General features: G+C 31.2%; 2 protein-coding genes across 2 annotated transcripts; both read left to right on the forward strand.

The window, feature by feature from the left end:
* The first annotated feature begins 8595 nt into the window (after window positions 1-8595).
* On the forward strand, window positions 8596-38022 carry LOC113516885 (ras-related and estrogen-regulated growth inhibitor-like). The gene is made up of 7 exons (XM_026901375.3): window positions 8596-8797; window positions 27169-27265; window positions 28915-28971; window positions 29306-29406; window positions 32826-33020; window positions 34744-34921; window positions 35579-38022. The coding sequence occupies exons 2-7, from the start codon at window positions 27193-27195 to the stop codon at window positions 35680-35682; spliced, it is 708 nt and encodes a 235-aa protein (XP_026757176.1). The 5' UTR covers window positions 8596-8797; window positions 27169-27192; the 3' UTR covers window positions 35683-38022.
* A 5573-nt stretch (window positions 38023-43595) lies between these two features.
* LOC113517099 (class E basic helix-loop-helix protein 23) lies at window positions 43596-52058 on the forward strand. The gene is made up of 4 exons (XM_026901658.3): window positions 43596-43798; window positions 46418-46514; window positions 48155-48294; window positions 49995-52058. The coding sequence occupies exons 1-4, from the start codon at window positions 43596-43598 to the stop codon at window positions 50137-50139; spliced, it is 585 nt and encodes a 194-aa protein (XP_026757459.1). The 3' UTR covers window positions 50140-52058.
* Window positions 52059-60948: the final 8890 nt, after the last annotated feature.

Consider the following 60948-nt stretch of genomic DNA (forward strand, 5'->3'; position numbering starts at 1 on the left):
GACAGCTTTCCGAACGAGCGGTAAATTAAAAAAAAATGTAATGACTTTTCAAAAGTGCTTCAATGTAAGTTTATTTGAATAAATGATTTCTATTCTATTCTATTCTATATAATCCTGTTTAACTCTAGAAAAATTGAAGCTACTAGTAGTTATTTTTAATGGGTGATATTAGTAACTCCTTTTGAACAAAAACACATAAATTTACATTGGCGGGACACAGGTGAAAGATGATAGGTAAGGATGAAAAGGCAGGTCAGTTAGCCCATAATGAAGACTTTCCTTGGACTTAAGTACAATGGTTTTAAGGTGGGACCGCGATGGTTATATTGTTAGAAAAAGGACTTGCTAGCTAGTCCGTATTACTAACAATCCCTAGGTAATAAATATTATGTGACAGAATAGTACACAGTATTCTATGGAAAGTGGTTTAAATCTTAATAAATATAAATGACTGGATAATGGGAATTTCATGATCTTACGGGAATTTTATAATCGTTGTGTGACAATTTGTTCGACTTCATCCAAAACTCTTATCTAATTAAATTTAAATCTAATATCAGCTTTAAAATGTTGAAATTATTAACAACTAAAAAATCATATATCTCCTTCTTCTATTACATAAAAAATAATAATACAGCCTCATAGAACATGGATGGAAATCGAATTAATAGAATTAATAGCAACATAGATGTTAAACCATTATTAAAAATCATCCCCCCCCCCCTCAATATTCAGAAGAACGTTAGGTACATGAGTACGTCAATAACAATAGCATTAGTTCTAGAACAATTACTACAATAAGTAATAAAAAAGTAAACACATTACAAACTATGTGGTAAGAAAGAAAATGTAAGAAAAGTTACGATTACATAACTAGTAAACGTTACTAATGTTAGTCTAACGTAGAAAGGTGTTGGCTTAGCAACAAGATAATATTGACCACTTTGGATGCTTAGAAAAATTATTTTGATGGCATTTTATTATATTATTATTAGAGTCCACACTTCGGTTTTTTTTTTTTGATGAATGAAAATGGTAACCCCGCCTGTGCTAACAGGATACGCTGGCGGAGCACCAGTAAAGGGTGATAAATGAGAATGAAAACAGGCCAGTTAGCCCATCATGATAAATTCATCAGGAATTAACCATGATAGTTTCCAGGGGGAACCACGAGAAGGTCGACCTGGTTGGGTATATTGCTAGCAATGGGATTCTCAGTTTCCATTACTAAAAATCCCTTTCCCCCCTCCACAGTTCGGTTAGCATATTATAATTAACGAAGAAACAGATTATTATTGCGTTATTTTAACGGTACTCTCATTACCAGAGAGTTAGTCAGATATTTAAATTGATATAAATTTTGGCGATGACCACACACAAGCAGAAACAAACACTTCGTTTCAATTCGTCTTACTATAACATATGTTATAACTATATAAGCTACGGCGAGTACGAAATTAAATTATTCTATAACCTTAATGTCAAATTACCCTTTGTTACTTAAATAACATCTGATATTAATACTTCTGCTCATTATTTATTATTCAAAGTTCATTAAGGATAAACCTCCACTACTTTTAGATGCTTAACTGACTGCATGACTAGGCGCCCTTTATGTTATTTTCCCATTATGTTCTTTTTCATTTTTTATGTACTATCTACTGGAAAATAAATATTTGGAAGGTAGAACGAACACTCTCAGATTATTTTTCATCTAATATAGTAAAACTACTCGAGTTCATTCATCATTTAATCAGTCAAGCGACTTTAAAAAGGTCAAGAATGAATTTTTCATCTGTAGGGAGAGATCTGTAGGGAGTAAGGATAATATATAGCAATATCTGTATAATGGTCCCATACCAAAAATGTTAAAGGTCGCCAAAAAATAATATTGGATAACAGTCTATTAACAAATTCGTAAATAGATATCCGACCGATATGGGCGATATCGAAATGCGTATAGCCTTTTTTCGCCAATATCCAGAGGAACTCAATATATAGATATCGAATCGGTATCCATAATACCCATGCCTCATATTGAGTACTAGTTTTTCGCCTTCTACTTCATACGCTTTGATTACAGAAGTAGGTAAACCAATTAAATATAACAATTATTATTATTATTTATAGCGTATCAAGATAAAACATATACCAAGCGTTTACTTAAACGTTCAGAAACATAACTGTTGAAAACGGTATCCAATTTGGTATAGTAGTTTTTGCGTGATGCTGGAATAAACATACAGAGAGACAAAAAGGCGACATTCATAAACAGTATCAATTTGGCTTCTATTAAGGTCGCTTATGTTGATTTTTCCTAATTATCTACGTGCAGACGCATGATTTAGTTGCACCGACAAGAGGAAACTTTTAAATGAAAAAAGAAATATCGTCTACTTACAAATTATTACTTACAATTTTATTATATTATTAAGATTAAGCTGTAAACTTCTTGTACTATTACTCGTGTAAGTTTCGTCGTGTGATGTTAAGAGTATTTAGGTCGCCATGCATGAAGACCTTTGGCGTGGCTAACAGGACGATCAATAGCTTTACGTGCCTGAACAGCAACTAATACAAATATACTTACCAGAAAATATACGGATGATAGAATTTTATAAATATGCATTTTATATTTAATGTCAAAGAAATAATAAAGAATTTTACCAAACTGATATATAATTCAAAAATAAATTTGGTTCCATTCAGTCCATGTCTTTTTTATATAATTGTAGTAACACGATATGATTCTCATTATCACTTCTAATAATTTAGGTTTATAGGTGAAAAAATAAAAAATAGGACTAAAAAATTTGAAAAAAGACACATGTTCTATATTGAAATACAATATTATCTTTATTTTTATTAATAGCCAGACTATAATAACAGTATATAGCTGGCTTAGATTATATAGATAGAATGTCTCCATACAAATGCTTCGAGAAAAGCGGGTCAACTTTTTCATACAATTTCTCGTTATAAATAGTTATGGGCGATTCCTTTATAATTTCTATGTTTATTTTGTCTTATAATTTGTGCGTCTTTTTCATGCGTAAACACTCATTTTATTTATTAAATAATACGTTAAGGTGCATTTTATGCGAAAGAATATAGAATACTGATAAAAAAATCGAGTCGGCTTATTTGAAAATAAGCTGACAAAAAGTTGACCCGTTTTTGAGGATCGAAGATCTTTTTATTTAATCTAAGATAGCTGAAGGCTGGATATATAAAATTTTTAATATATTTTCTTTTTATTGAAATTTATTGTAGTTTAATTCTTCAAGTCTTCACATGGAAACTGGGAAAAATAAAAATAATAAAACGACGTGTCATGAGTATATTGAGCGGACCTTCAAAAATAAATATTTCTTTAATATTTATTTTAAATTAATGTTAAACAAAACTTTATAGGAAAAGATGACGTAAACATACATTTTACGATAGGCATACAAAAATTGCTAATTCATAGTTTAGCTACAGAAATGCTACGGTCGTAGCTTTAAGCTACGCCTACTTAGGCTGTGAATGTAGCACACTGTAGCCTTGTGTGTAGGTACGAATAGGACTCGTAAGGCCAACATCACAAGTTTCGATAAAGGACTAGTTAGATGAGTTAGTTTTCTACCTACAGAAAACTAGCGTAATGTTCTTTTAGAAAAGGATAAATAATATTTTCTCCGATTTATTCAGACATCGTTGCTTGTTTAAAAATAACGTCGTTAAGTACAAACAAATACGTTAATCAGCCTCTTTGGTTCTCAACGGAATAATACGATTCAGCAATGCATAACACAGCAATAATGAAAATTACTGGACAGTCTTTATTTTTTATTAATCATTGGTTGAGGTTTTAAAGTTATTAAATTGTAACTGCGGAATTTAAATGGAGTCTTTTTTTAAGTAAATACTAACAAGTAAGTTATGTGTACAAAATTTTTTTTTAAATTATAAAAAAAAATCCCGCGAGTTCCAATTGGCACGAACACAAATTAGATGTTTATACATAACTAATACATTAAAAATTGTTTACTAACACAAACTATGAAGGTCTATGTTTTCATTATTCTAATTTATAAGACATTTTAAGTACATGTCTCATATATTGTAATTACCGATACCATCTTTGACGGCATTTATTTTACGTATGTAGTCATAATTTATTACATCCTTAAATTTATGTACCTAACATATAATGTAATATAAATATGTAACATAAATATATACAACAAAGTAAATGTACTGACATGCTTATAAAAATATTTGATCTTGAACAAGTGACATTTACAACTTCGTTATACTGAACTTTAAGATTCATCTAATTATTTTGTCTAAAAATCATATTATTTAAAATTAACTATAAGAATCATATTTACTTATGGAAATTTTATCTACTTATAAAAACGTATAATAACCTTTTAGAGTTCAAAATTCAGTAGCACGCTAAAAGTGCAATAATAATTTATAAGGTACAGGGATTAGACTTAAACCATGGAGTACGATACGGTAAACATAATTATTAAATCATAAATTCTCACTTTCATATCTATAAATACAGACATTAAATTAACAACTTCAAACGGTTTTAATTGTCTGACTTTATACCGCGGCTTCATACGCGTGAATTTGGCTCACACAAACTTTATGTTTCTACATATCAACCGTAACTGACCACTGCTAAACGTAGCCCTTGCGAAATTTTGCCAATAGTTGCCACGCTTTACAAGTGGATTGGCAAGTTCAGTTAGGCTTCGGTGGCGTTTTAATAGGGACACTGCTGCCCATCCCTCGACCACTAAATTCGCTTAACCGTCTCTTACGAGATCCGCGAGAAAGAAATGGTTGGCCCGTTCTATGCCGGGATCACATGCTAACCTTGTCAAATAAACGTTAGGTATAAGCTGTTTTAATACAACTTATTAAAATTATAACCAAGCTTTATTGAAATTATAACAGAAACACTTTCTACGTGAAATTAGTAACAAACAAAATGAGCATTTACACAAATTATCATAAATAAATTTTCTACTACTGATACCGCTGGTTTTTGACTATTGGACATCAACACATTATCTTATTTTCGGAACAATTATTCGTTTGCTAACATTTTCATTAAATTCCATTAAAATGGACTCTAGAATATGATCTATCTGTAGGGATATATCTGTCACCATCCTTACTGTAAACAAAAAAAGATGAATTTGAAAGGCTGACCTTCAGTTATGGTAAGAAATCTGTAAAAGAAATAGAGGGTATATATAAGTGTACACCAACTCAATTTAGCTGTTTATAATATTACTGCTTAGGATTGTTTAACATCCTAACCACCATCAAATGTAATCAATATTTTATAGGTGTTATTTTTATGCAGCTTAGAATGGCAAACTGACAGCCTACCTAATGGAGAATAGTAACCGTCACCTATTGACGAACATGAACAGTACCGTTGACATAACAGAGTATACTGTGTCGCCTATGATACTCTTCATAAGTGACCATTTCTGAGGACTGAGGTGTTATGCATTTGTACTCTATAATTTCTCCCTTAGATTTTTTTATGATTATGAATATTGATGCAATAAATCAAAACATAATATGTGAATAAACTTTACTAGAGGGAGACTTTGTACAAAAGTCGGTTGCTTGGGTACCTCTGTCCCATTCGTATTTCAACCGTAAAGCAGTTGTGTTTGCATAGCTGTGTTTTTTGAATGATATATGAATATTGATGTCCTCAGGAATAAATCATGGGTGAAACACTCTGTTAATGGTATGTGTCTAATAAACTTTCCATCAGGTGGGCCGTCAGCATGTTTGCTATATGCCTAAGTTGTATAAAAAAAAAACTCTAATGATAAACTGCAGAACTTCCTCCCTTTAGGAACTAGACTTTTACTGGCTCAATCTCTTCTTCTTCCTCTTCTAGACTATGCTGATGTTGCCTACCTAGATCCCACACAGGAGCTTCTTGATAAACTTGAGCGACTGTCAATGTATTAGATACATCTATAACCTTCGAAAGTATGACCACATATCAACCGTCAACTCAAATGGCTTCCTATCAGGCTACGGAGAAATGTCCACATTCTTACTCTTCTTTTCAATATCCTTTTTAATCCAACATGTCCACATTACCTTCAGGAAAGATTCAAATTTGAAATTGATGTTCGCCTGAGATGCAGTAATGACTTCATTATAGATTTGCCTTGTTTTAATACTCAAAGCTATGCCATGTCATTTACTGTACATGCTGCGTCTCTGGAATTCACTTTAATAACTTAAAGATGGCACAGTCGCTGAAATCTTTTAAAGCAGGTATCATAAAATTTTATTTTGAAAATCCCTCTTCATTGAGCCAATTGTGAATATATGTATTTATTATGTATACATGTATGTATATGTATGTGTATATGTATGTGTATGTAGGAGTGTATATATGTATGTGTATGTATGTATATATATGTATATATATATATGTATATGTATATGTATGTGTGTATATGTGTATATATGTATGTGTATGTGTATAAGTTTTTATTTATTAATGTTATATTATTATTAATTTACTTTTATTATTTACATATGTAGGTATATAGAGCTGTTTTTATTGTGTTATATATTCAATTTTTTTTTTTTTTTACTGGGTATTATTTAGTTTATCTTTAATTGTACGGTTATTACCCTTATACATTCTACAGTTTTCTTTCAGCTTCTCAAAGGTTGACTGTAAGAGATCCCTTTATGGGATAAGTCCGCCATTGTATACTAAATCATTTACTAGTATTTAATCTGACTTATGTACAATAAAGATTTTTACAATACAATACAATAAACCATATCAATAATAAATAGTTATGCGTGGAAACGATATCAATTTAAAATATATTTTATTCCTAAATGAGGTCAACATCTGTGTTAGTAGAACAAGTTGTATTTACTCGTTATTTCATTCAGTACTAACCTATATTATGATACTTTATGATACACCCAGCCATTACTTTAAAAATCAAAACAAAGTATTAAATAATAATTACTTTAGCTTTTTATTCTAAATAACTATACGATCGTGAATCAAAATGTCCGAAATTATTATTTTGAAATCATTAAGACTTCAAATAATAGTTTTAGATATTTTTTTATTAAAACTTCAAATTTGACTAAAATAGTATGGGATCAAAATGGGATTATAAAAGTATAATTAAAAGAGTTAACCATTGACGATTATATTCAATATACATGCAAAAAATACATTCAATTTAAGAATAGTTTCCTTTACACCTCCTTCCTCCCGAAACGAGTTAAAAATTGAACAAGGAAAATTATACTCAAAATGTATATATTATAATCACTATATCTATCTTTTCTACTAAAAATCACACAGACAATTTTCGGAACTTTAAACTCCATGTGGTGTGTGTATAAACAAAAATCTATATATGAATGTAATCACATTTCAAGATCCATAAATGAGTAATTCCTGTACACAATTTGCCTTCGATTAAATTATATCAACTATTATATGATTAGCAACATCTGTTAGAATTACATTATATGTTATATTTACATTTTCAATACTTGTAATATCATTATCATTATAATATGCATTATTAGAATCAAAATTATCATTTCCGATACTCCTATTGGTTATAATAACAATTGCGTCATAAATTTATACGACAAATTGAATAGAAATGAATGAGTGAGTGGAATCTGCCAAAATGTATGCGACGGCAAAGAATAAATCCGTAACTCGTAAAATGCAATCATAACTTCAGTAATCGGCACCTCGTAATAAATGGCGCGGATAAACCAATAACAATAAAAATAAGTAATTCGAGAAATCCAATGTTGTTTGAAGAAGTATTCATAGTATCCTTGATCTGGTTTTTTTGGCCAGAATCACTGTAATTACCTTGGACGTTTCTGTGATCTGTAAACTTAACACATGAGTGTTACAATCTCGATCAAATTCCCAGTTTTTTTTTATTAAATAATTTAGGTACCGTATTCTACGTTCTACTGTAATCTCAAAGTAATATTCCTCGGGCAATTTAATAAGTCTATAAATTTATGTCACATAATTTATTGTTATTTTCTTTAATTGCACATTTACAATTTTATTTGCCATTTATTAGTAGTCGTAATTCATATGGGTATATGAAAAAGACATTTTTACAATGGCTACGTACTGTTATAAAATATAATAACGTTTGTACTATACACTTAACCTAGTTCCCTATTTTTGAGCTAATGCTCTTCCTGCAAGGTAAGAAAAATACTCATAATAATTTCTTTTGAAGTTTTACTGTATGTCATATTCATAATTCGTGTTCTAATTAATCTAATGGGAGCAAACATCTTCGTCCATATATGGTCAGGTGACAAATACAAACGATTCGTAATCCGGTCATAAACGTTTAAGAAACTGGTCAGCTGTCGCTGGATGCAGATGGACCGAGATCAACGATCCCATTGTGTCGGTAAAGCAATGACAGCGAGAATTGGGCGCTGAATTCCTTCGATATTTTTGCATAAAACTCGAGGAAGGCGGGCGGCTCGTAGCAATACAACGTCGTATATATAGGATGGTACGGCTGCGCGTCGCCCAGTCGCTCGTGAAAGCTCCATCGAGCAAAACGTTGGTCCTGTGAAATATATCTGAACATTATCCATATCTTGATCTGAAACATTCTAAAGGACAGTGATAAAGGACACGTGTTGTGACAATTCTCTTTCGGGTGTCATTGTTTACCTGCTGATTGTAGCTGCTGTATCCGTTTGGTTTTCTAAAACACAGGTGAGTTCTATCATTATATTCTCATTGAGTATTTCATGTGAATTAAAATCGGCAATGGATTCAAATTCTATTGGTATATTGTTCTTTTTAAATGCATTTACTTGCTTAAATGTTTCGTCTGTAATATTTTCCTTTATTTAATTTCATTACATAGTTATAATTATCACGCCTGATCAATATCATCTCTACTGGTAAACAATTATATCATATAATCTTCATGACCATAATTTCAGCCGTTAATTGTCCATTGTGGGACACAGATCTACTCCACAGAGTATCATAAATAACATTTGATTTTTTAAAATAATTATCATAAACGTAAGGATCAAATAAAAATATTTGGTATATAACGGAATTTTAATAATTATACTGAATACATAGTGGTTTACCAATCTGCATTAATAATTAACATGATAGATATACCTTTAACTGAATTTTCATACTTAGCTGCATGCTTGCATGACCTAATTTAAGGCTCTATCTACTATAATACGTACATACCAATATGTAGCCCACTTGCAACTTTTTCCTTTTATGTGATACGATAATTTGTGTCGAATTATTTAAGACCTCTCAAAAGATAAAATAATTTATTATACTATACTATTTAATAAATATTATATTATTTAAATATTTAATAATTTTAACGTACATTGTATTAATGTAAAATAAATAATGCCTAAACAAAAAATGATATTAGACAATTTGGTATACAATCAACGTACTTGTCAGATTTGACGGGATTCCGTATACATTTAAATTGTTTCTCGACATGTGAGCTAAACCATAATATACAAAAATTGAAAGGTAGTTTCTTTTACATTTATTTTTAGATTAATTTTAAATAAATTATTTTTTCTTCTCATTAATTTTATATTAATCAAGCTACCTGTCAAAATATTTAATAACAGCTTATCCGTGGTTTCTGAAACATACTTTAGATAATATAGTAGTTTTATGCAAGTAGGTACCTCTGCTCTTTGTTCTGGAAAGAAATATCTAGTCATAGAGCTAAAAGTTTTTGAGAGAGCCTTATCGCATTATAAACTACAATACTTCTTCTTTGTTATATTATAGTGTCGCATTATTTTATAGTTTTTTATTACGTAAAGAAACCTGAATAACTACGACGCCTACTTTAACTTACAATAACGGTTAAATCATTAATACCTCGTTTAAGTTATAGTAACTAAATTAATGTCAACTAAAAATTCGAAGATAGCATTTATTTTTACATTAAACTAAGAACAATTAATATATAATTAAATATTTTCCAAAGTCTAAATCTTAGTATGTACCTATCTTTCAATATAATGATGAGAGTGCAATGGAATCGCACTCACTAAATGGGATCCAAGTTCCACAGAGCAGTTTCTTAATTCATTGAAATGAAAATAGGTATATAAAAAAGGCTCTTAATAAAATTGATAAAATATAATCAGTCGAGCAATATAATGCTTTATTGATTTACATAGCTATGTATTTTTAATCTAAAAATTTATTCACCTTTTTTTTTAATCTGCTATAATTTCAAATCTGCAATTTTGCCCAAAATAAAAAGTGCTATAATATGCATGTATGTTTATCTGTCTGCGTGTATGTAATCCTTTTTGTTAATGTAAATCCTTTTTCCATTTTAAGCATGATTAAACCCCCTGTTATAACCTCACTTGGACTCTTACGAATCTATAAAAAATGCTATATCCCTTTAACTATTCCCAAGTACTGTACTTAACAACATAACAGTATATTTTATTCTAATAAGATATTAATAAAAGAACTGACAGTGATATATTCAATATCCCATCAAAAATATAAATGTTAAAAAGGGCCTTAGCTCTTGGCTTGAACTTGATAGACTGCTGAATGTCTAGATTTATACTATATAACATTATATCAACATCTAACTATATAAAGTTGATAATGACAGTATCTATTTATAAACGAAAACTTCGCCTTCAAACAAAACTGTCATCCACTTTTACTCGTGAATAAAATCTTTTAACAAGTAACAAGTTGTTTTAGGTTCCTGCCAAGTGCAGATAGCCTACTTATTCCTTCTTGTCGTGAGATTATTCCACGATATTTAGATTAAACCTGCAGGCAAAAATAAAAAGATATAATCTTGTTTCAAAAAGTTGACGTGACAAAGTTTACTTTAATTTAATATATTTTTCATTATTATATAAAAAATGTAAAACACTTTTTAAATAATTGTACAATGAAGATTTAATACATCTGTAGGGGTTTGTCTCATATGGCATATCAAGTAATAGGTTTTACGTTTAATTTAGGAAACGAATAGTGTAGGTGTATCTATTCAGCTCTTAACTGTTCACTGCTGCCTTCCCCATAAGAGGAATTTTGCCAGTTGTAGCCACGCTTGGCAAGCGACTTGACAACCGCAGTTAGACTTTGGTTCGCTTAGCCTTTTTTATCTTTTCCTTAGGCGCCTCTTACGATACATACAGGAAAGGAAGGGGTGACTTATTCTATGCCAAGACCACATGGCAGTTTAGATGTGTCAGTAATAGTATTAAATGCATTCATGTTATTTTATTTACTTCTAAAAAGATTAACGTTCTAATACTATATATTACTAATCTCTTACTCGTACTCTTCGTAAAAATTCAGCCATTCATAGTTACGCCACGAGAAATAAAGACAAATTGAAATTGCCAAGAACACGACTAACAAAAACTATGAAACAAGGCATATATCTAAAAATAAAAATGTACAATAAATTACCCAATACAGCAACGCAATTGTCAATTAATAATATCTATTATAAGACATATTATAAAAAATAGCAGGCAATAAATTAACTCGTAATATACGAATATGCACATATTCACGACTGTCTTAAAAAGACCAGCCAGACATAATTAAAAAGGATTATCCAATAGAATAGGTAAATGACTCTTAGCGATATTCAAAGTTAATTAAACTTAAAATTTGCTGAACCACGATCAAAGATTTCAAACATTCGCAAATACTTAGAGCAGCGTTTAAATAAAGATCATCTTATTAATGTCTCGATTTACACCGATTAGATTAGAAGTTACTATCGTGATAATTACCATTTGAAGTGTTGTAATTACTGTACAACACGTTATGGGGGGACCGGCTCGTTAATAAAAGGGACTAATGGTGCCATTACAAGCAATAACCCTATCCGGCGACCTTCATGCGGTCTCCTTGGAAACCATCGTGGTTAATTCCTGGTAAATCCATCACGCCAACTAATCGGATTTCACTCTCACCTATTATCCCTACTGGTACCCCGCCAGAATATACCATAGCGTAGGCGGAGTTACAATTCCATTATCATATTTACATTCACAAAAATAACAGATGTATTAATCCAACTTTCCGTTCATCTGAATGAGACATTTTCTACTCGGCAACAGTTAAGTACGTCGGTTTATTAACAGTCACGTAAAACGTTCTCGCGCGCTCGCCAATAATCTTCCTAAAACATACTCGTTTATCAATGTAACCTTCATTGGACTACCGGCGGATTATCCGCGAGCCTTTACAAATTGTGATTAATTTAATGAAATGTACATTTTTTTAACATAAATGGAAATGTCAATGACATTGAATCTAAAGCAATATACTGCTCTACAATTATCACAATTAAATCATTCTATGTTTAGTATTAATTAAGGATTTTTTAATAAAATTGACTACGAACTAATTTTAATTTATTAATCAATAGAGTTTATTAAACTGTTAAATAAAAATTTTATTTTAGAAAGAACTTTGTTTAATAACATATAATAATCGATCCCAATGAATGACTTGAGATAAATCATGATCTAAAAAATTATCTTTAATAAACTAAAATCAAATTATCGACATTCTCATATTGACTCTGTACAAAATAGACTATCTAAAGTTCTAAATGCATTATTCACTGAATCATGCGGATACTCATATAATACAAGTAGGTGGTAGACGCTTCATATGTATGTATGAAACATAAAATTAAACATATTCTTGGGCGGATACCACACACTCCGGTATACTTCGAACTCTGTAGTTTGAGTGAGTTATTCTGTACTTAGCTAATTATGTCTAATATACTTTAATAAGCCACCATAAGGGAAATGAGGATTTTTATTTTATTTTTCAACTAATAGCGAAACAGAGATTTTGCCCATGGACTTTTTCTTACAATTAAACTATTTAGAAAGAAGTAACAATTGAACTTTACGTTTAATCTTATAGGCATAGTTAATATATATATAATATATATATGCAATATTTTTCCTTATAATAATACAAATTAGCACTAAAACAGATTTTCTCAAAATTCTAAAAGGAACATAATATGGATTTATTAAACATTATATAATAATATCTACCAAATGTACCTTTTATTAAAATACTCAGACATATTACTAATGATGAATTTTGTAACGGCAAAAGCAATGTAGATACCCGAGGATTATGCATGCAAATAAACGTCTATTTATTCTCATTTACACAAAGCGGTAACAAAATAAAGCCTGACAGGAGGGGTACCTTTATAAATAATTGGTAAAGTACTTTTCCAGGTAGGTAATTTGTCTCGCTGTAAATAAATCTGTTTCTATTATGGGTATTTTCTAAATAACTGATAGATACGTACTAATAGTTGTCCTTCAAGCATATGCACAAAATTTTCAATGACCAACTCCATGACTTGTAGCCTAAGCATCTTAATGTTTTTTTTTTTTTTTATAAATAGAATGCCACTATGGGATTAAGTGCTATATGATGAGAGTGTAAAATAAATATGGCATCCATTCAAAAGTACATGTTGTAGTTTGATTTCTGGGAACTTTATCACATTATTAGTTCAATAACGTCTCTTTTCATTGTCATTTTGTTATAACACAAAAAGGGCGCAAACTCAGCATCTATTGTCATAGAACTTGTTGGACGTTTCATATATAGTCGCATAGCTCGGTCCATTCACCGATCAGCAAGTCCGTTGCTCCTCATCGTGCCAACTATGCGAAGCATCCGACTTTATATTCGAAACGAGCGGCTGCGATTTCAATCTATGCGACAAATATGTAAAAAATGCATCTGGTATTCAGTTGCAAATATTATAATAAAAAAAACTCATCGCCACTGATTGTTTTACACAAATGAAAAAACTTGACGTTAATATTGACAATAATAATAAAAAAAAAAACCAGAATAACGTTAAACCCTTTCGATAAAAAAAGAAAGTGTAATTAAAAAATCGCCTAAAAAGCTTTTTCTCTTTAATCAATCTATTACATATTGGCTAAATTAAAAACTAGTAGAGCAGTGATCATGAAACAAACAAATATTTATTTAATATTTAAATAGTGCACCTTCCGCTTTTTTATGAGGCTTCCAAAAAAAAGTTGTCCGTTCATTGTATTTTTCTTTTCTTGTAATGCAATTACGATGCTAATCCTGAACCGATTTTAATAATTATTTATGCAATCTAATGGATTCTAATTTATTCCCGTGTTGGCCTTACATTAGTTTTGTAACGTTTAAAGCTACCGTTCTTCATTGCGGAAGACAAAAAGCGGCTCGCGAGGCGAAATCTACTTATAGACACATGATTCCGCGTTCTAAATTCATATATTTTCAATTAAATGTGTCTACGAAAAATCTCGACATAATCGGAAAACAACGGTGTTTTTTATTATGATTGATTGATTACTTAGTTTGGTAAGTACACATTATATTTTAATGTAATAATTACTGGTTTAACTTACGTTACTTAATTTTACGTAAGTTAAACCTGTAGTCATACCTACTCAGTGGTCACTGTTTATTTTTTTGCGGTTTATTATTGATTAAAAATTAACGATGGCAACATTATTCAAACAAAATGTTTTATCAATTTGTCTCTCAGATTGGTAACTAGATAGTTACTATAAGGAACCTATATTTTGTTTAATTTTGCTACACTTTGTTTATTTAAACAATCATTCTTAACAAGAAGTTCTCGTTTTTAGGTTAAACATCACTTACACGTGTCAAACAGACGAAAAATTTACGGCCTATAAACAAAAAACATCTGTTGTATTGGCAATGTAAAATTATTTAATCCTAGTGAATTGAAAGTTAATGATAGTTCCTGTAATTAAATTGTTAAAATAAGTTTCAGTTTTAAATAGGTTTCAATCACTTCTATTGGAAAGTTTCGATTTGTCGGCGGCTGTTTACCTGTGATATTGCTGGCATCTGTTAAAATCAACGATTTGGTTCTTCTTTGATATATAATCTAAATATCCTCTTAGCGACGCGATGGTTTGTTTTAGCTATAATCCATTCACACTAGTCTGTTAATTTTCCATTTGATGTGGTAATACTCGTAGAGAGAGACAGAATGAATTTCAACTGATATATTTCTTGAGTTTTATGAAGGTCATAGAAGGTCCTATACATATCTATTTATATGATCAACGAATAGATAAACAGACATGCGGAAATTGAAAACTAGACTTTTCAAGCTTCAAAACCCTTTTTTTAAATTTCCTGTACGATTATTTTTCACTGAAATAAAAATGTTCCCTTAATTTTTGCGAGGAGTGTAGATAAACAGACATGCGGAAATTATTAGAATTTTATTTCGGCTATTTTTAACTATGTAATCTAATAATATGAATTTACACTCAGAAGAGGCATTTAGCAATAGTCGTAATGTAAAAACTTATTTACATTTACTATCTTTAACGGACATACTTAGTCCATGTTCGCTATTTAAAGTTTTACTAAGCGTACGTTGTCTTACTAAAAAATTAAAAAGTAAAATTTTGTTTATCATCAATACAATTGTTATCGACTTAAATAAATATTATTTAATCAAGTATTCCACTTCAATTGAATGCATATTAATATCGTATTTACCTTTGTTTGAATATATCGCAACGTTCTTACATGGCTAAATATTTACATTTTATCTTGGAGCAAAGTAAATTTATAAAAATGTCCCAAGAAATTTTTCGGGTAGCTGCTTCCATCCCACGCACCCGTATATTAACTTTGTTGTTTAACTACCTAATATTAATTTGAGTCTGCGTGCTCAGCTATTTAATTAGAACCATTTATTCATATTGTACATATAGGCGAAGGACGACGAAATGAAAACGACTTTTGTACATACAAATTATGCACTTGAAAATTCTCATTACCCTAATTTTATATTGGGATTGTAACCTCTTGTGAGTCAGCCAAACATTGGGCAAGTTTCATAACTGGGTTAAAAGATTATTGTTAGGTGTAAATAGGTCAAGTTTAAACAAATACCGACATTAACAGATGAACTTTGTCAGAATATAAACTGCGTATATGTAATTTAAACATTCCATTGTTTACATATTTGTACAGTGCTGTACGGAAATATTTTGTAAAGTAGCCAGTAAATGTAGCCAGTAACTGCTTTCATTATTAATTTTGCCCGCTCAAATGTGTTCTGCAAACAATTTACTGAATAACAAAATTATTGAATATTTTTTAAAAAGTATTATTCCATTATTTAATAATAATAAAAACAAAATTTATGCAAATTTATATTATTGTTTTGTATTAAATTGTATTCCACTCAAAAGAAAACGTTTCCAAGGTATATTTATTACTTTGTACCTACACACGATTTGCTAAAAATATCGCTATCATCAAAGGATTCGTGTAAGGTCATCGACTCCTGTTAAATGCAATATTGTTTTTTTTTTCTTCTACGTGGCTTCTTTATCAAAATTGTATTTTTCCCCAAACTTATTTGTATGGACGGGTTTCATTCTCAATGAGCAAATTCACTACGTAACATTGTACCTAGTTACATTTAAAAAAAAATTCATATATTTTTCTTAAAACTAATTATAATTATAATCAAAATTTTATTATATAATATCTACATATGTATATTAAAATATAGACCTAAAAACCGAAAGACAGACTAGTATACAGAGAACATGTGTACATACATACATACATGTGTATCAACGCGTGCGCGTACGCACACTTACGAATTATTACACCTTGGAACTCTTTATTACAATATGTTATTGATCGTAAAACAAAATATGAAGTATGAAACGCAGTCGTTATCACCTCGAACCAGTGAGTTTCACATCAACACCCCATTGCGTGCCTGCACCACTATGGAACGGAGGTCAAGTGTACGGGAATTTGTAAACATTCGAAATAATATTGATCAAACCTTCACAATCCATTCTTATTTTATAAAAGAAATGCTTATATTTCAACTTCAAGTTTGTACTGCCAGATGTTCCTCGTCTGGTTTCTTATAACACCGAATATCTCTGCTTTAGGACTATGATGCAATTAATCTGATTGTGTATTCAGTTGTGGTTTTATTGTAGTTGCTATATTTAATAAATAGATAATATAACAATCACACTAAGTACAAGACCACACTTTGTGATATATCATCTATGAATATAATGTACCTATATTCAAAAAGAACCTACCTCTCTGGACTCTCTATTTTTAAATTATTTTGTGGCTTGACTTACTAAGGTGCAGTTGTATACTAGGCTTTGGCATCAATAACATAACAAATGTTCAAAGTATAACTTTTCGTTTTGTTTTTTAATCAGAAAAAATATATCATTGTCGAACGCAGCACATAAATAAATACTCAATATGCCTATTTTAGTTTTAAATCATATGAAAGTGAACAAGTTCATTCAGGTGACTCGGTCGTAGTTCATCATGGGTCAAGTATAGCGTTTGTTAGGAACATCAAACAACTTAATTGTAGACTTAGTGATTTGAATTTACGAACTTGAGAACTGAAGGGTAATTACCTGTTTGTCTACACATAAATACAAATGGCTTCTCGTTTATAGCCTATACGGTACCTATTAATTCAAGAAGTCAATAACTTTTGGTGTTAAACGTGGTTTGATCAGTATGATAATTAATTTTGTAACTTTATATACATCTACATCTCATACTACTTACCTTTCTGCTAAATTAGCTTAATTTACTGGTTCCGAAATAAATCTAATAAAAAATTACTCTATGCTTCTTCTTTTATTCAATTCCTTAAAGCTGAGCGTTGTGATCTTTTCTCTCCTTGTGCCAAATCAAAGCCCAATTAGATCCCTTTTGGTGTTATTTCGTATAGCTATAGTCTGTCCATCGGCTGTTTCCTGTCCCTACTCTTATTGTGCTTCACGTAGTCAACTATTATAAATTTTTCAGTTTTATGAGTCCACGACGGATTTATAGTCCAAAAAAATTTTCTTTACATTTTTTGTATCATTGGAAACACATTCTATAACAAACTTGTGTATAATGTTCTGAAAATTTAAATAATTAAAGTCATTTTCAGCTGACGCTGATACTTTTAAATCTTTAACATTCTTCCTCCATTTTTTTTATTAATTTAAGTTTGAAGTTAATTAGAAAAATAATCAAATTTCTACTCATTTAACATTTATGTCGTCGCCGAAATTTCTCGATTGTAGAGCGATGACTTCTAAGGTTCTTGTCCTCATTACGACGAAAGCAAGTATCTTGAGACAATTTAAATAAGCTTATTATGAGCCAAGAAATGTACACTAGAAAACACTAATATTATTTCTAAACTTTGTCTCCATTAAAGATAGGTTGATAACTTAATAATTAATATATTTAAAACTGAAAAAAAAAAAATTTATGACTTCGAATAAATATACAGACAATTTTTTTAATGTTGCGTTTTAAAACATATTATGAGTATGTAACTAGAAAAAAAAACTAGAAACCAAAAATAATGTCCATAGAATTTAGTCAGATTTGTATCATTATTATTTTATGAAGAAAAATAAAGTTTAAAATGTCAAAAAAAAAATTAAGTGTTGATGTCGTAAAACTTCCACTCCAATGGACTAAGCGGTAGCCCATGCCAATATCCCATTTGTTTATGTATCTCTTAAGGTTTACCCAGCGTAAGCCATTAAATTTACTATTTTTAGCTACGTGATTACAATACATTGAAATATCTACTTAAATACAAGTTTAAAAGTAAAAGTCTTTCGTAAGATAAAATATCTGAATAATAATGAAAACATCCAAATATGTTACGTAATTTAAAAAAACAAAAAGAAGAAATAACCAGATGCAGATAACTACTTTGTAATTTATACTATGTAATGATACAGCTTACTTTTACTATAATGTAAGAAAATGCAATAGTATTTATTACTCATGTTAACCAGAAAACATCATTTATGTTACGAACGCCAAGAAAAATTTGCTTCGTATGACGTGTCCACGAACGACCTCTATTTCTAATCACGGAAATATCGGCATTGTCAAAACAATACGATACAATTAAACAATGTTGTTAAAACATCAAATTTCTTTCATACTGCGTGTCATAGTGTATTCTGTAATATCCATAGTGTTGTTCAAGTTTATAAGTGATGGTTACCAATTTCCATCAAGTGGGAAGTCTTACATATATTTTTTTAAATAGTTGATAACGGAATAGTAACCCCCCCCCCCCCCCGGCGCTAATGGTATACGCTGGTAGAGCACCAGATAGATGATAATGAAAAGGTAGGTCAGTTAGCCTGTCGTGATGAAATCACTTGGAATAGTATACGACAGTTTCCAGGGGGAACCGAAAAGAAATCGACCAGACCTGTATTGCTGACAATGGGGATACTAATCCCCATTTTTAATAATCTATTATCCCCCTAGTCTTATATATATTAGAGCAATATACATATCTTAATCATCATACCAGCCGTTAATTGTCCACTTCTTGTTTGTCATTCTAAGTTGCATAAAAAAACATAGGCCTCCTAAAAGGGGGATTTGCCAGTAGTTGCCATGCTTAACAGGTGGGTTGACAACCGCAGTTATGCTTTGGTGCTATTATGAAAGAATAAAAGAAGAACGCTGCTGCCCATCTCTCGACCATTAAATTCTTTTAGTCGCCTCTTACGACACTCACGGAAATCTTTTCCCAGGGGTAACCCTTTCTATGCCGGGGCCACACGGCACTATATATGGTAATACTTCGTGATGTCATAAGATATTCACAAGATTTATTGCCTGCTTAGATATAATAACGAATATTTAGAACAAAAAATAATATCAGACAGGAAACAAGGTATTTGTGTTTTAGAAATCGTTTAGTAGGTTTACTATCGCTTTGTTTGTTTTTCTTTAATAAAAAGTATAACCTATCCAGTTTCCTAATAATATTGTTAAAATTAGCTAAACAAGAATGTTTACGCGTTTTATATTTAAGTAATAAACATAATATATTTTCACCTGTAACCTTTACCTGCCTATCCAAAATTTTATTCCTACCAAATAATATACATTCTATTTCACGTCCCTTACAAAATTACCAAGGCATTCTTTATTTATCTTCCTCGGTGTGGCCTTCTTCGTCGTCCAGTGTCATGACGCAATGTAACGCTAACCAAGGTTTCAAGGCCTTTGCAGTTAACCTTCGAATATCCTGCGGGGGAATTAACGCGCTTGCCTCGTCGATTAACGAGAAGGTCGCGTCTTTTAACCAAACCAGAGAGGCTTGAGGAGACCTTCGAGATTGTCGCAAATACATAAATGAGTCAGAAAATTTTCCCTTCGGTAACAACAGACATGATCGAGACGAAGGTCGTTCGATTTATCGCATTAGGTACGTATTGACAACGATAACGGTCGACAAGTGTTGATACCATTATATTCCATGTTCTATATTAGCTTATGACAGCGAATTAGCTATTTTACACTAGTCAGACAAGCGTTTGTTATTATTTATTTGTATTGATCCGACTCGGTGTCTGAAATTGCGTACAAATTCTCGCGGGGTGTCCCTCCCACGCTGAGGCTTAGCACCCACTTACATAGTAGTATGATCTCTGCAATGGAGCCACGATTTAATCCCACGCAATTGAATCTATAACCTTTTCAGACCCTCAATTTATATCAGAAATGAAATGACCCAAACTTACACCTTAAATTAAAAGTTAAATTAAACCAAGAGACTTTTATAAAGTCATATGCATTTGTACTTTAGATGAATAATACCGACATAAGAATGCCTCTTTACAAATGCTTCTACAAAAATCGATTATACTCGTCCGGAAATAATTTAGCTCTACGAATACTGAGTTTCAACTTTATATGTCTTACGACTTATCTCACATACTTAGCGTTTTAAAATACATAGCTACTACATATGTTAGACTATATATTACAGATGAATAAGTACCTACACCGCATAAACAGCAATTAGCTATCTCAAACATGCAATTACTTACACAGTTTTAACTCGTGCACTGAGCAGCAAGCATTATCACGCATTTTGGGGATACCACCGTCTCTCTGTGCGATTTCCGCCCCCGCGGCTAGCGAGTGACGGCGCGTGTTATCCACCTAAATTGGTACACGTGAGAACACATGCTGTGTGCCCTGAATTGATTGCTGTGACATCGTTACCCGCTATTGGGACATATACAGAAAGACAGATTGTATTATTTTGAGATTCACTAACGAACGTCATCAATTCGCCATATGTAACCAATTTAATGACGCCACGTGTAGCAAATACTTATGAACACATTATTTATACATTATTTTATATACAATTTGAGTGATTGTATGTAAATGAACAATTGTATTTTGTCGTACTACATTAAAAATTATGTAATGAATAACTCTACTAAACTGTAAATATTTTCAGCTAAGTACTTGGTAAACTATCTACAAAATTTTCATTTGCCGTAAAAGAAAAATATGATATTAAAAAATAAGAATTATAGGAAGATATAAACACATAAAATGTTTATTGACGAATTTTAAAGTAAATATTTTAAATAAGAATCGCTGTATGCAACACGTGGATATGCAATATAAGTAATTTTCATTACAACAATTAATTTAAACTGACAAATTTTCAAACATCATTTTCAGATGAGTGGAATAAAATACGCTTTTTTATTTTTAAATATGAAGGCTTAAAGTGCATAGTCGTTAATTTTATTAAGTGCCATGAACGTCACAAGAAAAATATACAAATTCAAAATGCGCTGCCAAAAAAAACCGCCCAATTCCCGTCGCGGAGCCGCGACATAATAAAATTGTATTCTGTGGCGCCAAACATAAATAAGTCCGGTCCTGCTGTCACCGCGCGCCGACGCGCGGGCCCAACTGAAAAATTACGCCCAATAGTGATGTCGCCAAGTTTACTAATTTTATCTCACTAATATTATAAATTTATATATCTGTAAAGATATCTGAATGTTTGCCATTCAACCATGCATAAATTGGGGGGAAAGGGATTGTTAGTAATGGAGTCTAATTGACCCATTGCTAGCAATATATCCTATCAGGTCGACCTCCACGCGGTTCTCTCTGGAAACCGTCGTGATTAATTCTAGTGGAATTCATCACGATGGGCTAACTGACCTGCCTTTTCATCCTCACCTGTCATCCCTCACTGGTGCCCCGCCAACGTATACCGATAGCGCAGGCGAGGTTACCATTATATTATCACCCATTAAAAAAAAACATGCATAAATGTTAAATTAATTGGGACGAAAATTGATGAGCACATGAGCCATATTAAGATACTTTTGTTCCAAATCACGAGTACAAAGCCATTGATTGCGGCTAGCCAAATTATGTTTTAAAAATATAATAAGATTTCCGAGTATGTTTTTTCTTAACACTATTAAGCACCATCTATCTATTATGTTTGTATTATAAAATAATTATACAATATTCCCAGTGCCATGGCAACAAGTGGACAAAGTGTAGACACATTTTATCATAATAGATAAATACATCCAAACTTTCATATTCCCATGATTTATTTAACTAAAATATATAACAAAAATTAATTATATGGTAGCGATATTAATAGTAATATCATCGATATAGACCGCCTGATAAAATGTTAAAAGGTATTACATCGTTACATAAAGATAAGAGAATTCAGCACGTATAAACAACATGACTTACAAAAAAATCCTAGTACATTTCGTCTATGATTATCTTGTATTAACCTAACTATCTCCCTCACTCATAAAATCACGCTACTTAGCAAATAATCAATAATTTAGACACCTTTAATTACATAACACATTTAATGCACAACTTTTTTATTATTAAAATTAATCTGACATAATATCCATTACCTTATAAAAATAAAATGTCAAGGACTTGTTCTTTTTCGCTTCCTTATGTGGAAATATTTTAAAAGTTTTTATATTTTTCCCGAATAATATCAAAATAAAAATTCCAAAAATAAAACATTTGCGTAATAAAATCTACCTATAATATAAAATTTGTAAGGAAAAATATCAACTTCTCAACGATTATGTAATAAAATTATCCTATGTAACAAATACATGAGACATTAATTCAGTATTCTATTGCCAGTATTCTATTAAGATATTCCTTCTGAAACTGACAATCTATCTTTTTCTATTAAAAAAATACTATTCAATCTATAGATTAAATAGTATTTTTTTAATATAGGGAATAAAAAAATACGGTTAAATGTAATAATATATATAATCAAAAATAAAACATTTCGTAATAAAATCTACCTATAATATAAAATTTGTAAGGAAAAATATCAACTTCTCAACGATTATGTAATAAAATTATCCTATGTGACAAATACATGAGACATTAATTCAGTATTCTATTGCCAGTATTCTATTAAGATATTCCTTCTGAAACTGACAGATAGATTTCTTTTTCTATTAAAAAAATACTATTCAATCTATAGATTAAATAGTATTTTTTTAATAGAAAATTTATTCCTATAGGGAATAAATATTCTCGGATATTATTTTCCTCTATTTCATCATTATCATATCAGCGGTTAAATGTCCACTTCTGTACATATGCCTCCCTTTATTGGGGAGTTTTGCCAGTGATTCCCACGCTTGATAGATGGATTGGCATCCGCAGTTAGACTTTTGGTAATGTTTTAAGAAGGAAGCCGCTGCTTATCCCTCCACCATTACGTGTTATCCTCTATTTACTTATATGTAATTATATTTCATTGTAATTTTCATATGATAAAGCACGGTAATCAAGGAATAATGTCTACAGTGTATTTTATGCTCAAGAACTGCGTGCTGTACTATTCTAATCGCTTACCATCAGCAAGCTGACAAACTACTTGATGATAACTGTCATCCACAGATATGAGCAACACTGAATACACTGTGACGCTCATGGGTTGAAGGCTTAACTGAAACACATAACTATGCAAATATACCCAATCATACGACTTTTGTACAGAGTCTCTCTCTCTCTGATAAAAATAAAATATTCTATTTATAAATACAAACAGTAATACAAAATATTATGAACTTTATTCGTAACAAAAGGAAAGTTCTATATAGAAATTGCGCGTCGTAGACTGTTTACGTTTTAGGACACCTGTTATACACCCATCCGATTCATTATGTTGTAAACAATTTTCCCGTCCACATGTATTGTATTGAACGGTTCGGTCCTCATTCAATACACGTCGGCGTCGAATACAAATGAATTTACGTATGCTTACATTTTCATTTATAAACAAAACAATGTTGTTTACGTCGAAGGCAGGCTAATATGAATACGGATTATGTCCGGAGATTAGGTCAAAAATAAATGAGAACAAAATCTATTAAAGGTCTGATAAATATAAGTTCGTTTCATAATAAAAATGTTGCCTTTATACTTAAAAAATAGACGGAAATAATAGTATGAACCTTGACCATCGTAATCTGTCATTATTTTGACGTTATTATATTTTATATAAATTTATATAATGTATGAGTACAATAAAAATACATATTATACTTGCATAATGTACGTATTTATAATAAAATATCCAAAACTCCAAATTACAAAGACGTTAAAAATGTAATTTCAGAGTCAATATCTTCATAATAATATAAATATAATAATACAATTAAGATGCGTAATTATAATATAAATTTATTTACGTATCTTAATTATATTTGAAAACACTTTCTAATTAAAATCCCGGAGGGCAGTAAAGGAAAAGACGCATTAAGGGTGCATGGCTCTCCCCTGGCCTTAAGGCTTAAGGCTTGACGGACCAGGATAAGAAAACCTTGACCAAAATATCAATGAGATACAATTTCAAGTAGTATGATGTTTTATAGTATACTTAATGGACTAAAAGGAAACTACAAAGAAAGGAAAAGTACATTTGGATTTTTCTACTTAATATTTTTTCTTTATTTTATTTAAATATATTAAACAACTATCACAACAAACAAATACAACAAATACCGGTGTCGTAATAGGTCAATTAAAGTAATAATTACATAAATCAAACATCCACAAACTATCTCATCGACATAACGTTGTTGTCAACAAGGACCTACCTACGGTATGAATACGTCGTATTGACGAGAGAATGTTTTTCATTTACAGGGTTATTCAACCATTAGTGTAGGCGCTGACGCAGGATTTTGCTCTAAATATATAATTCCTCTCGCCTCGTTACCCTCATGTCGCAGTAAAATATTTATATGTATATAAAAATTAAATACAGAGAACATCAATTAGTCGGATTTTTTTTGTCCTTGAAGAAATTAATGGTCATTATATTATTATTAGTTTGCATATATTTAAATAGATTGGACCGTTTTCATTTATGACTAGTGGCCGGCCGCGTCTTGGCCTGTATATTTTAGTTGTAATATATCAAAAACGAATCACCAACATTAATCTCGTTTAATCCATTACATACATGATCTATCTACGTGCCAATCATCTAAAGTCATTTAGTATAACGGAATGCTTGTGAAAATATGTGAATAGTTATTTTGTAACGATTAACAAGTTACATAAAAATGTATCATAAATACTATACTGGAGAATTTTATATGTGAATTGTTTTAGCTTCACTTCGTCCAGGTGACTGGAGTATGTTCACAGACCAGGATAAAAAGTAGCCTGTGTCCTTCTCTATCTATTACAGTACGTATACACCATATTCCTTAGCGTTTGATTAAGGCGCTAAATGGTAAAACTCACGGTCACATTTATAAAATTAATAAGCATTTCTAGGCCGTACACATATGCACATTTTATGTTTCAAGCTTCAGGTTTTTATATCAGTTGACTATATCTCAGGCGGGCTATCAACGTGTTTGTTATTTACGAACTTTATCATTCATATTAATCTTAGTCGCATGATATAAAGTTACCGAAAGGAAATAAACATTTTAGTTTGAAAGAAAATATTAATAGACACATAATACGTAAACAGTTCAAAAAATTTTGCGTTATGAACCGTACGCCTCGCTTTTGCGTCAATAGAAAATTTGTGGTTATGTCATAGGAGATTATAGTGTTTTATATACCCAGATCAAAGTACAATTAAAACACTATTAAAATTATGCTAAAGGTTCATTCATACTGCATCATCACGACTAAACCTAATAATACATCAGATACTCTTTGGCATGGCAGTAACTTTGAAATATTTAGTCTAGAATTTACGAAATATTTCAGGTGATAAATCACTTCAAAGATATCATATCTTTTATCACTACGAGCATATTATGAAATTGTTATAACTAAATTAATCCACAAATAACATAAATGATTCATGTGACGTATTTTCGCAATGGACGTCATAACAGAGTGCGACTAATGAATGAAACTGTGGCTCGCCAACTAGAGACGGGACGAGACTTTATCTCGTTGTTATTTACCATTTGGAACTCTCTCAACTAATAATTATATGTGTACTAAATAATCAAAATATTTCTTTTATAATATGAACTTATGAAAGAATTTAGTAAAAGTAGCCAAGTATTTAACCATTAACTGTTGCTGTAATCAAATTTATTTGATTCAGAAAATAATTTAGATGTAATATTAATGCAAAGCCTGTTAAATAGGAAGTAAAATTAGAAGATTGAAAAAAGTGGAATTCGGTGTATTATACGTAAAGCAAATACGAATGTAGATACGCATTAAAACTGTGGGCGGATATCGCAAATAAACCTCAGTTGATCGTGTTTGTTTCCCGTTCTATGGCTAACGTAAATTTTAAACACAGTTTTCAATTTTATGTGATCAACAACATTGCGAAATTAATAAAATATAATAAAAAAATAATAATAAAATAACAAATAATAGTACGCTTAGATGTAAACTATTATTTACTACGTTTTAGCAATAAAATCTTAAAGTATACGACAGTGGGTAATTACTAAATAAATACTCACATTTTAATTTACACATTAATTTAGTTTGATAAAATGTATTGAAAACTATCATTATCATCTATCAGCCGTTATCTGTCCATTTCTGATCATAGTCTGAAAAATATACATATATACTTAATGTTTTTTCTTTTGTTGTTTCAGAAAATAAGGCAATCAGTCAAAATCATGAGAGACGAACGCGCGAGCCTACCGCGAGTGCGCATTGCCGTCATCGGCAGTTCAAGAGTTGGCAAGTCCGGTAAGAAAACATACAAAAATACACCTAATACATAAACATTGTCTAACATTGTCCATTCGTATAATGTTTTTGCGAAATTTCATCTCTCCGGTTATTTCGTCTTGCGACCCAAATTCACAAGAATCTGTCATAATCTAATTGGTTTCATAAGCCGCCAAAAACTTTTATCTTATTTCCCTTGCGTTACTTTTTATAAAAAAAAAAATAAGGTTGCTCTAAATATTTTTTATTTTTGTTCATATTTCTATTTGTATTTTTTTTTACATTTAATTAACGTGCTGTGAGTCAGCCATTCAAACAGGAGAAACCAAATAAACTAGTAACGAGGAAATCAATAGAACCCGTAGGACCTTCCGATAACATTGTAAAGCTATTTTTAAATTTAATTGAATTTCCAATAATGTATACGTAACATGATTTAATAAAGGTGTATTAATAATATTAGTAGTCAATTTTAGTCAACAAATCTTTGTGTTATTTACGTATCTGTTACTTATAATCTAAGGTGTTACTGTTATGTCAAAGTAAAAGAATAGTCAAGTTGTAATGGATTATAGTAGATAGTGATGACTTTTTTGCCACAGCGATACAAAAACACTGAAAACATCTTTATTCGCTATCGTGTTAAAATAAAAACGAATACATATCACAGAGCAGATTTTCAGCACACGACTTTATTAAATAAAATGAGAACTCTAGTTCAATAACCTATTATTGGAAGAGTTTAGAAGAAACCCTAAATCAGCCCGAATTTGGATGTTCTAGTTGTATGTGTAGTTCCAGATCCATAAGTTGTCTGTATTTTGCACTAATCCTAGTTTTTATAACAATTCTAGTTTAAAAACTAGCCGGTTTGTGTAAATAATTGCAACTCACCCGCCACATACCGATGGATCACGTAATCTTTATTGAACACTATATTTTATTTAACATTCCAATCTACTATACTGAATTACCCATCAATCAATCAATCTGTTCACGAGTTTGTACTACAAACTACAAATCAGCTAACTCGGTCACTAGTGCACTATCCAGGTCATACGTCTATCTATGTGTATTATCACAAAATAAATCTCGACAAAGTGACTGGTAATAAAATTTGTCATTAAAAAGAAAACTCCTCTTAGATAGATAGGTTCTTAATTTGTAAAGTAAACATGTTATTTGTCTATATGCTATTATTGCTGCATGTATTATCATAAAAAACTCGACGAAGAATTGATCAGTAATAATACTGGTCATTAAAGAAAAACTCCTTATAGATACTTACTTTGAAAAAAGAACGTTTTAAAAAAGCAAAACTCTTAGAACCATAGACATTTATATTGAATAACGTACTTATAACAACTAGTTACACTCATTGCAAAACTATTTATTTACACGTGTTTCATGTGTACTCTTTAATGCGAATCTACTAATCAACAGACATTTTCTCGAACTTAAAAATTCCAGGACATGCATAATTTTAGCATATTAAAAACAATAATAAACTTTTTTACGAGGCGGACAGCTGCCATTCTTGATATTGGTGGGTTTACTGGAATATACAAAATGCTTGTTACTATTAAAGAGCTTTCATAGTGTATGAATAATGCTTTTAAAGTTGTTATTATAAAGATTTAAAAATAAATCTGTCTTCTTTGTTACAGCGCTGATTGTGCGTTACCTAACTAGGAGATACATCGGAGAATATCACTCCAATACAGGTCAGTTTAGCTTACGTAAAAAATATTTCTATAAATCTGTCATTACATGATAGTTAATAATATAGGGGATTATAATCTTCATCATATAATCTGTTGAAAACATCACATGTTTACAAAAGTGCTGCGTAGGTCATCAAACCTTGTTTAAGTAATAAACAGAATGCATAAAAAGTTTATTAGCAAATAATTAAATTATTAAATGTTTTACAACCACAAATTTTCCTTTTTTCAACAAATTGTTTGATTAGATTTATTCCATTTATATTAACATATTATTAAAAATATTTTTATTATTGAAAAGATTTAATGTCTTATATTTTTTTTATTCCTGCAGATCTTTTGTATAGACAAACGGTACCCATAAATGGAACACCGGTGGAATTAGAAGTAATTGACGTCTCTGGCTCCAACTCCGACAAATTTCCAGCTGAACAGGTAAATTATTCATAAATTATTTGTTGTCATCAATCATATTATATCATATCATATAATATATATACCCAAATATAGTAGAATGTAAGAAACTTCTAATTTCATAAACTTGAAATACTCACTTATATAGTCACAGTAGCCTTTAGACATTAATGTACCTACAGCATCATGCACAACAGTCAGTGATGCCTCCGTTCTCAATCATTTCACTGACCTACCTTACCCACCACAGCTGCTTGGCAGCAAGAATACATAGAAACTTTACATAAAGTCTCTAGTCCTTTATCATACATACGTAATCGTATCACATTTTGTGGTAACTCGCGGACCATAAAAAAATTGTTCTAACGTTTTATATACTCGTAAACTTACAACCTTCGCTTTGACCGTTCTCAGTTTCAAAGATTAGGGATTAATACTAGGCCATATAATAAAATGTAGGTTAATGTAGCTGAACAGACCTTGCCACAATCAAAAATTCTTATTTTCACAAATATTTACGTAGATATACGACTTTTAAATGCCCATGGGACGACCTCTGCTGGTTAAACAATAATGTTTATTAAATCACCAAGGGATTAGGGATGTCTGCGATGTAACAGTAACATCAAGGTTGATATTACTAATTATTTATTTCATTTTATTTATCTTTACAGCCAACACTAGAAAACAAGCATATATTCGCATATTTTCCAGTTTTTGTTCATTAAATTAATTCACAATCATTTGTTTTGTTTAATGAATAATTGTAAGTTTGAAATGAGCGTAACCTGAAACATTTCTACTATTGTGGTGGTTAAGTATTTATAAATTTTAAATATGTGTGAATAAACAAATGTGGCATATTCTTTTTTTATGCGTCTTAGAATGGCAAACAAGCATATTCACACAGTTTTAACACGAAGTACATCAATCAGCCAAAACCTTTAAATTTTATTAATATTGCAGCGGATAAATTATATAACCCTATAACAACAAACAAACCTCAGATGATCTCAATCTACTTAAGAATGAGTTCGAAATAATAAATAAACGCCAAAGTTACATGTAATTTCACGTACTCTTACGCCCTAGACAATAAATCAAATATACGATCGCGGTGTGCCCTTCCGCAAACAAAATACGTTATTAAACGTAGACTGAACTCGTTTTATGTTAGAACAAATAGGTTAATCGTTGCAAATATAATATTAGATGAAAATGTGGCTCGAGACGATCCAGTGACCTGCAAGCGCGTGCACTGTGACTCATTTCTGTTTACAGTAGCACCGCTGCGGTGTAACCTTTAAAACACGTTCAATTACTCTATACTCATTTCAGTTTCTTCTAGGGTTGCCAACTTTTTTTGGCCACATATATTTACATTACAAGAAATATAGCGCATATTTTAAAGAAAAATGTTAAATAAGATGGTAACAGCTAGGGATTATAAAGATTATTTTGTTATATTTATTAATATAATATACTATAATATGACCAATATTTACTGATTTAATTAATACACAAAAATAATAATAGTCGATAGTATTCTATGTATTGTATTTTTCTTATATATAGTATTTATATTTATTTGCATGCCACATGGTACAGATTAGTTGTTACAGTAGGTATAATAGGTACATAAGACCTTATATGTTAGTATGTTTTTATCTGAACTTGATCAAAATATAATAGATTTATAACATACATTCAACCTTAACAGTCAATAAGTACACCGGGGTAAAATATTATAAAATCTATTATATTGTTTGAGTTCAACCCTAGCCTATTCTAATATTTTTCGAGTAACACCAGACATTAAGTTAGTTCAAAATATACAAAACAACATTAAATACAATACTTTTCCTTGTTTTTTATGAAGCCTAGATATGTCAGACTTAATGAGTATACAGTTTTTACTTTTCAATCTAACTTTGTTTTCCGTACACTGTTTTATGACACACACGAAATTTAATGTGACTAGTTATTGTAGGTTAAATGTAAAACTATAATTTTGAATTATTACCAACCTACTTGAATTTACTGCGTAATTTTCAAATAAAAAAAAAAACATATTGCAACAGAAGTGGAGAAAGCGCTTTCAATGACAATAAAATTTTAATCGAAGATAATAAAATTATGAAGTTTTGTTACTATTTTATAAATCTTGACATAAATATGTTAATCAGTACATAATACAGTATTGTCGTAAAAGTCTGTATTTCAATCACATTTACTAATGAAGTAGAATATTTGTACAACCTCTGAGAGGCAAATTTATCTTACAAATTACTTTCATGAGTATCTTTACTTTGGATATCATTATTTCAAAGTTTTCCTGTTTATCTTAACCGTGTTTCAAATTAACAGTCGTCAATATAATATTCATACAGTTTATGTATTATTTATTCCTTGAATAACACATACGAAACCAACTGAGTTCAAATGAGAAGATATTCAATTTCACAGTGTTTTTGTTTTTTTTTTTTACTTTTTCATTAAAATAGTAATTTTTTTTATAAATACCTTTTATTATTAATTTATCAATATCAATCAGTATCCTTGATATTAATTTTATTTCATTTTATCCACATATTTAATTAAAATTTAAAAACTTAGTATCGGTTGTGAGTTTAACTTCTACTCATATTAATTATATTAAACAGAGTTTATCAATATAAAATCTGAAATTGCTGTGGTAACGGTAAAATTATTTTCAACACAAAGACAAAATGATCAATCATAACCACGGAACTTCGTTATTGCGAGTTGGTCACATTTTGACAATTTTATAAACTCATCATAATCATGATTTATAACGTATTCAAATTAAACTGTGCGTAGTAACAAATATAAAAATACTTGGGACTTTCGTGCTCAAACGGCCATTCATCAAATTCTTGGAGTATTTTTGTCCTCGTCCGGGATTACGGTTCCAAGGTTTGTTGTGTTTGTCGTGGTTTAGCGAATCTTACTTCATTGCGTATTCACAATGACTGATGCTAATCAGAAGTTGTCCCACCGCGTGGGTGAGCCAGTGAATCGTTCGTACAGCTAATTTTAACACGGAATGTTGGCTCCGACGCAGTAATTAATCACACACATACTTCTCTACTGTCTAGTCTTTTATCCGAAGTGTCCTGTCCAGTATTTTTAGGAGAAATATTATTACTTTTTTCAAGTTATAACATTCAGCTATCAAAAATTACCTGACCGAGTCTAAACATTTAAATAAACAAACATTATATAATTATCAGGAAATGTAAAGTAAAAAGCCAAACATTTAAACATTTATAGGTTGGTTTTTAATTATGTCTAAAATATTCAACATTTTAATTAGGAAATATATTTATAATTCAATAAACGTAATCAAAATATGTAAATTATTGATAAATTTTATTTAAGATGAGTTTAATAACATCGCTTATCTAATCTTGTTACAGATTCAATGGGCAGATGCTTGCTTGCTAGTATACGCAGTAACAGACCGCAATAGTTTTGAATATGCAACACAAGTACTAGAGGCGCTGAAGAGGACTCCCACCAACGGTAGTCCAGCACACACGCCGGCCAGCACGCCTGCTAACATGCCCCTCGCCCTCTTAGGAAACAAGACGGACCTGGATCACTTACGACAAGTAAATAAACTATTACTACTCATATAAGAATACCAAAGTCTAGTGTCAAAAGTTTCTAGGCTGCTTTTGTTATACACAAAAGCGTTCGACGTGGTTTATCCAAAACAGCTTTACGTGGTCTCCGAAGCACGAAACAAGTAATGGTTATTTTTAAATGATCCAAATATTACTTTTTAAAATTCAAACGACGAAGACAGGATTCGATCTTGGAATCGCAGTCAAGCGTTGTCCAACTGAGCTGTCTCAATTTTGTTAGTAAACTTATACCTAAAAGTACTTTAAAAGTTACCATCGATTCTAAGTTTAGATCAGAATTTCACGAGATTTGTGGTATCATCATATTAGCCGTTGACTGTCCACTGCTGAATATAGTTCCCCCCCGGTTTTGCCAGTAGTTGCTACGCTTAACAATCGAGTTGACAACTGCAGTTAGGCTTTTGGTAATGTTTTAAGAGGAACGCTGCTGTCCATTCTTCGAACATTAATTTCCCATACGATACCCGCGGAAAAGGATGGGGTGACACATTCTATGCAGAGACCACATGGCAATATTCGACTATAAAATAACATTTTTCCAAATTCAAATCCTAGACAGAACCTAACAAAAAACAGCGTTTCCAAACACGTAATCGATAATCGTAAACGATCTGCGTCACCGCTCTGCAGAGTACGGGCCAGCCCCAGATGCGTTCTCGCCATATTAACAAATAGGCTGCATTCTTTCTACATGAACCATTGCGTTGTGTTGCATATCGAAAGAATCCAGCTATAATTAATTTGTAAAATATAATATAATTGTAATAATTTGTAAAATATAAAAAGTGGATCCTAGTCCTAGTAACCTTAGTAAAGAATTATATTATTATTAAAAAGAAAATTTACAGTTAATATTAATTGCTTAAAAACTTGCACTAGTTAGGTACTTACATTATAATCCACTCAGACAGCGATAATTTCGTTCAGTTGAAACGCAAAACTCTAAATACAACAGTTCTTAGTACTCATATTTAAACATTTACAATTTGTATTGACCTTGATTATTTAGAAACTTGAAGTGTAATGCTGATGGTAGATGTCCATCATCTTTTTAAATGCCAGACCAGGTTTAATAATAAAAGAGTCTATTATGATAATGCATTGGTTATAAACACGTTTGCGTTGTATGTTTTGTAAAAAAAATATATGCATTATTTGCCTGCCATTGTCCGTAAATATCAACTGAGTTATATGATACGAGAGATTTCAGGCCTCAAACTTCTGACACTGTTAGTTGTGAAAACAATAGTGCCTGTGTGACACTGTTAGTAGAATACTAGTATGAACAATGTTATAATGTAGCTATTTATACGGTAACGAACAGATAGTTTCCAGTTCCCACAATAGACAGTCACTTGGAACCCATTCGAACATAGACATTCATATCTCTGGGGCTCTTGTTTTCCATTGAATGCCTGCCAGTTTGTGGACGTGTTGAATTTTGAAACTTCAATAGAGGAGAATAGGGGTAACTTTGCTATGTCAATTTTAACAATACGAAATACTAATCTGCAAAGTAAAGATTTCAAAGAAATTTACATACAAAATATTCTTAAAATTAATCTTGAAAATAAAGTTGTTAACAGATAAGAACAAATACACAATAATTTAAATATAATTACTTTAATTAGAACTTGTATTAAGCATAAATGTTTCAATTAACAATATATCCATATTTTTTTCGTAGGTGTCTACAAAGGAGGGCCAAACCGTAAGCGCAGCGCATGGCGCCTTATTCAGCGAGGCGAGCGTGGCTGACAACTCTGGCGATCTCTACCGCTGCGTTGATCGCCTCCTCGCAGAAGTGCGGACACCGCAGCGCACGCGTAAATTCTCCGTCACAAAAATGCTCGGCTCACTTATAGGTAAAACAGTCGTTATAAATTGACCTCATAGAAGTTATAATTATTTATAAGTACAAGTGCTAAGAAACGAGTAAAAATATAACTACTCCTTTTATCACGCGTGGAAAAACATCCGTGCCTAAGTGGAATGTTAACATACATATATATACATATAATAATATTTTGTTTAATATAAATTAAAGGTCTCATAAAAATGTCAAACGCCTTATAAATCTTTTATTATATTTTGGCTATTGAGGTGTTTTGTTTTTTTTCTTTTGCACTAAATTTTTTTTTTAATAAGTGTGTAAATAATTATTGTAATATTGTGTAATGACTGTTATTTTTTTTATACGACTTACAATGGCAAACAAGCTGACGGTCCACCTGATGGAAAGTGGTAACCATCGCCTATAGACATGAGCAATACCATGGACATAACAGTACACACACATACTGTTTCGCCCATGATACCCGCCATGCGTTGCCATTCCTGAGGACTCAGATGTTATTCTGTACCCTGTAAATTCACGCCATATCCCACCCTTCAAACCGAAACACAGCCATGCAAATACAACTGCTTCACGGTAGAAACACGAATGGGACAGAGGTACCCAAGCAATCGACTTTTGTACAGTCTCCCTCTGGTCTGTGTCTCACTATAAGGAACTATTGCAGGTGGAGCCGCCAACAACAACCTAGGCAACCGCAGCGGGTCGGTGGTGGCGTGCCCGCGCGTGCCGACGCCGACGCGGCCCCCGCTGGCGGCGGCGGCGCCCTGACCGCCCGCGGCGCCCGCACACCGAGCGCGCTGATGCCTCGCCGGCGCCGGCGCCATGTGGCTCGCCTGCCTGCCCGTGCCCGCTCGGTTCGCCGCGCCCACGCCGCTCTCCGCTGCCATATGAACTCACGCCTATATGCAGTCGCTCACTATCGTGCTCGCCTTCCCTTCGCGTCGAATCTATTCCACATATTATAATTTGACGCTTGTGACATAACGTCGAGTACATTATGACTTTTGTGTATCACAATGGCGGTCCTCTCTCACCAAAGGTTTAAGTGTAGATAGTTTAAGTTAGCTGTAAGAACGCAATGCATTATTTCGGTTTGATGTCGCCCGAACGAGTCTAGTATAGTACAATTTTTAATTAATGTATTGTGTCAAATATTAAGAACTGCATCAATTGTTTTGTATATTAAAATCGTTCAATTATAAAATGTTTAATGTTTGAGTAAATATTGACAATAATTGCTGTATGTATGTGTCAGTTGTCATGAAAGTATACTATGTCATTACTCAATCTAATATTAAGTGCCAAAAGTTCAATGTTTACAAAAATATTATGTACCTACGGTTCGTTATATTAATAAAAAAAATATTTATAAAAAGAATCAAATATATTAAAATATTGTAAACCAATTACCTCTAGGTACATTTCAATATTGGAGTGCATTTCTGAAAAGTGACACATGTACATAATGCAGAATTAACTTTAATTATAAAAATGAGTTATTTTTTATAATTGCGCTATGGTACTGAAATATGGATATCACCTATGTAACATGGCCTACTTGTGTACTTTTTATCAGTTTTCTACTACATTATACACTTTTTATAAAATGTAGCCGATGTAACATAAGTGTTGCTTGATTCATTACATTTACTAATTAATTGTATAAACGATGCCCTTGAAAAAGATCAGAGGTTTGGTAATTATTACAATACAACAAAATAAAATTAACAATACATTTAATAACTAGTCAATCCAGTAAAATATACAAATGGGGAAAAATATGGATAAGAAAGCAGGAATACAATAAAATAAAAACCTTATTAAGATTAATCTGACAACCTCTAATCTTGTATCATAATTAATACGATTTAAACAATTGCAGGCCTAATGCATTTCGAATCTAATATAATTAGAATTTTTAAAGGATTTTTATGAAATTTACAACTTCTAACTTGTCTAATGTTTAGAAATCTCTTTGCTACATTATTTATACAAAACAACAGCTGTCGTACAGTACGTTATAATGTTATTATGTTACCTACATTTCTATACTATTTATAAAATATTAGTCATCTTCTAGTCATAGAATAAGGGCTGTGAAAACTAAACATGTGGATGTATAGAAAATTGTACATAATAATGAAAAACAAAGTAGTGGTACTGAAGTAAGGAAAGAAGAAGAGGAAATGAAACTGTAATTGTCACATAAATAATTTATATCTGATATTCGCGACGAATCTTAAACTCTTTACCTAAACTATTATCCAAATTATTACAAAATTTGCACTTTTTTTTTAATTGTATGGAACCTATATTAGGAATAGCAGTTCATTAATATGTAAAATTTATGATATTGTAGAAAAATAAACACTTTGTTAACATCAAGACACATTCAAAAGAAATAGTAAAATTGTCTGTAATTTTAATAAATTAAAATACAGAACTAATAGGAAATACATTTTCTTAAAATGTCTTATAAACGAAAAATGAGACACATATAGATTTTTTCCAACTATTAAGTACATTGAATTATCACACGGACGGTTTACGTTTTTACAAACTGCACAGACTAAGTTATTTCCACGGATAAAGAAAGTAGTATTTCCCACTGTGCTTATTGAGAACCTGCTACGAACTTCTGTATTTTAGTCAAATTTCCTCGAATAGACACCTATTCGTTAATACCGTTATATTTTGATAGACAAAACATTAAGCAGGGGACTGTTTATCGTCTGTGCAGTCTACGCTACTCTTTTTAATTTTATATAGGGTACATGAAAATATTCTTAAGACATGCGCAGACTACGGGCATTTAGTATGTGTAGAAAAAAATCTTACGTGTAACTTGGACAGATACGTGTGCATACAATTCAATGTGTTCTATTATAAAAAATTAAATTGCGCTAAATTACTGTCCGTCGTCTGCGCAAGCCTTTATACTCCGGTTATAGTGCTGAGCATTTATGAATCGGTGGTAAGGTACGTTGTATATGTCGATAGATAGTTGTTAAGAAGACTAAAATGAAGTCGGAACTGATTGGAATAAGTTGTAAATAATTTTGAATTGACTAGCTTTAATATTATTAAACGTTTCATAATATAATAAAATGGCATTTTTTTTTATTACACCTAACATTACATTACCTTACGTATTCGTTATTCTATACTATGAACCTGTACTTCTAATCAGACATATTTCTTTGCTAGGCCCTCTTACAATATTTTCATACTCATAGGTATCTCTTTTTCCAGTTGGCTTATATATTTTTACAACAGAATTTGTTCATACCAATCTAAAATAATTTGTTGTGAATAAAAATGCATTTATATCAGGTACCTAGGCTTTAATGGCATTAATTTCATGTCAGATTTACCACTATGAAATAACCTCTAGTTGTATGATAGATAAAATATTTTGGTTTCGTGAAACATATTGTGCATATTAGGAAATTACACATTTACAACACACGGAAGTGTTGATAAAATTAATGTTGTGAAACTAAAAATCTAGTAAATTAATGAAATACAACTTTAGACAGATCTGACGAGATTCGAATCCACAACTCTCAGCTAGCAGAAACGAGTGCAACCAAATGGCAAACTATATTATTTTCTAATAAATAAAATTAGTACAGGCATTACAAAATATTTATAAATTTAATGTCAATGATCAATAGAATTTATAAAAAATAGTAATTATATTAAGTAACTACACAATAATGTGACATATATTCGCGAACATTCAAAACGTAGAATGAACTTCCTGCCGAAATTTTCCTAGATTCTTTTAAAAAAATGCTACTTCCTAAGCCACTGAGTTAGGTTGACTGGAAGAAATCTCTTTTAGAGATAAATAAAAAGTTTACGTCAGCCAATATGACAAATTTTTCAATCTTTTTTTTATGAGGTTGATAGATAAGGTTGAAGCAGGTCACCTGGCACATCATGACGAACTCAATATATCATACATCAATTATGATGGTTTTCAGGTCGAACGGGGAGTTCGACCTGAATATGGGTATATTTTATATTGGGACAATTAAACCCCCATTACTAACAATCCCTTTCCCCCTTCAAAAAGGGTAGGTACACATAATTCACGCGCATGGGATATCCTGTTGTTACAGGCATCCATAAACTACGGTTACCATTTAAGACAGGCCGTAAGCTTGTTTGCCACCATAGTACTTTAAAAAGTATTTACCTTATAAGTGACCTATGATCATACGTGATGGATCATTTGACCTTTTAGTTGCATAAAAAAAACCCCTAGAAAAGTAATAAAACTACACCCACAAACATAACTATCAGTAGTTACTTGTATTTCTCGAATAGGCCGGACTACCGGGAAATGTAAAAATAGACGCATGCCTTTTGTGTTTTGGTTATTGCTAACTGCAAAAGCACGCGCTAAAATATAATCTGATTATAACAACGAACAGAAATTATGGGTCATTCATATTCATATAAATATCTACGTATAAATTTCATTTCAATAAAATTATTTGAATAACATTTCCATTCATAAAAATGTTCACGTTCATAATAAAAAATTTAGGCGAATTAAGAACCTATGATTTTATAGTTTGTTAGCTAACTGCCCAATAAATTTAAAGATAAGGACGGGTGAATGGTATTTTTTTATGATTCAAAAAGAATATCATAATATTGAATTTATAAAGTATTCACTTGAAGTATTTAAGCGTGAACACATTCCAGATATTAAATTTTATAAAAACAACGTGCCACGATTAAAAAAATAACGAGGAAACAGTGATACTTACCATACAACTCATTTTCTCACAATACTCTTTTCAGAGAATTACTCCAAATTTGGATAAACATTTTTGCATGTAAGTATACATTAACACGTTAATATATTTATTTAATTTTTTTATACTTACATAAACAATACTACCGTGCGCGTGCCGGATAATAACAATACATCCCAATTGCTTCAAATACATATTTCAAAACATATTTCCTTGTTTGGTAAACAAATTGCCTACTCTCGTACTAATATTTGCGTTTTCCTCGAGTTATTCGAGTAACAATAAACATAAGAAATTCCATTACTTCTCTTTATAAATTATCATCAATCTAAACGTGAGCTTCTAAAACCACTACAAAATGATAAATGGAGATGTTTATACTTCCAATTCAGTAACCCACTCGTTGAATCGTCCTACCTATACATTTTATTATTATTATTTATAAACGAGTAGTCACGGACACTGATTTACGAATGTATCTTTGTTTACCCCACAAACAATAAAGTTTTCATTCATTCATAAATTTATTATCTACTCGTGTTTCTTTATTACCAAAATATGAATCGAGTTTATTACCTGTTTAATATATGAATTTGTAGACTACCAACCTCTTTCAACCCTACATAGTTGTAGAAAAGTAAATAGTGACGTTCTTGACAATCTTCTTGTCTTAGCAATTTTATGTAACTATAATTTGTATCGCGACTTATTATATCTGGATTTATTTACTGTAAATATAATTCATTATACAATCTCGTACTAAATTTTTCTTTCTCTCACTCCTTCTGAATCTATATATATAAATATCATCAAGCCCACATCTACACCTCTACACTGGTGACCCCGACGTGATTTGAATACGCAACCTTCTGATAACAACCTCTACAAATTTTATATTTTGCTTCGGAAAGAGGAACTTCAATCATGACAAAATTAATATACTACAACAACCAACAACAACTGTCAACAACTACAAGTATATATAGATGAGTTGGCGATTCTATCTGTATATTTTTCTTATGAAGAAATTCAACCATACAAACGAAAGAAGTTTCTCTAATCTCCCTCCTATAACAACTATTTTATGTATTTATTTTTTCACTATAAAGAATAGTACATTATTGAACAAAATATCGATTACCAACTAGTGTATCATTTGATCGCGGACTAAATGCGGAGGCTTGTCAAGTACAAATACAACTTCGTCTGAAAGCTTCTACATAACAGATATTGGAAAACATCTTTTAGGGTTTCATACCACACAGAATTTGTAACATAATACATCATCGAGTATTTATTTATTTCATACTATAATTGTTGAAGTAATATATATTATTTTTATTTATCGAACATTTAAATAAAAAACAAAAATATTTTCACGTCTCATCTATATTTTTACTACTCAATAATTATTGAATGGACAATTACGTGCATATTTAAGTTCTCATGATTCTATTTTGTGGTTCATATGAAAGAGACTTAGATTATAGTTATATTATGTATCCATACATATGCTTTTCCAAAAACAGGTAAACTTTTTTATCTCTATGTGCGGGAATAGAGATAGCATAATGTACATTTATTACTCAGTAAAATTGTTACGAATATATTTAAAACAAAAAAATAGGCAGTGCATAATGTTTGGTAATAAAGCTAATTGTTAGTCATTACTTTATGTCTAAGTATAAACATAAAATATGTATTCATATTTAAATAATTGAAAATAACCACTATTTTTTTTATAATTATTACCTACGTGTATATTATTTTGTAAGCAATATGAACATATGTGTATGCGCGTTTTGTTTTGATTTAAAATAAGTATATCTCAAGATTTTGTCATCCGATCATAAAATTTTCTAACAAAATTTTGACTCATTTTTATATTCAATGCTCTATCTATATAATGTAAGAAAAAATAATTCTAATTTAAAACCAAAATGAAAAATATTTTATTTTCAACCGACTTAAAAAAGAAAAGGTTCTTAATTTGATTCTATTGTTTTTATGATTATTACTTTATAGCTCCATCAGTTCTAAACCCATTTGGATTTTTTTTTATCCGAAAGAATATAGAATGAAAGGATCAGTTCAAAAGTTTCATTTTTAGATCAAAAAGAAAATACGAGTAAAGATAGATAAAAATATGCACTAACGTAAATGCTACTAAATTTCCATATTTATATATTACTATACTTTATACGTGGTATTTACTACCTTTACCTACTTCTAAAATGTAATCATCACAAACCTAATTCCACATCTGCAGTCGAGGATTACTCGTATACTATCGGACACCGGATCACCTAAGGAGTCATTGCCCCCGCTCCATTTACGGCTACCCAGTGCCAAACAATTTAATAGGTTAGTGAAGTTTTTATCGCTGTCTCATCATCCTAGAATAAATTATTTTGAATCTTATAAATCATCTCTGGAATGTTATTTTATGAGGATATAATATACTCGTATGAACGTTGAAATGTAAAACGTACTTATAACAAACTAAAATTCACGATAATATTTATAAAAATTAATAATATTAGATTTCCTTGTTTCCACTGCCACGTCCAGTAGGTCGAGCAAGTTCCTTATTCTCAAAACCTTTCCTCATACCACCTCATGCTATAGTGGATCATTTACGATTCATGCGGCTAGACTATGGAACTCTTCCACTGTATATTGGCAGAAGTAAAAGATAATATTATATACACATACATATATAGGTTATGTATTTTGAATGCAAGTATATACTTTGTATTTAGGTAAGCATATTTATTGTTTGGTCTTCTTATTGCACGCACACTGCGCGCTGGTAATTAATGCTCCTTTCTATCCGGGTTTGCTGGAAGAGAACTCTTACTTAAGCTTAAGCTTAAAGACTTGAGCTCGCCTATTGTAAATCTTTATTTTAAATAAATTAAATTGTATGAATGTATTTTTTTTGTGTAAATATGAATAAAATTGAACAGCTTTTGCTAATTTTTTTATTAATTATTGATATTTTTTATTTTGGACATTAAACAAAGTAAGTTGATCATTCCCAAAAGAAATTTCTCAATTTATTAGAATATTTTTCGATTATGTCACGCGACTTAGTGGCCTGTCCTAAACAAAGTTTTATAATTGTTTTTGAGATTAATTAATAATTTTGTGACGATTGAAGTTACCGTTTTTGAAGTCAAATGTTGAAATGTTTTTACATCTTGATATATCCTATAGATATAGCATGTCATCTATAGGAATGGCAACGTATGAAGAGTATCATAGACGACACAAAATACTCTGTTATGTCCATTTAAGTCTATACGTGACGGTTACCATTTTCCATCAGGTGGGTCGTAAAGCTTGTTTGCCATTTTAAAAATGCTTAAGAAAAATGTAAATATTCTTCGAAACAAGCCTTTATATCATCTATGATATCTCGTCGTTTATCGATGCGTTTTTAATTTAAGTCGCTTTTTTGCGTAATTATATAATTGTTCTTGTTAAAATTTTATTACAATTACATTAAAATAATGAAATAGGTGTTCTTTGACACCTGTGCCTAACAATCTGAAGTTAAGGTGAAGAAAATAAGTAAATACTTTTAATTTATCAGTATTTAGTTTTTAATTATTAGTAAACGTTAAAATAATAAAACATGATATTCGCTAATAGATGTTGCACGCGTATAGAAGTAAATCACAATCACATTTCGGAACAATGCTCTGTGGCGAGATGAGAGAAGGGTGCGCGCCCCAGCTGCGTGCCCCGATCGATCTGTGGACCGCGTCAACATCCACTACGCTCTGCACTGTCTGTCAACGCGGTTCCAAATTCAAACGTGCCGTTCAAAATTTCGAAAAATTTCAATTAATAAAAAGTAGTGGTCTCGTAATTGCCAGTGTGATGTGTTAACTTTTTTAAAATATGGAGGGGCGAAGGACTTGGGATGGCGTGCCGCTGGGAGAATCACATTCACCACCACAGTCGGTGCCGGGCCGAAGAACTCCTTTGGGGGCTGTCGGTCTTGGTGGGTTCTACATGCAAGGTGGAGCACCTCCGCCCCCTCCACAACACTGTTATCCGACTGATGAAAATCAACCAGAACCCGGAACCAGCTATGCTCAAAGGTTACTACTATATCTAAGTATTGTTTATATAGAAATAAAAGTTCATGTGTATACAGTATAATTGCCAATTGACGTATAAGTACGTGCTAAAAGAATATAGTTACCTAATGTCATAAATATTACCATAATCCGATTATACTTACATAAATATTTATGTATATTCATATAACCTATTTGTATGTTCTTCATAATTTGATCATGCGCAGTATAAATATTAACGACAACACTAACTTAACCCTTCAGTGATACTTTAACAAACTTAAAAACTGTGTGTAAATATTTGAGTATTCAATTTTAAATCGTTTCATCATTGTATACTCGTATACATTCAATTTATGAAGAAAGTTATAAAATGGTATTATATTACTTCTTAGCAAACTAATATATTTTACTCATACATTAATAATATTACCAATATATTATAAATAACATATAATTAATAACAATTATTATAAATAACAAATAATATATTAACAATTTCGGGAAATGTTGTATCTGCACGATCAAAGCGTTTTTTTTGTTATCTACGCGGTAATTTAAACAAAATCTTATAACTCATTATTACGTAAAATTTTGAAATCAACATTAGTCGTACCTATAGTAAATTTACCATATGCACACATGTTAGGAATAATAAACTAGGTATATATAAATACTCAATCCACGATGCACCATCTGCGCACAATAGTAAAAAGACCGGCTCCCCTGCCCGCCCCTTGTACAAGTTCGCGATACGCATTGACCATGATTTTCATTAGTATTACGAACACAGATCTATAAACTGTACAGAAATGACATTCCAAAACATTAAATTATTTTGTTAAAATAGAAATGGTAATTTTTAATTTTACTTAACGATATTATGGTAATGTAATCGGAAAAATGTAAGGATATTTTATATTATAATTGTATTAAAGAATATTGTTTTTTTTTAATAGAAACGTCAGACGTCTCATAAACCTATTTTAGTTATTGAACTGTTTTGTCCCTTTATTTTCTGCTACAGTCTCGATTTGAAATAAAGTGATAAAACAATTCAATAGATAAAATAGTTTTGTAGGGTACCCCTTATTCATAAAAACTAATACCTACTATTAGTTTTTATGAATAAAGGGGTAAAAATATGCTCACGTGCATACACGTTTTAAGATTACAATGTTAATTGCTTACATATAACAATATTTTATGTCAAAAGGCTCGTTTGCGTACACGTCAAAAGCAAATCAAACTTAAAAATTGCCATATAGTCTTAAGGCTGAATATTTGATGCCTTGCCCTTTTTTCGACAAACGTACCTATTTTATCCTAACCGAATTAACCAATCATTACCGAAGTTTAAAAAAAAAAAAACAGAAATATTAAAAAATACGATTTATAACAATCACGATGACCTTGTATAAATACAATACAGAATTAACTCGGTACTAGTATCCGTCCAATATCTAATTAAAACATTAGAATACAACAATAGAATAAATCATGAGTCGTGTCCTGTCTAGTAAAGTTAAAGGTTTACCGTCAACTTACACCCCTACGTCCCCCATTGTCACACAATCTCATCCATTGTTCACCAAGAGTTATTTGCCACTTGTTCCGCTCTATGATGCCACAACCCCTTCTTATATGATTAACGACCTCACCTCCTGGCTATTTACTATATCATATAATGGACAAAACTAATTTTTGTATTTTATGTCTCATAGTTCACTTTATCTCGTACGTAAAATTACACATTTACATCAATTACAAATATATCCCAATCTTTCCAAAAAAAGTTTTTTTTTTTTTTACAGTAACTAAACAAGTTAATATAATGATAAACAATAAGTTGTTTAATAGACTAATTATATTTAAAATATATAAATTTAGTATACGAAATTGTATCCTTAAGTTGATTATATTGCTTCGCAACGAGCAGCAACATCTATCATCTCAAATAAGTACAGTACCAATGTAGGAATATATCTTACTTATTTCGAAAAGGATTATCAAAGTCTGTTCAAAGTTGGCGTTGTAATGGCGTCATCATCATCTCAGTGATTATCTGCTCATTGCTGAACATAGGCTTCCCCTATAGACTACCCCAAAAATGAAATATAGCCCTGAAACACCTGCATCCCCTAACTTCTAATGCATTTGAAGTCGTAACTCACGAACGAATTTTTTTTACTTTGATGTCATCTTAAAACAATAGACATATTTAAGAGAGGGGAGGGGCTGAATAAGCCGTGCTCACCCCAGAATTGTTTGATGCTCAAGCTAAGATCCGAGCCAAGCTTTTTCTGTAAGTCAAAAACGTATGAGAGTACATATACGCATTTTTTGGCTCCTCGACCAGGCTCCCCCTGCAAAATAATCTTAAATATGCCGATGTTTAAAATAAATTATATATTTTTATTTATTATAAAAATATTTTACATATTACACATATAATACTGCGTAATAATTTGAATATTATATTAATTTATATGTAATTATATTACTCTGCTCATAATGCCATATCTTTACACAGTATCACGAGATACTTAAACGACATTTCAGTAAACGCTGCATTAATGCAAAAAGAAACATTGAATGCAATAAATAATATTTATGAAAACTATTTCCTAATGTCCACAGACCAATCGGCGAAGGCAAATCGAAACAGAAAATGCGTCAGGGTAAAAGTGTTCGACTGAATATAAACGCTAGAGAACGAAGAAGAATGCATGACTTGGTAAATAGAAAATAATTATATTTTACAGGGGTTTTTATAATTTGCCATTATATGGCATTAAGGGGAGCAAAATTTTGTAATTATAAGTATAGATCAAAATATTTTTTTTTAAACCACAAAAGTAGCAAATAAACATACAATTCGTCTAATGGTAAACGATCACCTTAACCTATGGACACCTGCAACACTAGGGTTGTCTCATGCATGTTGCCGACCCTAAAGAAACCCTAATACATACTTTTTAAAAACCTTCGTCTCCAGTCCGAACCGTAGTCTCTAGAGAAAACCTCAGCAGAAAACTTATTCCACAGCCTGAACATTAAACCACACTGTACGCAACTATTCACGTTCTAGTGTATAAGGATGAATTCCCTGTCGATGGTGAACGGTGCGATAATAAAAGGTAGCTAAAGACATCATTTCAAATAATTCCTCAGAACACAATTCGTTATAGAAACGGTAGTACACACGAAGAGAGGCAAACTTGAGGACGTCGGCAATTCTCATAGCCCGTCGTTGTACTGATTCAAGAGGACGAAGCTAGTATCCAGATACTCTAGCTTACAAATGAGGGCAGTATTCATGAGAAGCCGGACTTACGACTTGTACAATAGTAATCTTTGTGTATACCATTTCGGTCTATTGAACACCCCGACCTTTTTGGACGCCAGCTTGGCTCTGTCTTCAAGATAACCCCGAAACTTAACAGCGCTAGAAATGTCGACATCGAGGATTCCATACTTTTGGAGATGGTAACGAATATGTTCTGGAATTGCGATGAACACGTAGGCTTGTGTCTCAGATGTTAAATTTGACTAAGTTTAGTTGTACCCAATCAGATATTTTAACGAGACTACTCTCGATTACAGACACAAGCTATTTCGCGGTTAGTCTGCGGATCGAGGGATATTCACACCGCTCGTGTAGTATACACTCCCAGAACTATCATCCTCATAAGAATGAATGTCGATCGTAGCTAGCAAAACAATCATCATCGTTATCATATCAGCTATTAACTGACCTCTACCGAATATAGGCTTTCCCCTATTGGGGGATTTATACACAGTAAACCAATATACAGCAAAAATAGCGTTGGAAACAATACAGAGCCTTGCAGGACGACGGCTACAGTTAATCATGATTTTAATACATCTGCTAAACAGAAAGCTGACGATCCATTTACACAATGCCTCAGGAAGTTCTTATGAGGGTAATTTTGATAGAAAACTATTATGCTCAACCCGACCAGAGCTTAGCTATATTTAGACCAACAGCCTACGCCTCATCCTTACTCTCAACGGCAAGAAGTTAACAGTTTGTAGGGCACACCAGAAGATTAGCAGTTGAACGGTTGTGGCGAAAACCTATTGTGATAAAGGTATCAGTGATCGCTCAACAAATCGCAATCCTCTAGGTACTCAAGGAGCTACGTATTGATTACACGCCCCATCACTGGGTAGAAGCAAAGCGACGGCAATAAGCCTATAATTTGAAAAACTGTATACATTTTGCTCCTCAATTATACTGTCACGTAAAATTATATCGAATTTCGTGACGTACTATGAAAAATATAAAAGCACTCAGTAGTTATAAGTATAGTTATGGTAAAAATTACCACAAATTTCTTTTTATATTTACAGAATGATGCACTCGACGAATTACGCAGTGTAATCCCTTATGCACACTCTCCGTCCGTGAGGAAACTCTCCAAAATAGCAACATTGTTACTCGCTAAGAACTACATCCTGATGCAGGCCAGTGCCCTAGAGGAACTGAGGAGGTAAGGTATTAATCACTTAATTATAATTGAACAAAAAATTACATACAAGTACAACTCAGGCATTATTATATAAAAATTCAATATTTTCAAATATACAGAATCTTTGAAGCTAGTTACTTCGAAACTTTCCTTTAAATTTTGATAAAAATACATCACCTTGTAATCATCGCTAACACTGAAAAAAAAAACTTTTTACAATTCAGTCGAATAACATATACATAAAACAATTCAATTAAGAAGTTCTAGTTACAAAAATCGATTGAAAATGGGGTTATTATAAAGTTAATAAACCCATAGACGTATTTAACAAGGTGAGCATGCCCATCCCAAAATTGCATGGTGGCCACCACACGATCAGAAGCGAAGCTTTCGACTATGTACAAAGACTTGTCTCACATTAAAAAAGGTTCATAACCTTTTTAATGGGTCAGCGCCCCTATCACTCTTGATCTTAAATACACCAATTGATAATCCAATTATACGCATAATTAACTATATGGATAGATATATAGACGCTTACGAATTTTTGCGTCTTTAAAGTACCCCCAACTATTACAGTTTCAATCATTCCTAGAAAAATAATGTTGAATGAGTACTAAGTATTTCTAGAAACTATACTTTTGCAAAAGCTTTAATAAAAGATTTATGGATGTTTCAAATGGGTATGAATATAAATCTCTGGGTAAAGCTTTTGTCTCTCATCTTATCTAGGTATAAGTTAATATCTAAAATTCGTATCTCGACAGTATCCTGTGAATTCAATACTCAAAACCGATATTGCTAAATATATATTATTACTGTTGTCTATAAAAATAAAATGTTTGCATAGACTTTAATTGTAATTATGTACAATAAAGACTTTACAATACATAACAATTCTAAAGTAATATATAATTGATATGTATGATAGATATTGATATTACATACGTAAATATATAAGTAGATAACCATGTAAGCCCTGGCATAGAATGAGTCACCCCTTCCTTTTCTGTGGGTGTCGTGAGAAGCAACTAATGGTAGCGTCCCTTTTAAAACAAGCCTGGCTGCGGTTGTCAACCCGCCTGCCATACGTAGCAACTACTAGCAAATTTCCCTTTATGGGGAAGGCTAATGTTCAGCAGTAGACAGTTAATGGCTGAAATTATATTATAATTAAGGAAAGATTTTTGAATAATCTCAAAAAAAACTGATCTCATATTCTTTCACCTATAGAAAACTACATTATCAATGAAAGACATGGGTTGTATTTTTTTATTTGAGATTATCTACCTAAATGGGTAGAGAATCTCAAATAAAATATAGGGTGAATTATTATAAAGACTTATAAGTTTAATATAATGTCTGAAAGAGTCTAACATTCTAATTATATTAGTTACAACAGGTATTAAAATTTAAATATATTTATGTTTCCATATTTATCATAAAGTTGTCTATGATACACGCATAACTTAAAAACTAAAATTTTACGAACTTGCTGTGTTTGTCGTTAACATCAGAATGAAATCATATGTCCAAAATGTTACTGCACTGTGTAGTAACATTGGTACATATACAGGTTCTTCTTTTTTTCGATTCTTTATTCACTTTTAGATAATAAAAAATTAAAAAAAGAAATGATTAGCCACTATTAATGAATACTAACACCAATCTTAAGGAATGTTACGTTAATTAACATATTATATATTATTTTATTCTTTCAGATTAGTAGCGTATCTCCAAGGTACAGCAACAGCAGCAGGCATCGTCCCGCCCACCGGGTTCGACTTAGCAGGCTTCCCAGCGGCTGCCAAGTTATTGCAAGGGCCCCCACCGGGCCCACCGGCACCCCCAGAACCACCATCTTGAGACATGCACATCAAATTGGAACCTTAAAGTTAACAGTCTGCAGACAGTTGTATCTGCTAAGGTAGATTTATACTTAAAATTTGTTATAACAATTAGCTATCGATTTTACCGCAGTGATGTTTAAAGAAAGTTTTATAATGCAACAATATTAAATGGAATATTGTTATGCAAAAAACGGTCACTATTAGTTCCAATTTATAACTGTACAATAAACTTGTTTAGATATTTATTATGAAGTTAATTATCGATGGTTTTTTTTTTTCTAATTCTCCATACACTGTACGTTAATTAGAATTGAAACAGTTTCTATGACTAGAGAAACTAATTCTATACCAAATACAAGTAATAGTCTAATTTTGATTTAATTATTTAGGTTTCTATTATTAAATCTATCTAAATTCAATATAAGAATAATTAAAACTATGTAATATTGTTTAAACTAGGTATGCGTGCAATTATATTAAATATAAATATACTTATAGTAAAGTAAATGATATTTAAACAACAATGGCTCAATTTTATGTTTATAGTTTATATATATATAAATTGTGATTGAAAATAAGTCATTTATATTCAGTATAAATTAATATAATTTATAGTGAAGGTACTTAGTAAGTATTTATAATTTTAAAAATTAAAATATTTTTTCCTAATGTCTGGTTTATTTTCTAATAAAGCTTAAAAATATTCGAAATAATTTAATTATGATTGAACACTTGGTCGTTGCTAAATACAAACTATTATGAGAATGTGATTAAAATTTCGAAATCATATTTCAATAATGAAGTGTGATTGATGCAATTCATAGCAAGCGGCGTTTAAATGAAAATATTGTATTCTGGTCATAGGTGTGTAGTTTGTGTAGATGTAACAGATGTAAAAATAATTTTAATAAACGTACCTATTACAATATATATACTATAATTTATCTTTAAAATAAGTCTGGAAAAGTAAATAACAAATACGGTCTTTATTCGAGTATAAGTATCAAATTGTTTTATATCCACAAATTAAACAAAAACATTGTTTTAATCAGTAAGAAATATTAAATTACTATAACATCAAACTGAATCTCAGCAAAATAAGTTAGACTGAATTAGTCATAATGAGTATACCGAGTTGATACCCACACTCAGTAATAGAAATCTATGAAACTGACTAACGGCACCAAATAGTTTACACAAAATATCAAAATATTTTTTAAAGTTGTATCCTAAATTAATGTGACAGTTGGAAAATGAAGATTTTTTTAATTGTACTCCTCGTAAAAGGTGTTTGATTTCATAAATATTCTCATTGAATATCCACTTGGTATACCCATTATTATTAACTCCATATAATGAATTATAATCGAGTGTAGATCGTTATTTGTTCTTAAGCTTTTTTTAGATTAAATATCTAAAACTAATAGTTTAAACTTTAATTAAGGGGTAAATTATTGACTTATGATCTAGTTAATATAAGTATCTCTCTCTCACCATGAGTCTAGAGAGAACTGTGAATCAATGTGCCAAATCGAAGTAGATAGCAACTTCTTTAGAAGTAAATAGATTATATATGAAACCAAATTGTAAGGTAGTACCGGTTTTTGGAGTATTATATAAAATCTTAATTAATTAGAAGTAAATAATGTTCACGTCCATAATGGTAGCGTAGTTACGAGTATTACCATAATGTTCTTTGCGTCCTTTCAAACACTACTGTAATGTATTTCCTGGTTTGTCTATAGTCTTCATTTATAATTTTTTAAGAATGAACTTTGTGTATCTATTGATATTTGCCTATTGTATGTGTGCTGTTATATACTACATATAAATATATTATATGTATATTTACAAATATTCGTAAATATAGAGAATAATACACAATAGATCCTAAGATTAAGAATTATAAAAATATGAAAAAAATGTGCATATAAAAAAAAAGACTAATAATATTGTAACATTTCAAAATTATTTTAAAAAGCAATAAATTTTAATTAATTCCTCTATTCAGTAAACAAATAATCACACCAATCTATTTTTGTTCCTAACAAAATACACACACGTCCACAAAGAAAAATAAAGTACTAACAAAAAGGAAGAATAATGTTGTTAATACTTTTTCGGTATTTATTAAAAAAAAAAAATTAAAATCGACGTAGTTTTCCAAAATAAAACAATGTTGATTTGATTTAATTCTGTTTTTTTATTACTCAATAAAATAAATGCTTGTCGAGGCCTACATTGGATAATTTTTGTAAATAAAAACATAATTTACCGTATCACGATATGATATTGTATGATTTCACTGTTACGATACAATAGGAAAGCAAAATATAATATACAATATTTCCCCCACGTAAATCAGTTTATAATGTACCATATACCATATGTTAAGTTAGATTATAACTTATCCGTGTACCAAATTTCATTTAAGCCCGCTCAACAGACGAGAAAGAGTTATTACTCTTTCTCATCATCATCGTCATCATCCATCCATACGACTTCGGGAATACGATTATATGGAAAGATTTTCATTAGTCTTCATAAGTTTCCAAATACATTCAAACTCATACCGTGCTTATCCACGATATACTTGCTAATTTTTAAAAGCGTTTCTTCCTAACTGCATATATTTTTCTCTATTGTAACAGTAAAATCGTATAATATCATGATGTCAATTTAAAAATGCTCATAATTTGTGCTGCTATAGCTAATAACGTAAATAATACTGATCTAAGCTGGTCCTAAGAATCTTTGGAAGAAAATTTCGGCCAACACCAATATAGTCTTATAAATTTACATAAAGTATATAGGTACATTAGGTATTAATCTTTTAAAATTGAAAAAAGACACTATTGTAAAGTAGTAATATAATAGATAATAAGTCACATCGGATACGATTATTTAAGTTCCAAAGAATTCGCTGTTATCTAAGTATTATCTAAAGTTTGAACACCTTCCATGTGTTACATAGGAAGTAATAAAACTAAGATTTGAGCCAAAGTAAAATGTGATTGTTATTAGCAATAATATTATTTTATGATTTAACTGAAAATAAAAGTAAGTAAATAATAAAGTGTCCCTGATTATATTTTAATTATACATCAACAACATCACAAACCCTATCGACGTGCCACTGCTGGGTGAAGGTCTCTGTCGTGAAACTACGACAATTAGCTTCATGTAGATCAGATTTTTCAGTAACATTTATTGAAATCGATCGATAGACGATCCCAAGCTCATAAGACCTTAGATCTAAGGTGAGTAAACTTTTCCTCTATAGGGAGGCAAAGTAGAAAAGTGTTCTACCGCTTATATAACGGATTGTGTTCTAAGGAATTCTTTGAAATAATGCTCACTGGCACCCTTTATCGTCACATCGCTCGCTATCGACAAGGAATACATCCTCACACGCTTGAACCTAAATGATCACGTACAGTGCAGTTTGCGCGGTGCGAACGCTCAGGCTGTGGAATGAGCTGCCTGCCAAGATTTTTCCCTATATGGGGTTTTTCTAAAAGGGTATATTAAGATTTCTTCAGTATCAGCAACGCGCACGTGACACGCCTAGTGTTCCAAGCATCTATAGGCTACAGTAACCATTTACCATTAGATAGGTTGTATGCTTGTTTGCCACCTTTGTAGTATAAAAAAAATTTTTACCATGAAAGTGGCAATTTTCCAACATTTTACATATGTATATAATACAATTATGTCCACTTAGTTATAATGAGACAATTATACAGAGTGGGAGGCACAAGACGGTATTCACATAGGTATCCATACCTGGCAACCATTGGCAAACAAAACATCTTTTTATAATATTATTTTTTACGTTGCAGTTAAAGCACAATTAAGAATATCAAACTCTATATTAAATAGTCTGAACTACATATCTCTCAATTCAAACCAGCAATAGAAAAAGCATGTACTATTTTTAGAGCACTACAACATTTAGTCTTGTAGGTTACTGCAAGGTGGCGCTATGTTACGTGTAAGTAGGTAGTATTATCTTTACTATTATAAATTTATATTTTAATAATTAGTGTCTTATTAATTAAGAAGAGCTCATACTAAACGTGATTTACAGGTTTTCCGTTAGATCGATATTAAATATATTATCTAAAAGCAATATAAGAACAACTAATTACGATACCACGTAGATATATGTATAATAGGTAGAGCAGTCGCAATCACAATGACCATCTTACGATATCTCGACATATTTTCCTGTAAACGATCAATCTAGTGCTCTCGTGGAGACGAACTTAACTTCAAACTAAATTCAAAGCATCAAGTCTTTATCGAATAAAATCCTATATAATTTACAATAATGTTCAATAAAAAATAGTATTATTTAACTTGAGACAAATTTTTAATACTTCCTAACAATTATGTATCTATTTTAATGTTTTTTGATGTTTATAACATACCGTAACCCAAGTGTGTTAACTTTATTCCAAAAAGCAGAAAACCCGGTACGAAGTGAATCTCCTATCACTAGGTATTAGCTTTCAACTCCACTGAATATTTGCGCACTAGAAGCGTTGAGGCCTCTCAAGTTGAACCCCGATCCCGCCTGAACACTTTACATTGGTAAACAAATACAAGTATCTAGATAAAGTATGTCATAGAAATACATTGATGAAAGTAGTCCAATCTTTTTTTTTTATTGTTACACTTTTCATAATATACAAAATTGTACTAATCTTGTAATTAATATTTTTTATCACATAAACTGTCATTTTATTTTTTTATCAGACTTTCATAGTCCATAAAAAACTATGCGTCATCCAATACTTTGTCTGAATGTTTTTTGATCCGTTTTTCTATGCTGTAAGATTTTACGTATAAGACTTCATTACAAATACAAAACAACTAGCCACAAACAAAAGTAAACATTTCAGAATCGATTTTATTCCTTTATCAAGTTGAATGAAAAAATATTATACAGTGTTCATACCTACTTTTGATAGGTTAAAGGTATTGCGGTGTTTACAATGAAACCCATCGATCAATATTCACAGAGCAAGGTGAAACTACGAACCTAGAAATTCTAAAGTTCATTTATGACCTAGTTTCCTTCACAATAGAAACCATATAAAGTAATAAGTAAATTAAAGCCTAATTGAAGAAACACTTAATAAAAGCTTAATGAAACAAAACGACTTCAATCGGGACAACATTAATATATACCCAACATAGGATAGGAACAAACTTCACAAATTAATAAATTTGTAGAAAACCTGACGGCCCACTTGATGAAACATGGTAACCATCACTTATAGACACGAACAGCATGATGAATATTGCAGAATACATTGTGATGTCATGGTATCCCTCAAGCGCTCCCATTCTTAGGGAATCTAGGACAGGAACAAACTTCATGAATTAATAACTTTGTGGAAAGCAAGCTGACGGCCCACTTGATGGAAAATGGTAATTGTCACAAATAGACATGAACAGCACCATGAACATCACGGAATACATTTAGATGTCATGGTATTCCTCAAGCGTTAACATTCCTACGTACTATGTATATATAATGTTATACCTCCGAATATTGTTTGCGTTGCCATATCCCACTCTTCAGATCGAAACACAACCATGCATGTAGCTGCTGCACAGCTATAGCATGGGTGGAGTCTGTATATGTACATTACACATGCAGACGAATTTTATAAAAAGTCTCCTTCTGGTAAAATCGATTCAAAATAAATAACTCGTCTAATCTCTTTTGTTAGTAATGAAAAGCCAAGAAATTTCTTTGTGGGCTTGACTGAGAATTACAGTACTCGGTAGAGATTTAACTCCTGCTCATAGTTTTTCCATTTCTCTGCTAAAATCTTTTTTTATTTACGGCACAAAATTATTATTTGATCAACACAGTATCACACATTGTAATAATAAACAAATTTAAAACATAATTGATAAATTTATCTTGTAATGTCGAACCGAATTAAAAACCTCTCGTTTTTTCAAATTGGTTAAGAATAAAACTGTTCATTTTCTTGTAATATAAATCTTGCACTAACGTAATTGCCCTCCATTTAATAAGATTCGTAATTTTTTTTTTGTCAAATGTGTCAAATAAAAAATATAATAGAAGATGTTCGCACATATGTGACCAGAGGGAGACTTTGTACAAAAGTCGACTGCTTGGGTACCTCTGTTCCATTCGTGTTTCAACCGTGAAGCAGTTGTGTTTGCATGGCTGTGTTTCGATTTGAAGGGTGAGATATGGCGTGAATTTACTGGGTACAGAGGAATAACACCTGAGTCCTCAGAAATGGCAACGCATGGGGGGTATCATGGGCGAAACAGTATACTCTGTTATGTCCATGGTATTGCTCATGTCTATAAGCGACGGTTACCACTTTCCATCAGGTGGGTCGTCAACTTGTTTGCTATTTTAAGTTGCATAAAAAAAATTTACATTTTGAATACTACTGAATTTCTAGTTCAAAAACGTCCATTAATTAAGTAAGATGTTTCTTTAAAAAAAAAACTATTGTACTCATCTTTGGTGAGATTTGTGATGTAGTGGAACCGAACATTCAAAAGTTATTTCTTACTCAATCTGTTTTTTTTTTAATTGAAAAGAATACCTTATCCATACAGTCTAAACTCAATAGCATCAAATCAATGGCATCATTGTAAGGGAGTATTTTGTCAATAAAACTGATTTTTTTGTCCAAAAGGAACATGAATTATCCAATTAATAATAAAATATATAATATGTGCGTCCATCTGTCAAGTAAAGGTTAGCATTAGGTTAGTATAGGAAAATTTCAATTTGTGTCATTTTTAACTAATACATTTTTGGGGAAATGTTTAGATTCACCTGTTGAACAGTTTCTTAACGAATAAAGGAAGGTAATGTATCGATTTCATTTCATTGATAATGTATATATGAATCCCAATTGAACCAGTAATAGAGTTTTGTATAACTCATTAATGTGGGCGTCACAGTATGTGATAAGATGACCATGATGCTGTACGTGTCTATAGTCGACGATTATAGTTTATGTGCAATAGCTACTTATCATTATCTACCTGGTAAGTACAAATTTGTAATAATAATAATAATTTATATGACCAACATTGGACACAATTCGATGTTCTACATTAAGAATCAAATATAAAATCATTTTATTTGATTTATTTATTTAAACTGTATTCCACCATTAATAAAAATAATAAATACAGTTAATTTTACTGAAAAGTGATACAAAAGGCGGCCTTATCGCAAAGCAATCTCTTTCAGACAACCTTTAGCTAGAGGACATTGAGAAAAAAGACAAACATATTATTTAATCTTAACTATATTTGAAATATATAGCTATATTACGTATATTATTATGCGGCTTACAATTATTTTAATTGTGTAAGTGCCTAATATCTGCTAGATACTCTATCAAAATAGGTCACCGATATACCTTAGAAAACAGTCATACCTTCATTAAATTTTGTGTAATCTAAGCTTATTTAGATATATACAATGAGTTATATAACAGGCAAAAGGTACATAGTTATGGAGAACAGGAAAAAGGGAGTGAAACCCCGAGTCGGTTTCATTTTGTCCTTACTTTGCTATATACCTAGAGGAAAATCTACGACGAATCGCAACACTGGTCCGACTAGTCACAGGATTAGTCCGTAGTACGAGTCGAGGAACGAATAGCAAAGTCGCTTTAACCTTTTCCATAGAGCTACAGAATAACTTCGTTATTACATAATCTGTTTCTTTTTTATGTAACAATAAGTACCGTAATCACACAAACTGCCTGACCCTTAAACTAGGGCAGCTATGGGAAACGAAGATTGATCGAGATAGAAACGCTGTCTTCATCGCGCCAATTTAGGAAACAAAACCATTTTCAAAATGAGTCCAATCGAGAGTCGAATCCGATACCACATTTATCAAAAGCAATGCCCACAACGGAGGTCGTCATTATGATAACTATATGTATACTTATCTAGTCACTATTACTTTAGATATAGCGCTATTTTTCTGATGCAACGATCAAGCTCGACTTCTTACTTATACATTTTTTTATACGACTTGGAATGACAAATAAATAGGACACCCCTAACGGAAAATAATAACTAGCCAGACACTAATAGCTTCATGAATTCACAGAATTCATTGTGCCACTTACGGTATACCAGTGACTTCCGCGTTGCCTATCCTAAAGTCCTGGGTAATAAGATAATGGTAACAATAGCTCTAAAGACCACTAAAATAGAAAAACATATATATATATATATATATATATATATATATATATATATATATATATAACTAGTTTGTCCATAAATACAACTTTTTGATTATTTTGAATTTGGAACACGTTTATTAATTTAAAAATTTAAAAACTTTTGATTTCGCGCCATTTCACATTTTTTTTCGTCCTTATTATCAAATTACAATATGGAATGAGGCATTAAAGAAAATAGGATTACAGTGATCGCCTTGCACAAAGTGGGTATGGAACCCGTCGATCGTACTATCAACAGATACAACAACACTTCCTCTGTTGAAGACCAGAAAAATTCGGGGCGGCCGCGTGCTGTTTGAACTACAAAGGTTGTTAATGCTGTTAAGAGAACAAAACACAGAATTCGTCGAAACCCCATTAGGAAGCAAAAATTCTTCTTGCGAGAAATAAGGATTTCCGCTAGGACTCTGTCGCGTATTATAAAACAAGACCTGAAACTCGGTGCTTATCGTCGATATACAGGACATGCCCTAAATCAATCTTTACAATTAAGGAGATTGGATCGATCAAAACGCCTTCTGTCGCGATACGTAGGTGAAAGGCACAGAAATATCCTCTTTACTGATGAAAAAAATTTCACTATTGAAGAACACTACAATAAGCAAAATAATAAAGTGTACGCTCACAGTTCTAAAGAAGCTGTTCAAGTGGTCGGAAAGGTACAACGTAGTCATCATCCTACGTCAGTAATGATTTGATGGGGCGTGTCTTATCAAGGAGTCACAAAACTACATTTTTGTGAAAAAGTAGTGAAAACTTCAGCCAAAGTATATCAAGATATAGTCTTGGATCGTGTTATGAAACCTCTCAGCAATACACATTTTAAAAATATACCGTGAACTTTCCAGCACCTGCATTTGCACCTGGTCACAAGGCACGAACTACCCAAGCCTAGCTTGAAACTAACGTTCTGGACTTTATAAGAGCTGAAGATTGGCCCTCATCTAGCTTAGACCTCAACCCTTTAGACTTCAAATTATGATCAGTTTTAGAGGACAAGGCCTGCTCTAAACAACACGGCAATATTGAATCTCTTAAAAAATCTTTGGACAAGCAGTGGCAAAATTTCCCTTGGAAACAGTGTGTAAATCCATAAATTCGTAACCAGACAGATTAATCGCCTGTATAAAAGCCAAAGATGGCCATTTCGAATAGATTTATTTTTAATTTTTACTAATAAATATGTAGGTATGATATACCTAATATTACATTACTTCATAAAATGCATTTTCACTTTTAACAGAACTTAAGGCTGACCTAGATATATATATAACATATATTTCGTTACATAGTTTTGACTATATATATATGATTTATATATGTGACATATACCGCAACAACCTTCATGTCTACCGTCCTAGTTTTTGCAATATCATGTTGCAATCATTATAACCCTCTCCCGAGTGCCTGACAAACTGTTTGCTCAATTAAGATGATTAAATTATACGCACATTCATTCCATCTTCGTCCAATAAAATTCTAATTAATAAGTGTAAAAGAATAGTATTAGGTAAAATAAAAATTATATTTTATTAAATGAAATATTTTTTTTTAATCTAAGCCACCTATATTTGACTGATCTAATTAATATAACTAATGGCTAAAGCTGTCGGGTATAACTACTTGTCGTTTATAACAAATGTTAATAACTTTCATTTCAGCATAAAGAAATTTGAGTGAGTTGATTAAATATTATTTTGGTATACTTGTATTCGCTCCCAGATCGCTTTTGTTTATTCCTTTTTAAAAGGCCAGCAGCACACTTACAATGGCTCTAGTGTTACGGGTAATCATGGGTGGCGGTGGTCACTTACCATCAGGTGAGCTACATGTTACCACATGTTATAAAAAATATATATCCTAGAGATAAATAAAAAGTAACGACATATTGCAATTATTCAGTTATATATAAATATTCAAATAATTGATTTCCATACTTGGTGTCTATGCATTTTTAAGACAAACAAGTTTCTCCTGCTCAATAAATGTAAAAGTCCCAGTACCTATTTCATTTGACAAAACAAATATACCAGCGCTACATTTGACTTATATACTTTATCAAGTGATAAGTTATATCGGTGGCCTATGTAGTGTCTAGGTTTGATAATAGCTTTCCACGCAGTCACGAACTACCAATCACTATCGATGTATACCAAAAAATATAAAACCCATTGTATAGTAAAAAATATACCAATTTTTTTTTTTTTTTATAATATTACAATATTTAGTCTTGCTATTACTTTTAAGGATGATAGAACAAAATGTGGCGCGTCTAGGTTACTTACCTACCCTCTATCTTTTACGCTAGAGTAATCTACAATTATGAGGAATGGACAGTAGCGTTTCTATTTAAACATCACCAAAGCCTATTTTTAACCCAATTGCCATACGTGGCAACTACTGGCAGAACCTTAAAATAGGGAGAGGCCTAGGACAGTGGACAGTAAACAACGAATATAATGATGATGAATCTACAATTGCACATTTGTATCTTTTTTTTTATACAACTTAGAATGGCAAACAAGCTGACAACCCATTTTCTC

The sequence above is a fragment of the Galleria mellonella genome, unplaced genomic scaffold (genome assembly GCF_026898425.1).
Source record: "Galleria mellonella isolate WM207_F2 unplaced genomic scaffold, CSIRO_AGI_GalMel_v1 utg93, whole genome shotgun sequence".
Classification (NCBI taxonomy): domain Eukaryota; kingdom Metazoa; phylum Arthropoda; class Insecta; order Lepidoptera; family Pyralidae; genus Galleria; species Galleria mellonella.

What these genes read in the sequence shown, in the direction of transcription:
- LOC113516885 (XM_026901375.3), top strand. Translation starts at nt 27,193, where the DNA reads ATGAGAGACGAACGCGCGAGCCTACCGCGAGTGCGCATTGCCGTCATC. An exon ending in TTCAAGAGTTGGCAAGTCCG is followed by an intron (nt 27,266 to 28,914) that starts GTAAGAAAACAT and finishes TCTTTGTTACAG; the next exon opens with CGCTGATTGTGCGTTACCTA. An exon ending in AGAATATCACTCCAATACAG is followed by an intron (nt 28,972 to 29,305) that starts GTCAGTTTAGCT and finishes TTATTCCTGCAG; the next exon opens with ATCTTTTGTATAGACAAACG.
- LOC113517099 (XM_026901658.3), top strand. Translation starts at nt 43,596, where the DNA reads ATGGAGGGGCGAAGGACTTGGGATGGCGTGCCGCTGGGAGAATCACAT. An exon ending in GAAGAAGAATGCATGACTTG is followed by an intron (nt 46,515 to 48,154) that starts GTAAATAGAAAA and finishes TTATATTTACAG; the next exon opens with AATGATGCACTCGACGAATT. An exon ending in GCCCTAGAGGAACTGAGGAG is followed by an intron (nt 48,295 to 49,994) that starts GTAAGGTATTAA and finishes TTATTCTTTCAG; the next exon opens with ATTAGTAGCGTATCTCCAAG.